The following is a 52677-nucleotide window of genomic DNA, read 5'->3' on the forward strand; positions in this document are numbered from 1 at the left end:
AGCAGCTTGGTTTGAAGAAATCAACTGTGGGAGCAATTATTAGGAAATGGAAGACATACAAGACCACTGATAATCTCCCTCGATCTGGGGCTCCATGCAAGATCTCACCCCGTGGGGTCAAAATGATCACAAGAACGGTGAGCAAAAATCCCAGAACCACACGGGGGGACCTAGTGAATGACAAAGAATGCTGAGTTGCATCCAAAGAACACCATACCTACTGTGAAGCATGGGGGTGGAAACATCATGCTTTGGGGCTGTTTTTCTGCAAAGGGACCAGGACGACTGATCCGTGTAAAGGAAAGAATGAATGGGGCCATGTATCGTGAGATTTTGAGTGAAAACCTCCTTCCATCAGCAAGGGCATTGAAGATGAAACGTGGCTGGGTCTTTCAGCATGACAATGATCCCAAACACACCCCCAGGGTAACGAAGGAGTGGCTTCGTAAGAAGCATTTCAAGGTCCTGGAGTGGCCTAGCCAGTCTCCAGATCTCAACCCCATAGAAAATCTTTGGAGGGAGTTGAAAGTCCGTGTTGCCCAGCGACAGCCCCAAAACATCACTGCTCTAGAGGAGATCTGCATGGAGGAATGGGCCAAAATACCAGCAACAGTGTGTGAAAACCTTGTGAAGACTTACAGAAAACGTTTGACCTGTATCATTGCCAACAAAGGGTATATAACAAAGTATTGAGAAACTTTTGTTATTGACCAAATACTTATTTTCCACCATAATTTGCAAATAAATTCATTAAAAATCCTACAATGTGATTTTCTGGATTTTCTTTTCTAATTTTGTCTGTCATAGTTGACGTGTACCTATGATGAAAATTACAGGCCTCACTTGCACAATTGGTGGCTGACTAAATACTATTTTTCCCCACTGTATATACAGGGGGTACCGGTACAGAGTCAATGTGCGGGGGCACCGGTTAGTCAAGGTAATATGTACATGTGGGTAGAGTTAAAGTGACTATGCATAGATAATAAACAGAGTAGCAGCAGCGTAAAAGATGGGGTGGGGTGGAAGGGACAATGCAAATAGTCAGGGTAGCCATGATTAGCTGTTCAGGAGTCTTATGGCTTGGGGGTAGAAGCTGTTGAGTAGCCTTTTGGACCTAGACTTGGTGCTCCGGTAACGCTTGCCGTGCGGTAGCAGAGAGAACAGTCTATGACTAGGGTGGCTGGAGTCTTTGACAATTATTAGGGCCTTCCTCTGACACAGCTTGGTATAGAGGTCCTGGATGGCAGGAAGCTTGGCTCCAGTGATGTACTGGGCCGTACGCACTACCCTCTGTAGTGCCTTGCGGTCGGAGGCCGAGCAGTTGCCATACCAGGCGGTGATGCAACCAGTCAGGATGCTCTCGATGGTGCAGCTGTAGAACTTTTTGAGGATCTGAGTAGCCATGCCAAATCTTTTCAGTCTCCTGAGGGGGAATAGGCTTTGTCGTGCCCTCTTCACGACTGTCTTGGTGTGTTTGGACCATAATAGTTTGTTGGTGATGTGGACACCAAGGAGCTCTCAACCTGTTCCACTACAGCCCCGTCGATGAGAATGGGGGCGTGCTCAGTCCTCTTTTTTTCCCTGTAGTCCACAATCATCTCCTTTTGTCTTGATCACGTTGAGGGAGCAAAGTGTCTAGTAGGAGGCACCCCAAAAAAAAAGAAGGAAAAAAAAGAAGAGATTAACACATCAGTGTTTAAATTTAAATGGGATAGTCTGGATTAAGGATTGTCCCAGGTAAACGGCGTCATTCCTCAAGTTTACATCCTCAATTTTGATATATTTTACATGTTAATATGTTCCATCTAAAAAGTTATTCCTGATGCACAGGAGATAGTAAAGACCAAGAAGTTATGAAGACTGTAGAAGTCCCGAGTAAAGATTCAAATTGACAGAAACATATAGTAATTGATTTCCGGTCACATGTTGCTACTTCCATGTGGTTGACCTGGGTCAAATGAGGTAGAAGAGGTCAAATGTGTTTGGGTGGTATGGACACGCGCAGTCGCATGCTATCGGGTGCTGTTCCTATAAGAGGATTTTCATGACGGGGTACTAGTAAGCCTCTGGCCCTCGTCCATCAAGGTCATTTGTATCCTTAGTCCACTTTAGAGCCGTGCTCATCTGGCAGTCTGCGTCACAGTTTTCCATAGGAAAACATGTTCCTCTTCTAATTTATGTGGATATAGTGACAAGATTATGCTATTTTAACCCTCTAAATGGACAAAACTGTCAGTTTTCTACTATGACACATGACATAGGGAACATCAGCTGGTACATCTTCATACTGATGATGTCATGGTTAGATCCCCTGTAGCAGCAGAAGCCCCAAAGTAGTACTGTATGGGAAGGTGGACAATCATTCCTGTCATGATGACAAGAGCATGCTATGTATGGAAGCTGAGAGCAGATCTGTAATGCTCTAGCGCTCTCTGGTGGCAGTAACTGTTCTACAGTGTATGCTGTAAGATTGAGTAGAGCAAAACATGAAAACAAGCTGCTAGATATTATTTTCAAACGAGCTACTTACTACATATAACGCCAGCCTCATTATGTAGAGAAGTATACATACATTCATAATGCCCAGGGCCTGGTTGCATAAAACATCTTAAGTACATTTTCCCCTTATCTTTTTCCTTTAAGTTTCCTTAACTTTATGTCAGTTACACAAAACATTTTAAGGTGAATTTCCCCCTTAAATTAAGTGAGGTCCCTTATGTGCTTCATTCAGTATGGATGTCAATGTATACAGCATTTGTGGCGGTGAATGTTGCTTTCTTCTGCCCTTTTTGCAAAAGGAAAACATCAACCAGCTAGCTAGCTAACTGTTACTTAAGCTAAACAATAGAAGGTGCACAATCAATATATACATAATTGTGCACAATCCATGGCTACAAAGCTAGCTGGCTAGCTAGCTACCTACCTTCTCTATAAGTTAGCTTGATATGCTATAATAAAAACAAGTAACTAAAATAAACGTGTTTTATTATCTTCTGAATCAATTTGTTTCTCCTGTCGTGAATGTAGAAGTTATATTTTGAATTCTCCCAAAATAAATGTGATCTCTTTGATGAGATGTTCAGTCAATGAATCAGGTCTCCATGGTAACCAGAGACTCTTTATGCCTGCATACATGCCTTCAAACTACCATAAAACCCCTTAAGTATACCCTTACTTAAAACATTTGTGGGGCTCTATTCCATGCCCTTAAACAATTACCTTATGTAAGGGGAAATTCTTTCTTAAGGTAAATCCATAAGGGAAACACTTAAGATGTTTTCTGTTTGAGTTCTGTTCTCTCCCATTGCTAACATTTGTTTCAAAGCTGATATAATATTTACATTGTCTATGGCAATGCTTGCCAAATAAAGGAGCAATGGCACTTATGTGTGCACATTTCCTTGAGAGGGAATAGGGATGATGAATAATGGATTCAATCACATTCACACCTCACTTCAAACATGGAGCTTTGGGTTTACAGTATTTATGCTATTGCACTGGTTAAATACGCCTGCAGAAACCATTGTTAATTATCCATGATGATTGGCATGCACCCAGTGCACTGGCCTCATGGTATGATATTTTTGATTTATTATAGAAACAGGCGAACAGGCCTATTTTTATAATAATAACAATAATTCATTTAATTTATAAAGCGCTTTTCTCACACCCAAGGCGCCCAAAAAATATATAAAATAATAAAAACAATCCAAAACACAGAACATGGAACACAGACAACAATTAAAGCTATATACAGGTGTCGTCCGATCCGGTGGACAGGAGAATAGAATTAGCAGAGGTCCTTGAAAGCTTTTCTGAACAGCACGGTCTTGAGCTTTGCCTTAAAGTAGCACAGAGACTCTGCAGCCCTAATAGTGTCTGGAAGTGCCTTCCGAAGCCGTGCAACTGAAAGCCCTGTCACCCATAGTTTTTTGTCTGCTGTGGGGCTGCTGAAGGGAGACGGACCTAGAGGAGCGAAGGGTGCGTGTGGGGCAGGGGGGTAGAAAGAGGTCAGACAGGTACAGGACTTGTGTCCAGAGTTGTGGATAGCTTGGTAGGTGTGAACCAGGATTTTGTAGTCGATGCGTGAGCATATGGGGAGCCAGTGGAGGTTTAACAGCACTGGAGTGATGTGCTCGCGGGGGGTGGTCTGGGTAAGGATACGTAAAGCAAAGTTCTGGACATAATGTAGCCTGTTTAGACACTTGGCAGATGCGCCAACAAAAAGGGCGTTACAATAGTTTAGACGGGATGAAATAAAGGTGTGGATGAGTCGTTTAGCTGCAGGTTGTGATAGTATAGGTCGTAACCTTTGGCCACACTCTTGACGTGGGCATCAAACGAGAGCTGACTGTCAAATATCACACCCAGGTTGCGAACCTCACTGGAGGGGAGAACCTTGACACCATTAATATTGAGGCTGTAGCTGCTGACGTTGTTTATGATGGTGCGAGTGCCAATCAGGACGACCTCTGTCTTTTTGCAGTTTAACTGCAGGAAACTCAACTGCATCCACGCTTTGATGTCCTGCAGGCAGGTGACCAGGAGTGCAGTGGCAATGGCAGTGTCAGTATTTGTGGAGATGTACACCTGAGTGTCATCAGCATAAAAGTGAAAGCCCAGTCTATGTTTCCTCAAGATGTTTCCCAGTGGCAGCATGTAGATACAAAACATTAGTGGCCCCAAGACCGAGCCTTGAGGGATCCCCTGTCGGTACACAACTGTGTCTGGCCTACTAGGACTGATGGCTACAAACAGGTAGCGATCAGTGAAATAGGACCTGAACCAGTCCAGGACAGTGTCTGACAAGCCCAGGAGCTTCTCCATGCGAAGCAGCAGGATTTGTACTTGTATTTATTAAGGATCCCCATTAGCTGATGCCAAGGCAGCAGCTACTCTTCCTGGGTTCCAGCAACATTAAGGCAGTTATACAGTACCAGTCAAAAGTTTGGACACATCTACTCATTCAAGGGTTTTTCTTTATTTTTACTATTTTTTACATTGTAGAATAATAGTGAAGACATCAAAACTATGAAATAACACACATGGAATCATGACAGCTTTGCACACTCTTGGCATCTTATATTCAAATGTAGGAACTGGGTTCTACAGTTCGAACCCTTGCTGTCTCTGGCTCCAAACCCACCCCACTCAGCCATCTAGATGTGTGAAAGTTAGTGTATACGCTAATGATCCATCATGTATGACATTCCTGGGAGTGTGTAAACTTACATTTTGTATTACCATATCATTTTTGTATGTTCTCTATAGTTATGTACTTGAAAACGTATCAATTGACCAATTCGGACATTTGGGCAGACTTGATACGAAATAGTCCAGTATTGCAATGCTTCACTGGATCAATCTTTGCACAGACACTGCTGCCATCTAGTGGCCAAATTCTAAATTGCGCCTAAACTGCAATATTATATTGTGGCCTTTGCATTTCAAAGATGATGGAACCAAAAAGAAAATAGAAAACACATGTTTTTTTGTTTGTTTTATCTTTTACCAGATCTAATGTGTTATATTCTCCTACATTAATTTCACATTTCCAAAAACTTCAAAATGTTTCCTTTCAAATGGTATCAAGAATATGCATATCCTTGCTTCAGGTCCTGAGCTACAGGCAGTTAGATTTGGGTATGTCATTTTAGGCGAAAATTGAAAAAAGGATCAGATCCTTAAGAGGTTAACGTGGGCTAATTTTAGCACTTTTCTGGGATGCTTGATTGCTTTCATTGCTTTACTGGGAAGCTTAGCAGAAGTAGACATGCTCATGTTATTTACAGTGAGGGGAAAAAAAGTATTTGATCCCTTGCTGATTTTGTACGTTTGCCCACTGACAAAGAAATGATCAGTCTATAATTTTATTGGTAGGTTTATTGACTTGCATGACTTAGTACTTGGTGGCAAAACCCTTGTTGGCAATCACAGAGGTCAGATGTTTCTTGTAGTTGGCCACCAGGTTTGCACACATCTCAGGAGGGATTTTGTCCCACTCCTCTTTGCAGATCTTCTCCAAGTCATTAAGGTTTTGAGGCTGACGTTTGGCAACTTGAACCTTCAGCTCCCTCCACAGATTTTCTATGGGATTAAGGTCTGGAGACTGGCTAGGCCACTCCAGGACCTTAATGTGCTTCTTCTTGAGCCACTCCTTTGTTGCCTTGGTTGTGTGTTTTGGGTCATTGTCATACTGGAATACCCATCCACGACCCATTTTCAATGCCCTGGCTGAGGGAAGGAGGTTCTCACCCAAGATTTGACGGTACATGGCCCCGTCCATCGTCCCTTTGATGCGGTGAAGTTGTCCTGTCCCCTTAGCAGAAAAACACCCCCAAAGCATAATGTTTCCACCTCCATGTTTGACGGTGGGGATGGTGTTCTTGGGGTCATAGGCAGCATTCCTCCTCCTCCAAACACGGCGAGTTGAGTTGATGCCAAAGAGCTCCATTTTGGTCTCATCTGACCACAACACCTTCACCCAGTTCTCCTCTGAATCATTCAGATGTTCATTGGCAAACTTCAGACGGGCATGTATACAGTGGGGGAAAAAAGTATTTAGTCAGCCACCAATTGTGCAAGTTCTCCCACTTAAAAATATGAGAGAGGCCTGTAATTTTCATCATAGGTACACGTCAACTATGACAGACAAAATGAGAAAAAAATTCCTGAAAATCACATTGTCGGATTTTTTATGAATTTATTTGCTAATTATGGTGGAAAATAAGTATTTGGTCAATAACAAAAGTTTCTCAATACTTTGTTATATACCCTTTGTTGGCAATGACACAGGTCAAACGTTTTCTGTAAGTCTTCACAAGGTTTTCACACACTGTTGCTGGTATTTTGGCCCATTCCTCCATGCAGATCTCCTCTAGAGCAGTGATGTTTTGGGGCTGTCGCTGGGCAACACAGACTTTCAACTCCCTCCAAAGATTTTCTATGGGGTTGAGATCTGGAGACTGGCTAGGCCACTCCAGGACCTTGAAATGCTTCACTCCTTCGTTGCCCGGGCGGTGTGTTTGGGATCATTGTCATGCTGAAAGACCCAGCCACATTTCATCTTCAATGCCCTTGCTGATGGAAGGAGGTTTTCACTCAAAATCTCACGATACATGGCCCCATTCATTCTTTCCTTTACACGGATCAGTCGTCCTGGTCCCTTTGCAGAAAAACAGCCTCAAAGCATGATGTTTCCACCCCCATGCTTCACAGTAGGTATGGTGTTCTTTGGATGCAACTCAGCATTCTTTGTCCTCCAAACACGACGAGTTGAGTTTTTACCAAAAAGTTATATTTTGGTTTCATCTGACCATATGACATTCTCCCAATCCTCTTCTGGATCATCCAAATGCACTCTAGCAAACTTCAGACGGGCCTGGACATGTACTGGCTTAAGCAGGGGGGACACGTCTGGCACTGCAGGATTTGAGTCCCTGGCGGCGTAGTGTGTTACTGATGGTAGGCTTTGTTACTTTGGTCCCAGCTCTCTGCAGGTCATTCACTAGGTCCCCGTGTGGTTCTGGGATTTTTGCTCACCGTTCTTGTGATCATTTTGACCCCACGGGGTGAGATCTTGCGTGGAGCCCCAGATCGAGGGAGATTATCAGTGGTCTTGTATGTCTTCCATTTCCTAATAATTGCTCCCACAGTTGATTTCTTCAAACCAAGCTGCTTACCTATTGCAGATTCAGTCTTCCCAGCCTGGTGCAGGTCTACAATTTTGTTTCTGGTGTCCTTTGACAGCTCTTTGGTCTTGGCCATAGTGGAGTTTGGAGTGTGACTGTTTGAGGTTGTGGACAGGTGTCTTTTATACTGATAACAAGTTCAAACAGGTGCCATTAATACAGGTAACGAGTGGAGGACAGAGGAGCCTCTTAAAGAAGAAGTTACAGGTCTGTGAGAGCCAGAAATCTTGCTTGTTTGTAGGTGACCAAATACTTATTTTCCACCATAATTTGCAAATAAATTCATAAAAAATCCTACAATGTGATTTTCAGGAAAAAAAATTCTCAATTTGTCTGTCATAGTTGACGTGTACCTATGAAGAAAATTACAGGCCTCTCATCTTTTTAAGTGGGAGAACTTGCACAATTGGTGGCTGACTAAATACTTTTTTCCCCCACTGTATGTGCTTTCTTGAGCAGGGGGACCTTGCGGGCGCTGCAGGATTTCAGTCATTCACGACATAGTGTGTTACCAATTGTTTTCTTGGTGACTATGGTCACAGCTGCCTTGAGATCATTGACAAGATCCTTCCGTGTAGTTCTGGGCTGATTCCTCACCGTTCTCATGATCATTGCAACTCCACGAGGTGAGATCTTGCATGGAGCCCCAGGCCGAGGGAGATTGACAGTTATTTTGTGTTTCTTCCATTTGCGAATAATCGCACCAACTGTTGTCACCTTCTCACCAAGCTGCTTGGCGATGGTCTTGTAGCCCATTCCAGCCTTGTGTAGGTCTACAATCTTGTCCCTGACATCCTTGGAGAGCTCTTTGGTCTTGGCCATGGTGGAGAGTTTGGAATCTGATTGATTGATTGCTTCTGTGGACAGGTCTTTTATACAGGTAACAAACTGAGATTAGGAGCACTCCCTTTAAGAGTGTGCTCCTAATCTCAGCTCGTTACCTGTATAAAAGACACCTGGGAACCAGAAATCTTTCTGATTGAGAGGGGGTCAAATACTTATTTCCCACATTAAAATGCAAATAAATGTATAACATTTTTGACATGCGTTTTTCTGGATTTATTTGTTGTTATTCTGTCTCTCACTGTTCAAATAAACCTACCATTAAAATTATAGACTGATCATTTCTTTGTCAGTGGGCAAACATACAAAATCAGCAGGGGATCAAATACTTTTTTCCCTCACTGTATGCCGATAGTGGACAACCTTGTTTCACTCATCTTGACAGTTTAAAACTTTCTGAGAAATAGCCATTATTTACTATTTTACACCTAGGGTTACTATACATGATTTTAACCCAATTTTTAAGAGATGTCCAAAATTGAAATGCTCCAGGCATTTATATATAAACCCCAGTCGTACTTTATCAAATGCTTTTTCGAAGTTTGCTATGAATAGTAGGCCTGGTTTCCCAGATTTTTCATAGTGTTCTATTGTTTCCAGTACTTGCCTTATATTATCTCCAATGTGTCGCCCATGTAAAAAACCTGTCTGATTAGAATGAATAATGTCCGACAAGACCTTTTTTTATTCTATACGCTATGCATTTTGCTAGAATTTTTGCATCACAACACTGAAGTGTAAGGGGCCTCCAATGTTTTAAATGGACTGGATCTTTATTTTCCACTTGTATCCTGTTTTCAGTAATAATGAAATCAGACCTTCTTCTTGAGTGTCTGATAATCTACCATTTACACAGGAGTGGTTAAAACATGCTAATAATGGTCCTCTGAGTATATCAAAAAAGGTTTGGTATACCTCGACTGGTATGCCATCCAACCCTGGAGTTTTCCTGGACTTAAAGTCTTTAATTGCATCCTGAAGTTCCTCCTCTGTAATTTCACCTTCACATTAGTCTTTCTGTATGGCTGTTAATTTCACATTGTCAATAGAAAAAAATCTCTACAATTAGCTTGATTTAGAGGAGATGGAGGCGACTGAAATGAAAACATATGCTTAAAGTACTTTGTTTCCTCCTTCAAAATATAATTTGGTGAATCATGGGTGACTCCGTCATTTGTAATCAGTTTCAATAAATTATTTTTGGTAGCATTCCTATGTTGAAGATTTTAAAAGAATTTGGTGCATTTTTCCCCATATTCCATCCAGTTTGCTTTATTTTTATAATATATTACACTTGATCTTTCTTGAATAAGTTTCTCAATTTCTTTTTCTTTTTCCTCTAATTTATTCTGAGCCTCTATGATACAGTTTTGATTGCTATCTATCTGTTCTGTTAGACCTTCTATTTATTTTGTTAGTGTGGACTCTTTTGACCTAAATTGCTTTTGTTTTCGAGATGAGTACTGAATTGCATGGCCTCTAAAGGCACATTTAAAGGTGTCCCATACAATAAGGGGATTTGCTGTACCTATGTTATGTCGGAAAAAATCTGTTATAAATTCCTCTGTCCTAGTTAAAAACAAGTTATCATCCAATAGGCTTTGATTACATTTTCCAAAATCCTCGCCCACGTGGAAATTCAGTAAGAGTAATGTATATGTCAATTATATGATGGTCCGACCGCATTCTGTCCCCTATCAACACTTTTTAAATATTTTGGTGCCAACGAGAATGACATAAGAAAGAAGTCAAGATGACTAGCTTGATTGAGTCTCCGCCATGTATATCTCACTAGATCAGGATATTTAAGCCTTCATATATCTACTAGTTCTAATGTATCCATGACATTCACGATTTCCTTAAGAGCATGAGGGTGATTGTTTGTAGTGTGATTTCCTTTACAGTCCATTGAGCTATTTAAAACGGGATTATAATCTCCCACCATAATAATAGAGTCTTGAATTGCTTGCAGAGTTGAGAATGCATTATATATATTGTCAAAGAAGTGTGGATCATCATTATTTGGTCCGTAAAGGTTAATGAGCCATACCTGTTTATGGTCCAATAACATATTTAAAATAATCCATCTACCTTGCGTATCTGTTTGGACAATTTGCACATTCGGATCGAAATTACTGTTAATTAATATCATCAACCCTTTTGAGTTTCTTTGCCCATGGGAGAAGTATATTTGCCCCCCATTGCTTTTTCCACGCAACTTCATCTAAAATTGTTGAATGCGTTTCCTGTAAACAATATATATTATATTCCTTCTCTTGGAGCCATGTAAATATTGTTCTTCTTTTGTTATTATCTGCTAAGCAATTATAACTGGCTATACTTGTATCCCATTATGGTATGTGGTGAAATAAGTTTCAAATCTATATATCATTATATATGTTTGTACATTTACCAATAAAAAATACCACAGCGATTGACTGTCCATATAGCTGTACCATGATATTTGCATACACGCCACTGTTTGTTTTTACAAAAAACTGTGACCCAACTGTGACCCAAACTGGCTATTGTTTTATTAGAAAAAAGATGTCCCTTTATAATGTCCACTTACTGTATGTACATAGGATGCTATATATAGCATTTTTACATATATATATATTTTTTTAAAGCGTAAAATAATATTTGGAACGAATTAATTACATTTTATTTGTGTCAAATCGCCAGTTGGCAACCCATCCCTTATGGAATTAATTGACACAAACAAACATTACAATTCTTCACTGATAATTTAATTATTATTCCTGTGTTCTCTGCAGTGCGCATCGCATGGATGTGCATAATATGCTGCGACCCTAATCAAAAAGTATTTAATAACTCCAAATAACAAAAACATAGCTATAGGTTGTTTAAACTTAAAACATATTTTTCCTTTTTTTTACACTGCATGGATCACTGGTGTGGTTGAATGCAGTGTTGCTGAATGGTGCACTCAAATTGTCTTCTAGTTTGTGTAGCCAGCCTAGGCTACTGCTCAAATGTTGCTGTAATAGGCCTACATGTTTCTTCTTTGCATTGTGTTTTGTTGGAGGTTTTGTTTTTTTGGTTATTCATTGTCATGCTTTAAAAACCGAAGCCAGACTGCAGCATTTTAGTAGCCTAGCTAGGACTGTGGCATGTATGATTGTCTGTTTGTTTCGTATCTGCAAAGTAGTTAAAACGCTGTCAGTTCCACTTTAAGCTAGCCAAGACCAACAACACAAACTAACGGGACTATACAGCTACAAGTATTGAGTGCAGTTACAAACGGACTATACTAAACAAGTTAAATGTCTTACCTGTGATTAAATGTTTTCCACACACATAGCTAAGTGTAGCCCTACTTGGACACCCCACATTTCCCACTCTTCCACGTCACAGGGCTCTTATCATAGCCTCAATTTCCCAACATGGGAGCATTGCGAACCGGACATCAGGATTTTTTTTACCTGTTTACATGTACATTGAACAACAAAGCAGCTTTTCAGCATGTTTTGTTATTTCTGTACAACAACAAATCTACAAGGAAGTTGGCTCTTTTACAATGGGGGTCAATTGGAAAGAATGTCTGTTTTCCCCAATTTGTAGGCGTGGTCGAGGGGAATTCCTTATTATTACGCGATAGACACTTTTCCAGTACCCAACATACTGATTTCATGCACAGATGCGCGCAACTCTTGGCGGCAGTAAGAAAGCCATAACCATCTGCGCTCATTCAACATAGCCTAGATTTACGTTATTACTTCTAAACAAAATAACTTTTTGGGGTTCTCATACGCTTACAATGATGCTTTTACTCTCGCTTGAACAGTCTCTAAGATTATATTTTGTTGTGATCTTTGCAAAATAGCTCTTTTGGATGCAGTAGTTGTTAGCTAGAATGCTAACACTCGTTGAGATAGGCTGTAGCAAAGCTAGCCAAAGAGACATTCTACTGTTTGAAGTTGAAGTTTTTTTTAAGTATAAAGCAGTTTATTTGTAATGATGACACAAACATTATATTAAGCAGGGCATTCATACGAGCCTTAAAATCCAATTATAATCCAAAATAGTGTGAAATGCACTCATAAGCAACATGTAAATAGAGGCTTTTTTTGCTGGTGTTCTATAAGAACCCCCCCTTGTTCTGCCACCGATTTGCGGCAATCGCCCTCGTGCTGCGATGTTTGTAAACATATAAAGGGGTCTATATCGACTCGGGAGTATTCAGTTCCCGCTGGGATTCTTATCTCCTCTAATATCTCTAACGGTCGTCTCGCGCCGAACTGCGAATGTGCAGTTCGTCAAATCAAAGGCACTCCTTCGATATAAAGTAGTTTTTGACGAAAATGAAAACATGTCAGTTTGTCACTTTCATGAGGTTGGAGTAATAACATGTTCAACTACATAATACATTAGCTCGAATCTAGGTCGTACCTTTAGATTTCGAGAAAATGAACAACTAAGGAATAATATTTCACTTCTCTCATTGACTTCTCAAACCCCAAACCCAGGCCTGGTCTGGTTGGTCTGTTTCGTAAACGTTCCCGGAAGTCTCGCGATTTAGAAACTCTGTGATATAGCTAACCGTAGCTATTGAGCTACTGTACATCGTTGTTTGTACTTCGAGAGGTAATACTTTTCTGGTGAATTAAAATGTCAAGCAGTTCAGTAGTTTACTTAATACAGAAAATAACAGATTGCTGTGATCATCCTTTATTAAGCCAAATCCTTTCCAACCTTTTTCATCCGGTCCTATGGTGTAATGGTTAGCACTCTGGACTTTGAATCCAGCGATCCGAGTTCAAATCTCGGTAGGACCTTGTCCTTTTCAGTGCTGATATCACCGTGTGAAAAGTCTAAAAGCTAACACCGTGAATGTGAATCAAAAGGCATTAACTAATTCCTGCATAGGTTTGCAAAACTACCGGTGTGGTGATACTGATGGTTTCTCTGCACTGATGGCTTCTACTGTTGTGGCTATATTGAGTACAGCATTTAAGCTAAACTAAACCCTTTTCCTAATTATCCTAACCTGCTACTTTAATTCTCCTAAGGTTAGTGCTATCCATGATCCTTGGGATGCCACTACCCTAAACCCTAACCTTAACCCCTACCGTTACCCTAAACCATTTTACATTTGAACTTCAATGGGGTAGTGTCTGAGTTGGGACATCCCAAGGATACCTGATAGGACCATTCTCCTAACCAGCTGCTACATTAAAGGTAGACTCAGCTAAATGAAGTTGCTACGAGCAGCACCACAGATAATGGCCATGTTCGAGAGCATCAAAACCGTTATGTATCATGGGTGAATTGTGACTGACTGACTGATCTACAAATAATAATTAGTCATTATTTATGATGCAAGGTGATTTGTAGATCAGTCAGTCGGTAGTTGCCTGCACTGTCAGCTGCAATATCGAACAAGTCCATTGCGATGAGCAAGATGCAAGACTTCGCTCCCACACAGTCACACACAGTATCTGCGCATGTGCATGGGTTCACTTCACACTGTTAGAGCGTGGTACAGTTGAAGTTAGAAGTTTACATACACCTTAGCCAAATACATTTAAACGCAGTTTTTCACAATTCCTGACATTTAATCCTAGTAAAAATTCCCTGTCTTAGGTCAGTTTTGGATCACCACGTTATTTTAAGAATGTGAAATGTCAGAATAATTGTAGAGATAATTATTTCTTTCAGCTTTTATTTCTTTCATTACATTCCCAGTGGGACAGAAGTTTACATACACTCAATTAGTATTTGGTAGCATTGCCTTTAAAGCTTCCCACAATAAGTTGGGTGAATTTTGGCCCATTCCTCCTGACAGAGCTGGTGTAACTGAGTCAGGTTTGTAGGCCTCCTTGCTCGCACACGCTTTTTCAGTTCTACCCACAAGTTGTCTATAGGATTGAGGTCAGGGCTTTGTGATGGCCACTCCAATACCTTGACTTTGTTGTCCTTAAGCCATTTTGCCAGAACTTTGGAAGTATGCTTGGGAACATTGTCCATTTGGAAGAGGTATTTGTGACCAAGCTTTAACTTCCTGACTGATGTCTTGAGATGTTGCTTCAATATATCCACATAATTTTCCTTCCTCATGATGCTATCTATTTTGTGATGTGCACGAGTCCCTCCTGCAGCAAAGCACCCCCACAGCATGATGCTGCGACCCCCGTGCTTCACGGTTGGGATGGTGTTCTTCGGCTTGCAAGCAACCCCGTTTTCCCTCCAAACATAACGATGGTCATTATGGCCAAACAGTTCTATTTTTGTTTCATCAGACCAGAGGACATTTCTCCAAAAAGTACGATCTTTGTCCCCATGTGCAGTTGCAAACCGTAGTCTGGATTTTTTATGGCGGTTTTGGAGCAGTGGCTTCTTCCTTGCTGAGCGGCCTTTCAGGTTATGTCGATATAGGACTCGTTTTACTGTGGATATAGATACTTTTGTACCTGTTTCCTCCAGCATCTTCACAAGGTCCTTTGCTGTCGTTCTGGGATTGATTTGCACTTTTCGCACCAATGTATGTTCATCTCTAGGAGACAGAACGCGTCTCCTTCCTGAGCGGTATGATGGCTGCGTGGTCCCATGGTGTTTATACTTGCATACTATTGTTTGTACAGATGAACGTGGTACCTTCAGGCATTTGGAAATTGCTCTCAAGGATGAACCAGACTTGTGGAGGTATACAATTTTTTTTCTGAGGTCTTGGCTGATTTCTTTAGATTTTCCCATGATGTCAAGCAAAGAGGCACTGAGTTTGAAGGTAGGCCTTGGAATACATCCACAGGTACACCTCCAATTGACTCAAATTATGTAAATTTGCCTATCAGAAGCTTGTAAAGCCATGACATCATTTTCTGGAATTTTCCAAGCTGTTTAAAGGTACAGTCTACTTAGTGTATGTAAACTTCTGACCCACTGGAATTGTGATACAGTGAATTATAAGTGAAATAATCTGTCTGTAAACAATTGTTGGAAAAATTACGTGTCATGCACAAAGTAGATGTCCTAACCGACTTGCCAAAGCTATAGTTTGTTAACAAGAAATGTGTGGAGTGGTTGAAAAATGAGTTTTAATCACTACAACATAAGTGTATGTAAACTTCCGACTTCAACTGTAGGTACAGGACCAAAACAGTGGTGAAGTTCTATAAATCTGAAGCATCCGGTTGGAATTTCCACTCCCCACCAAATATGGCAAGGATAGGAAGCCCAGTGGCCGGCCATGTGATAGTATGGAGTGAGATGGAACCGGGCAGACATTCTGCTGATTTTCTGTTTGAAGAAAAGCCCGATCTCAATACAGTTTTCTCTTACCAAAACTATAATCTGTTATGAACAGAGTGCACTAAATTTTGTAGACTTGACCATTTTGCCAGGGTTTCAAAAAAATTGTGTTTACAAGGAGTGCAAGGGTGAATTGAGTGCTCACACACACTTTACAGAGAAGGCATTCCCTAACGCCAATAGGATCTCGCTAGCTCGTGCTTAGCTCTGCCCACCTCCTTGCTTGTTATGCCCACTATGCTTCATTTGCTCCCATTGAAAACAACACAGATGAACTATCTTGGTTTAGTTTATAAATATCTTTGCCTATGTCATTCAGCTGAGTCTACCTTTAATTCTCCATCTAGCCACAATGTAGAATAAGTAATCAGTAATTCACCAAAGTTAGAGGAATTTTCAGTCATTTTGGTAAATAACAGATAATCCATGGCAATGTATGATAATTTTGGGAATTACAAAAATATGAATATAAAGTATTACTTTTTTTATATACTGTATCTGTGTCCATATTATCCATGTGTCCATATTATCTATTCGTTTCTACTAAACCATATGGATCAGGAGAAAATAGCCTAATTAATGAAAAAAGCATCTAATCAACAATGGCATTATTTTCAATTAACTCTGCAACTTATCCAACTATTGACTTTTTTCTAAACTGCCACCAGTTTGGTGCCAAAACATTTACAAGACATATTGACATAGTAAAATAAATAAAAGTGCATAAAAATATAAAGGATTTTTCATGCTGAAATCATCATATTAAACCAATGGTATTTGCTAAATTGAAGTGTTATATTTAGGATAATGTTTTACAGCTTTGACATTCTATATATTTTTCAAATTATTTGATTTGATTATTGTATATAGGCAGAATCTACCGTACACTCAAAACCAATTAGCGAAGGTGCTGGAGGCAAAATGCTAAACTGGAGAAACAGGGGGGAAAAAGTCTCATCACACTTCCAGTCAGATGCTAATTTAAGGCTAAGCTTTTGGTCAATCGACCTTCATCAGAGCATATCCCCACAAACAATAGTGGGACACATAAGGCCACACAGAGTGCCAGAGATAATTACAGACGCCTGTGGTAATCTGAGTACCCAAAAAGGCCACTAGATGTCATGTGATGAAAATTCCATAAAATCCTTGAAAGTTACACAATTCTGGTAGTTTACTGGTAAACTTCTAAAGTTACCAGTAATATACCCTCCCGTTGCAACCCCATTCCTGCATAAGAACTAACTTTTCTTTCAAAGAAGGTAACCCCAGTCCTGTAGAGAAAACAGTGCTCACCTGGGGTTATGGGTCAATGATCACATGTGCAGGTGCCAAGTGACCAGGAAGTGTTACCACAGGTGAGAGAGCATACGGTTCCTTGCCGTCTCACAGGAAAATTATTATGGAGTGCACCTTTTCACGTTGTACAGTAGGCCTTATTATGCAATTGTTTATTATGTTAACGGGACGGTTGAGCTAACGTGCGCTAATATGATTAGCATGACTGTTGTAAGTAACAGCAAACTTTCTAGGACATAGACATATCTTATATGGGCAGAAAGCTTAAATTGTCATTAATCTAACTGCACTGTCCAATTTACAGTAGCTATTACAGTGAAGAAATACCATGCTATTGTTTGAGGAGTGCACAACAACAAAAAACGTATCATGGCAACTGGTTTGATACATTCACCTCTGAAGGTAAATAATGTTCAGTAATCTTGCTTTGATTTCAAAACAAATAACATTTTATTTGCCACATGCGCAAATACGACAGGTGTAGACATTACAGTGAAATTTGTCATCCTAAGGGTCCCAGAGATAAAATGTAGCATAGTTTTGTTTGATAAAATCAATTTTTATATTCAAATGTTGGAACTGGGTTCTACAGTTTGAACCCCTGCTGTCTCTGGCTCCACACCCACCCCGCCCTGCCATCTAGATGTGTGAAAGTTAGTGTATACGCTAATGATCCATCATGTATGACATCCCTGGGAGTGTGTTAACTTACATTTGGTATTACCATATAATTTTTGTATGTTGTCTACAGTGAGGGAAAAAAATATTAGATCCCCTGCTGATTTTGTACGTTTGCCCACTGACAAAGAAATGATCAGTCTATAATTTTAATGGTAGGTTTATTTGAACAGTGAGAGACAGAATAACAACAACAAAATCCAGAAAAACGCATGTCAAAAATGTTATAAATTGATTTGCATTTTAATGAGGGAAATAAGTATTTGACCCCCTCTCAATCAGAAAGATTTCTGGCTCCCAGGTGTCTTTTATACAGGTAACAAGCTGCTCCTAATGTCAGCTTGTTACCTGTATAAAAGACACCTGTCCACAGAAGCAATCAATCAATCAGATTCCAAACTCTCCACCATGGCCAAGACCAAAGAGCTCTCCAAGGATGTCAGGGACAAAATTGTAGACCTACACAAGGCTGGAATGGGCTACAAGACCATCGCCAAGCAGCTTGGTGAGAAGGTGACAACAGTTGGTGCGATTATTCGCAAATGGAAGAAACACAAAATAACTGTCAATCTCCCTCGGCCTGGGGCTCCATGCAAGATCTCACCTCGTGGAGTTGCAATGATCATGAGAATGGTGAGGAATCAGCCCAGAACTACACGGGAGGATCTTGTCAATGATCTCAAGACAGCTGGGACCATAGTCACCAAGAAAACAATTGGTAACACACTACGCCGTGAAGGACTGAAATCCTGCAGTGCCCGCAAGGTCCCCCTGCTCAAGAAAGCACATATACAGGCCCGTCTGAAGTTTGCCAATGAACATCTGAATCATTCAGAGGAGAACTGGGTGAAAGTGTTGTGGTCAGATGAGACCAAAATCGAGCTCTTTGGCATCAACTCAACTCGCCGTATTTGGAGGAGGAGGAATGCTGCCTATGACCCCAAGAACACCATCCCCACCGTCAAACATGGAGGTGGAAACATTATGCTTTGGGGGTGTTTTTCTGCTAAGGGGACAGGACAACTTCACCACATCAAAGGGACGATGGATGGGGCCATGTACTGTCAAATCTTGGATGAGAACCTCCTCCCCTCAGCCAGGGCATTGAAAATGGGTCGTGGATGGGTATTCCAGCATGACATTGACCCAAAACACACGGCCAAGGCAACAAAGGAGTGGCTCAAGAAGAAGCACATTAAGGTCCTGGAGTGGCCTAGCCAGTCTCCAGACCTTAATCCCATAGAAAATCTGTGGAGGGAGCTGAAGGTTCGAGTTGCCAAACGTCAGCCTCGAAACCTTAATGACTTCGAGAAGCTCTGCAAAGAGGAGTGGAACAAAATCCCTCCTGAGATGTGTGCAAACCTGGTGGCCAACTACAAGAAACGTCTGACCTCTGTGATTGCCAAGAAGGGTTTTGCCACCAAGTACTAAGTCATGTTTTGCAGAGGGGTCAAATACTTACTTCCCTCATTAAAATGCAAATCAATTTATAACATTTTTGACATAAGTTTTTCTGAATTTTTTTGTTATTCTGTCTCTCACTGTTCAAATAAACCTACCATTATAATTATAGACTGATCATGTCTTTGTCAGTGGGCAAACGTACAAAATCAAATACTTTTTTCCCTCACTGTATATCAATTGACCAATTTGGCACATTTGGGCAGACTTGCTACAAAATAGTCCAGTATTGCAATGCTTCACTGGATCATTCTGAAACTTTGTACAGACACTGCTGCCATCTAGTGGCCAAAATCGAAATTGCGCCTAAACTGCAATATTATATTGTGGCCTTTCTCTTGCATTTCAAAGATGATGGAACAAAAAAATAAATAGAAAATACTTGTTTTTTTGTTTGTATTATCTTTTACCAGATCTAATGTGTTATATTCTCCTACATTAATGTTATGTGAATTATTTAACAAACTATTTTAGTGTCTCTGTGCGTCTCCCAAAATCAAGAAACGGACAGAGTCCCGGTCTGCATAGTCAGAGATTTATTCATTGATAATTCTGCCTTCACAATTTCAGAGTCCATCTTTTATACTCATACGTCATACAAAAATCCCTCCTCTCTGTAGGCAGGCTGTAGTTTTCCACTTTATAATTGCTCTCCTGACCATCAGTTCACATACACACATACACACACACACACACACACACACACACATACATTCACACACACACACACATGCATACACACACATATGCACACACATATACACATTTACACACATACATTTTCTTATCATAGTCCCTCTCCTTCCTAAATTCCTCAGTTATCTTGGTTTCTCAGTTGCCTGTAGACAGTTCTCCTTGTCCTTTGTTGTCTGGCCTAACTCTTACTCACATTGCTAAATAGTAGCACAATGTCATAATCTTTACTGGTCCTACACTCAAACATTACCAGGTAGTAGATTCTAACACATCTCACACAGTTTCAGAGTGTAATAATTAGTCACTACTAAGAAAGTACTAATCATACTTAAAACAAGAACATTTCACAACTATATTTAAGGGTGGAACATTTAGTCATTTACTTTTAACCTGTATATATAATTAATTTCTATATCAATCCACCCTTTGACTAAATTATCCACACTTTAATACACAGAAAATCATTTCAATTACTTTCAAACTAGAGATTTATAGTTCTAGGAAAACATCCAGTCTCAAACTATATATATACTTCATTCGGTTGGTCGGAGTCCGGGATTGGGCCGTATCTCACCATCTGCTGTGATACTGCATTCTCCAACGCCTTGCTCACCAACTCTCGGACACAGGGAATAAGACAACATCCACAAAGAACAAGCATACCCATAGATGCGATTGCCGCGCCTAAAATAGTTACAACAATAGTTTTCCATTTACCAAACATGTTATCAAACCAACCAGTCATTGATGTGTTCACCCCCCAGTTCTCAGCCCATTCTTTACTTAATGCAGTGAGACCTGCCAGTGCTCTAATTACTGTACCATCTGGGGCTGTATTGTTGGGGATAAACATACAACAATGACCTTCCACCATCTTGCAAATCCGCCCTTCTCTGCTAAAAGCATTTCGAGAACCAAACTATTCTGCAGGTCATGAGTGAGGTGGCGGATAGTTGGCCTGAGATTCTTTTCACTGCATCCCTTGTCTAATTAACAAACCTTTGTAGATGTAATTAATCCAGTCAACATTTTTATCAATTGTAACCCACCAGAAAAACGTTGTTGTAAACCCTTCTCCAATTTGATCTGTGATTCGCATTACTTTGGTGTCTATAACATTGATAATCTCTGGGGTTCATGGTGAATTGGGGTGCCTTAGTATTATCCTTTTTAAGAGTGGTTATTTTAATATCAGAACAATTAGGTGAGGTTTGGTTTGATCCCAAATCTATCACACAAGAGAACATGGTCTGAGGCATAGGTGCAGTTACAAGGGTTGGCCTACCTGTTGAACAGGCATAACAATTAGTTTGACCCAACGCCCTAGCTGTGTAGTTCATCCACCTTACCCAGAACTTCTCATTTGAAATTCCTTCTACTTCTCCTTGGTTCATTTCCTGCAAGAGGAAATATTCTACCCTTGGTGGTTTATTGCTATTTAGGATTCCTTCTGAGGGCCTTCCAAGGGGTATTAGTCTAGTTTTTTTGGTACCTCTGGTGATAACGTTGGATCTACTTGCTGATCTGTCTCGGAGGTGGAAGATTCATTTCTCTCCTGAAAAATGAGCCTCAAACATATATCTGCCCCGAAATCATCAACACAGGCCCAATAGTTCCTTGCTATGTCATCTTGCATAATTGACTTTACCGTTATCACCAGTTCCGTTTTACATTTATCATGGGTTTGTTTAATTCCCCATCGGTGTACTGCGTCCATTCCATTCTCATAGTATGTTCCCCAGGTATGTTTAAACACCCTTGCCCAAGGACATGAGCGTTCCCCAGTGAAAATGTATTTACCATACCTTCTAGGACCTAACTTTCTTGTACACGCCCCCTTCTTACCAAATCCTCCAAAACCTCCTATCTCTTCATGGGAGAAGTCGAATGGTATCTTGAATCCCCCATCTTGTCCTAAACTGACTTTAACTATTAAAATAATCATTCCCCCAATAGTCTTTCTTGGTTTCAGTATTTCTACGAGATCGAATCACTGCATCATTGCCCTGTTTAGGTTGACCTGGATTAATCCATAATATGGTTAACATGATGATGCAGCTCAGAGTCCCCCAAAATCCCCAAAACCGCCATCCCAATCCTGTCCCTGACCCACCTGCCTGGTACTTCCCCATACCCACACCTCTATAAACACCCCACAGTGATGAAAGGTCGGGGTAGGTTTCTTCGTTAACAGAGTTTACCCCCGAACCTTAGTGGTTCAGTTCTTCTCTTTAACTCTGTGTGTGTTCAACGGTGTTGGTATGTGGGCCTACCTTTTTGCAGTGGGTAACGTGGACCCAAGTGGCTCTCTCAGCTATTCTTATAGCGAAGGCAGTTACCAATAGGACTTGGTATGGTCCCTCCCAGCGTGACTGCTTTCAATCCTTTTTCCTCAACGATTGGATCCACACCCAGTCTCCAGGTTATATACTATGAATCACCTTCTCCTTTAATTCTCCTGTAGGACACAAATTCTTAGACATACGGTTAACGAACAATTTTCTCATGTGTTCTGCTAGTGTATTCTCTAGTTCTATGTCTGCCTGTTCTGGTCCTGCCAACTGTGGCATTTTGTAAGGTCTTCCAAACACTTAAAAAAATATATAAAGAAAAATATATATATATATATATATATATATATATATATTTAGTAATTAGTTATACCATAGGCCACAAAGTGTTTCCTAACCTGCTCTAACATCCATCCCTCCCGTTGACACATGGCTCTGCCCGTGTGTCAATATTGCAGCATATCTAAACTGTAATTTCGGGAGAATTGGTAAGCTGTCTTTGACCCATATTCCTTCCTTATTTACTGCGCCTTGCTTCACCCATCTGTGAACTTCCTTAATTGGGGCCCTACTGTAGCTCTATGTAAGTAGATCTCTATCTATCGAAACGTCCTCTTTTGACAGCTGACTGGGACCAGAGAAGTGTTTTAACCCTGCTGACAACATTTGATAATACCTCAACATACTTCTATCCCGTAAAAGTAATCCAAGATTAGTACAATTTACTAGCAACAGGTTTCCCTCATTCAGGGAAAGCTCTCTCTCTCTTCTGTTATTTTATGGTTCGAATCATATATATTATTACCAAATAATAAATTTCTTCACACTTTTCACAGTACTATAAATTACCCTCAACTTGGTAAAATAAACTATCTTAAAGTCCTCCTCTCATGCCTTTATAATTTACCAGTGTGGATAATCAATTAACACCAGAAAGTCAAAACAGAGTTCAGAGGCAATTGAAATCATTCAACGAACTGTTCCATCCCATAGTATACTAAACATTACCATCATTCTAAATATTTCATAAATGTTACTTATCCCAAGTGTTCATTAAGTCCTCATGACATGTATTCTCATAAGAAATCATGTATACCCTAAACTCAGTCAAAACAGAAAAAGTTACTGCACAGTAACTACACGGTTCCTCACATTCTCTAGCAAAATGTCCAGTTTTGTCACAATTGTAACACTTCCACTCACTCCTGTCTCCACTATTACCGTTACCTTCTTGTCTGTCTTTGCTACCGTAACCTCTCTTCTCTCCTATGTATTGACTAATAGTCTCACTGTCTCCCTGTTTACACTCATGGATTTTGGAGAAGTCGGCATGTCTGTGATAATATTCTCTCAGATTATCACAGAGTTGTGCCAATTTATCTCCATAAGCCCCTCCTTCTGCCCACTCTAGAACCGGCGCATTCCCATCTCCGGGAACCCAGTTTCCTCTCACTGTCGCCCAGTCCTTTAACACTATCTGTCTGACTGCCCTCTCTAGTTCCCCTGTATTCAGCTTAAAGCTGGCGGTCAGCCCTTCCATATCTCTTCTAAACTGGTGTACCCCCGTCTTAGGGTGGAGTATCCCTTCCACTGCTCTCACTACATCTCTCTGCTTCGTTTACTAAATCCTGGCATTAGTCAATTCTATCCACACACCACCAAAAATGAATAACATACAGTGGGAAAAAAAAGTATTTAGTCAGCCACCAATTGTGCAAGTTCTCTCACTTAACAAGATGAGAGAGGCCTGTAATTTTCATGATAGGTACACGTCAACTATGACAGACAAAATGAGGAAAAAAAGTCCTGAAAATCACATTGTAGGATTTTTAATGAATTTATGTGCAAATTATGGTGGAAAATAAGTATTTGGTCAATAACAAAAGTTTCTCAATACTTTGTTATATACCCTTTGTTGGCAATGACACAGGTCAAACGTTTTCTGTAAGTCTTCACAAGGTTTTCACACACTGTTGCTGGTATTTTGGCCCATTCCTCCATGCAGATCTCCTCTAGAGCAGTGATGTTTTGGGGCTGTCGCTGGGCAACACGGACTTTCAACTCCCTCCAAAGATTTTCTATGGGGTTGAGATCTGGAGACTGGCTAGGCCACTCCAGGACCTTGAAATGCTTCTTACGAAGCCACTCCTTCGTTGCCCGGGCGGTGTGTTTGGGATCATTGTCATGCTGAAAGACCCAGCCACGTTTCATCTTCAATGCCCTTGCTGATGGAAGGAGGTTTTCACTCAAAATCTCACGATACTTGGCCCCATTCATTCTTTCCTTTACACAGATCAGTCGTCCTGGTCCCTTTGCAGAAAAACAGCCCCAAAGCATGATGTTTCCACCCCCATGCTTCACAGTAGGTATGGTGTTCTTTGGATGCAACTCAGCATTCTTTGTCCTCCAAACACGACGAGTTGAGTTTTTACCAAAAAGTTATATTTTGGTTTCATCTGACCATATGACATTCTCCCAATCCTCTTCTGGATCATCCAAATGCACTCTAGCAAACTTCAGACGGGCCTGGACATGTACTGGCTTAAGCAGGGGGACACGTCTGGCACTGCAGGATTTGAGTCCCTGGCGGCGTAGTGTGTTACTGATGGTAGGCTTTGTTACTTTGGTCCCAGCTCTCTGCAGGTCATTCACTAGGTCCCCCTGTGTGGTTCTGGGATTTTTGCTCACCGTTCTTGTGATCATTTTGACCCCACGGGGTGAGATCTTGCGTGGAGCCCCAGATCGAGGGAGATTATCAGTGGTCTTGTATGTACAATTTTGTTTCTGGTGTCCTTTGACAGCTCTTTGGTCTTGGCCATAGTGGAGTTTGGAGTGTGACTGTTTGAGGTTGTGGACAGGTGTCTTTTATACTGATAACAAGTTAAAACAGGTGCCATTAATACAGGTAACGAGTGGAGGACAGAGGAGCCTCTTAAAGAAGAAGTTACAGGTCTGTGAGAGCCAGAAATCTTGCTTGTTTGTAGGTGACCAAATTCTTATTTTCCACCATAATTTGCAAATAAATTCATAAAAAATCCTACAATGTGATTTTCTGGAGAAAAAAAAATCTCAATTTGTCTGTCATAGTTGACGTGTACCTATGATGAAAATTACAGGCCTCTCTCATCTTTTTAAGTGGGAGAACTTGCACAATTGGTGGCTGACTAAATACTTTTTTTCCCCACTGTATTTGCATACACATAACTAGAAAGCATGAATTTAATGCCATTCTTGCTTAAACAATGCAATTCAACATTTCTCATCACCCAATTTCTATTACTTATTTTTTTACACAGGAAACCCTGTACAATCTCTATCCTCTATTGCTGACTTTCCATCTAACATTACTTTTCAACATTTCTCAAATCGAATTACCTCTGTTATCGACTAAAATTATAGCCACCTCTTATGAAACCCCCAATCTGTCATTGTTTAGAATACAGCAGATATAGGTAACTGTCCTTTCTAAGTAGGCTACAAATAACACCAAACACATGCCGTAGTTGACCAGCATATATTGAATTTATCTCCATAGTATTAATATCCAATGTAGTGATTGACGTTCCTTAATGGAAACCCTAAATTGGCTTTGTACAATATTATATTAGTTATGTCTCACCCATGATGTATGTCTACGTTTGGGTGAGCAAGTTAATATATCATTATTATTCCAATTATTATTTTATGAAGTCTCTAGCCTCTCATTCAACACAAAACCCCATCATCAAATATACTCCCAGCAGAACAAAAAAAAACAAAAAAAAACAGACTGTGATTTCCAGGACACTGCTCCTTTGTTCTGGCCTCACTATCTCCCCGAGAGTTGGCACTCCCTTAAGGTCTCTATTACTCCTCTTTCTCTCTACCAATCTGCTCTTGGTAAACTGCATACTTTTTAAACCTTAATATGTGTTGCTGTGCTTTTCTCCACCCTATCAAAGTATTTTTAATGGTCCTGCTTATCTCTGGTCTCATTCCACTGAGGAACGCTATATTTTTAATTGCTGATGGTAGGGCGTATCACTCCCCTGTCTCTGGTCTGGCTCGGGTATGCCACTGTTTGCGTTAAACACATCTTTAACCCTCTCTAAGTACTGGCTGACAGTCTCACTATCCTCTTGTTTACACTTATGTACTTTAGAGAAGTCTGCATGACGATGGTAATGTTCTCTGAGGCTATTACACAATACAGTTATTTTCCCTACATACTCTCTGTGATCGGCCCATGGCAAAAGTGCCCTCTGGGCATCCCCTGAAACCCACTGCCCTCTAACGGCAGCCCAATCCTTACTATTCCTGTTTTGGGGTGGGTCATTCTTTCTACCGCTCTGGCCACGTCCTCTGTGTTCATGGCCTGTATACATCTAAAGTTGCTGGGGCCCCTTTCATTCCCCGCCAATAGATTAGGTAAGGCTATCAGTGGGTATTAGCCCCATCCTACTCTCTCATCTCCTGACTCATACTGACTCCCTCCTGAGCTTAGCTCCTAACTGGACTTTTGTCGTGGGGTTCAAGTCTCCTCAGGGACCTGGTCTTCCACCCTTCGGTCCCTTGACCCCCCTATTGTACCCTAGTACTCTAGTTACTTTCTTAGCCTTCTCTTTCCGTCTCTCTCTCTCTTTCTAATTTCTGCAATGACCAATTGGGTTGCTGCTGTTGTTCCAAAAATGTTGTTAGAACCTCAACTGTACTATCTTCCTTTGCCTTATCCTCAACCCCCCTCTGTGCTCCCTCAGCTTCCCCTTTGTTCTGGTAAGGGGGTGGAAACTCCAAAATGGCAGCCTGTGTGGCACCCTTCCCCTCACCACTACCACCTCATCGTCTGGATTTATTCCTCCAGGCCTGATCTGCCAGGGAGGTGTATAGTCTTGATCTAGACCTTTCTACAGGGGGGGCTGTGGGTTCTGTCTTAGACCTCTCTCTCTCTCTCACTGCTTCTTTCTCCTTTACACACCTTATGTATCTGTTTAAGCATGGATTTGAGTTTATCTGCGTCCAGACGTCCCTCAAAACCATACCTCTCCCTCCACCTGGTTACATAATGGAGATTTCTTCTATCCCTGGATTCCATAAATCTCTCATCTCCGGTTGACCCCGGGACCTCCTTGGAGGGTTTGCTTCCCATATTGGCAGGACTCTTTGATCGTCCTATACCCAAAACTTTGAACAATTACTTTATGGCTTTTACCAAATTCCTGAATCTCACCTTTATTTGAATTTAGATTACTTCCAACTCTCTAATAATTGTTTTTGTCACTTTAACTGAGTTGTTAGGTATTAAATAATTTTACAATTTAGCTTTTAATGATTTATTCGATCTTTAATTAACTTATATGTTTCTTCCTCAAAATAGTAAATTATGATTACTTACTTCCTCACACAACCTATTTTGGTCCCTGTAAATTCTGGGACCTCTTGTGAGGATTTGCCTCCCATGGTTGGTACTGTTAAAAATCCCTTAGCCACCTCTTCTATATAACAAGTGATTCAAAACAGTTTCACACCACACCTGGAATCACCCCTTCCTGTATAGGTACAACAGGTTGACTAGTCCCCCAGAATTATCTCCTACTCTACGGAGGAATTTATCCCCACAATGTAATCTTGATAATTCCTGACAGTCCCATACAACAGGTTGACTAGTCCCCCAGAATTATCTCCTACTCTACGGAGGAATTTATCCCCACAATGTAATCTTGATAATTCCTGACAGTCCCATACAACAGGTTGACTAGTCCCCCAGAATTATCTCCTACTCTACGGAGGAATTTATCCCCACAATGTAATCTTGATAATTCCTGACAGTCCCATACAACAGGAATGGGTTCTCCCTCTTTTCTATACAACCACCTGGAATTATTAATAGATGTGACTTTTGAGCAAATATTAGGTCTCACACTTATACAACCTTACATGATTATTGGTTAACACTATCGGTAACCCGGAGTTTGTAAGGCTCCAGTTTCTTGAAACGGATAGAGTTACGGCAAAATCTACAGTTGTTTGTGACTTTTGACTTTACTAATATTCTATTTCTCACACATGCTATTTTAATTCCTTCTGGTGTACTTTTTGTATTTGTTTAACCCGGATTATTTGTTGACTGTTCTATAATCTCTTACAGGTTACATCCCATAGGTGTACTTTTAATAGTTCCTTCTATTTCAACACCGGGTAGTTTCTTTTGGTAATTGGCCTATTACCCTGAGTTGTTACGGACCCACCAACCTTAAATTGTCTACAACCTTAAATTGGCTACCTTAAAATGGCTACTCATTGATCAATTTGCTACTTTAAATTATGACTTTACCCTCAGTCAATATTTTAGCAAGTTCTCAAATCAATTTCACCAAGTAATGAATAAAGACTACTGACCTTATCCTTGCAGCCGAGATTCAATGTAGGTTTGGATTCCGTCACCGTCTCTGTCATTAATCAGGTGTCCTTTGGCCTGTCTTAACTCTTAATGTCAAAGGGCAGGACTTTCTATTTACGAATGTATCATTCGCCCGTCGACGGTTTTCAGAGTTACCTGGAATGACAGAGGCAGGTATTGGATTCCGGCTCTCGAAGGACCAAGCTGTTATGTGAATTATTTAACAAACTATTTCAGTGTCTCTGTGCGTCTCCCAAAATCAAGAAACGGACAGAGTCCCGGTCTGCATAGTCAGAGATGTTTATTCATTGAGAATTCTGCCATCACAATTTCAGAGTCCATCTTTTATACTCATACGTCATACAAAAATCCCTCCTCTCTGTAGGCAGGCTGTAGTTTTCCACTTTATAATTGCTCTCCTGACCATCAGTTCACACACACATACACACATACACACACACACATACATTCACACACACACACATGCATACACACACATATGCACACACATATACACATTTACACACATACATTTTCTTATCATAGTCTCTCTCCTCCCTAAATTCCTCAGTTATCTTGGTTTCTCAGTTGCCTGTAGACAGTTCTCCTTGTCCTTTGTTGTCTGGCCTAACTCTTACTCACATTGCTAAATAGTAGCACAATGTCATAATCTTTACTGGTCCTACACTCACACATTACCAGGTAGTAGATTCTAACACATCTCACACAGTTTCAGAGTGTAATAATTAGTCACTACTAAGAAAGTACTAATCATACTTAAAACAAGAACATTTCACAACTATATTTAAGGGTGGAACATTTAGTAATTGTAGTGTCGAGATAACGATGTTGTGATGACAAGAAATCCGCTGACACTGTCCTTAATTATAATAGTTTATTACATCAAAGATTTCAGCGTCAATTTACAGACTCCTGCAGACATCTGGAGAACAACTGACCCAATCTCTAATATGTTGTTTCTCCCCGTCCTTTGTTTCAACCATGGTATTTATAATCTGTAACCTATGTAACATGATATGGGTAGATTCCCCATAAACCAATCCCAGGACGCCACATAACAGACTTCCTCTGATTTAGGGTGCCCCTATAGTAATGCTCTCCAGATGCTTCCGCAAGCTGAGTCAACTTCCTCTAACACACCATTTGCAAATGTCAGCAAAGTCATAAACTGTTTAGACACTACATCATTACTTTTAACCTGTATATATAATTAATTTCTATATCAATTAATTACACATTTCCACAAAATTCAAAGTGTTTCCTTTCAAATGGTATCAAGAATAAGCATATCCTTGCTTCAGGTCCTGAGCTACAGGCAGTTAGATTTGGGTATGTCATATTAGGCGAAAATTGAAAAAAAGGGTCCGATCCTTTGTCTTCAATATCTGCAATGAATGGCAACATCACCCAACTAAAGACCTACGTCTGGAAAGCCAATTACCTACATTATATGTGGATGCCTCATGAACTGCTCTCAACCTGTACCAATGGCGTATCATAGGGAATTGTCATTACATCCAATTTAGACCAGCATTATTTGTTAGGTTCATGTGATCAAGTATTTACTGTAGGCTTCTCTCAACAATAAAAACATCTACCTAAACTAAGCCACAGAGCAGTAACATCATCAGCCCATAAAAAGTAACTTTCATTTCTAGCAAGACAGGATTGACACAGGCCCTCATCCACCTAAGATAAAAAGAGTCTGGAAAAAACACAAGCCCCTTTTTAATAGTAATCTTTATGGTTTGCAAGAAATATCCCCATTCGACTTGCAAGTTTAACTAAAGTGTATGAGAGAGTCTGTTTTTAACAAAAGCTTTTCACTCCTGGTGGTTTATTTCTTTGAATACATTCTGAGCGAGTCAGACCTACGTTATAGAAAATATCCCCAAAACCATAATTCAATGGACAAGAAAACCCGAGCACAAAACTAAATGATATAAACATTTATTAACATTAAAATTTTTTGACTTAAACAGATAACATAGTCATTTATTTGGAAGTTAAAGTGGAATGTTTTTCATACACTGCATTGTAAATTCTCCCCACTACACAAATACAGAGTATGCATAGTTCAACTGCAGCTCAGTGGTATAATACATGTATCCTCTTTGATTCTTCAAAGAGTATGTATAGCAACTCAATAAATAAGATTTGTTAAAGCGTAAGAAAGCAACACTGGATAAAAAGTGTTGTGTCAGACATAGGGCATCCTGAATCATAGGTTCTCCTGTTTAAGTTTCAAAGCACACAGCCACACTTTTCCTCATTGTGTTATATGCCTTATACACTGTCATCTTACTTGCCTCTGAGAACTCAACATTCAGCAGTCAGAACTATGCCAAGTTAAGCAGTCATTTCATGTTTCTAAAAAGGTAAGCTTATGTAACACACATTTAAATAAGTTCCACATCATTAAAGTGACATAAAAAAGACGGATCCAAATCTTTACAATATAGCCTAGGCAGTGTCAGAGTGAGAAAAACTAAATCTAAATATATGAATGCTTCTATTCTGTACAAACTTTCCAATAGGCCAACAAGAATTGATTACATCAGACCCTGATCAGCGTTGAAGGCCAAGATCAAACATTGCCAGCGATAGCCCTCTTTATTGGGTCATTTTATCACTGGATTTGTTGCATAATGTCTTGTGCCTAAGGCCAACATGAGCAACAATGAGAAGCTACAGTGAAATGTATATACATCTGGTGGCGAATACTTGTCTGCAAGGTTTCAACTGGACCCTGTAAGCTGCTCATTCATTATCAGGTGTCTGTTTATGTGTTTTCGTCTGTGTTGTGTTTGTGCTTGCATGTGTATCTTGTACACATTTGTGTGTATATTTTTACCACGTGTGTGTGATCCAACATTTACAGTGACACAAAAGGTCATGGCCCCCGTTTTCTGCACTGACCAATTGTCTGTGGCCATGCTGTGAGTTTAGTGAGCCTGTTTGTGACAGCATCATGTGATGATGCCTATGGGAAGTGACAGTGCAGTGCTATCAGATGTCAGTGGTCTCCAGGATCCTGGGCATGTCCATCTCCCCATTGGTGCAGCGCTTGCCGTTACTCTGTCCATTGGCTTGGTAGTGCACACTACCACCTGGCTTAATGATGGTGTTCTCCTCAGGAGCGGTGAGCTCCAGGCTAACTGTAGCACGTCTCGTCTCGGTCACAGAGGAGTTGGTGTGGGAGTAGGAATCTGTCCATTTCCACACCAGCTTAGTCTGTGCCCATTTCCTCCTAAGACATGCCTGTACCTTTGGAACCAAAGACTGAGTGGTTTAAGAGCAACAGAAATGCTAGCTTGAACATTCTCAGTAAATACTGGCAAACAAATATATAAGAATTCCTGAATGATAACTATTCTATTATTAAATAGAAAGGTAAATAGTAATAGGTATACTGAGCTTAATAATCATCTATGTAAGATGCTGGCACTTACCTCAGCATTGCAAAAGCAGAATATAATTGCGACCAGGAGTCCCTATAAAGAATGGTAATTCAGTGAATATTGAGTGTGGAAAGGTTATACCAATGTTTTGAATGCATGATTCATACTGTAGGTAGGCTACAGTTATTATATTCATTTGTAAGGCACTGTCTATGTCTATGCTACCAAACATTGATTTAGGTTTGTATAGAATGGAACTGTGAGCAGCACCATCCAATCCATACCTGGAAATGTGCGAAGATGTTCATGATGAACTCGTAGATGGCCCTGGCTTTACGTCCCTCTGGCCTCCAGGGAACCAGGATGAACTGGGCTCCCAGCAGAGGGATCAGGATGAGAGTGGCTCTCACAGCCTTCATATAGGCATTGGACTCTGCACTGTGGGTCACCTGCAGCTTGGTGATCAACACACGCACTATGTTGAGCAGGAAGAACAGGTTCACCTGGAGAGACAGAGTAAAAGAGGAAGGGGAGGAATAGAGTGATTTAAATTGAGTGATTGCATTCAGTGATCGATTGTTTTCCATGAGCAATTGGCTACTTGCAATTCAAACCCAATACTAGATTAAAAGCATAAATATTCTGTTTGAGAACACACTTTGGTTGCTATTTCCGATAAATGTTTTACGTTTGTTTTTGTATTGCAGACTCACCAGTAGGGCAGCATGAACAGGCCCATGGATGATGTAGAGCAGGTGTGTGTCGGAACTGATCCAGCATCTGGGAGACAAAGAAACACATCTGAGCTCAACTGAGACAGAAAAATCGGATTGAGTTTAACTGGGATATCAGTAACTGACATAATGTTCTAATGCAGTATACAGCGCAGAATGTCAATCTCTGCCACTAATATGCGCTGTACTGTATTTAGAGGGAGTTGTGACACATTACCTGTCATCATAGAAGAACCCACGGGCCACAGCATGTGTGATGGCAGGAATGATGGGGAAGCCTGGGAGAGAGACAGAGGAGTCCATGACTGTCAAGAGCTTCCATAAGGCCTTCATAGATATGACATTATAAATAATATAGAGCTCTCCTGCAGGGACCCCCAGACATTTCATCATTTTGTTGTAGCTCTGAACTAGCTCACCTGATTCACCTATTCAAGGGATTGATTAGTTGACAAGTTGAATCAGGTGTGCTAGCTCAGGAATATATCAAATACATGGATCGACTGGGGGTCCCCGAGGAGAGGTTTGAGAACAACTGATATAAAGCACAGGCGGCTGGTGGCACCTTAATTGGGGAGAACGGGCTCATAGTAATGGCTGGAACTGAATAAATGGTCTATCAAACATGTGGTTTCCATGTGTTTGATACCAATCCATTCACTCAATGTGATATAGAGATATGAAAGCAAAGAAGACTCATTGCACATTATTACCTTCAGGCTATGTTCAAACACTACATCCCAATCGTTCCGCCACCTCTGGTCTCTTAGCCCTCCCACCCCGATGGGAAGGCAGCTCCCACTCAGCCCAGTCAAAGCTATTCACTGTCCTGGCAGCCCAATGGTGGAACAAGCTTCCCCCTAAAGTCAGGACAGCGGAGAACCTGCCCATCTTTCAAAAACGTCTGAAACCCTACCTCTTTGAAGAGTATTTTAGATAACTCTCACAGTGCTCCTGACAACCCCCCCAAAAAAAGGCATTTCTCATAACTCTCACGGCGCCCCTGATGTCTGATAAATGACTAAAATGTAAATGTAATTATGTGCTAGGGGAAAAGGATGGTCAAACAACAATGAATATCAGACAGCGGCGCAGGAAACAGCAATTTGAACAACAGTGAAAAATAAAGATGCACAGTCAGTCACTCACCCCAACCCAGGACATAATACCAGCACAGCTGCTGCTCTCCCACAAACACAGCCACGATGATGAGAGTGTGCAGGTAGATCCCCTCACACAGCATCCAGAAGTAGTTGGAGCCAAACGTATACTGGTTCAGAACTGTCAGGATCTTGCATCCAATCTGACAGAGAACAACACAGGGAGAACCCTCAGGACAGGGGTTGTTTTTTGCGCACATAAAATGCTAACCTTCTTAAGTTGTCACTGGCTCTCATTTCCACACATTGTGGAGTGTAGAACCTCAAATGTTCACCAACTGAGTTCAACCAGTAGCTATTCATCCTGATGGCAGAGGTGCACAGTACTTACAGGGTTGCTGGCCCCCAGCTGCTGGTTGTTGGCTACAGCAGAGAGCCAGATGACGGTGCAGATGGAGTTGAAGATAAAGGACAGGAACATGTTCTTATGGAGGGAGATCCTCTGGCAGCTCAGACTCCTAATGGGAGGATTAGAACAGACAGACACACTTAGGAAACAAACAAGTGTGTGACTGTATCTACACTGGCTCGTATAGGGTCATAGGAAAGCTCAGTCTTTCATTTGACAATGTGAATTAATGTTGGCAATGTAGGGAACAACCAAAGACCTCTGTTTAGAATAGAGGGCTCTGGGTGTAGGAAGAGCAATACAAACAGAATCACTTTGATTAGAGGATGTAAAGTGAAAAGGTACACTATAGTGACATTCAGAGCACAGTCTCAACCTTGTGGGTCCATAGAGGACACAATGCATGACTCACTTGAAGTAGGAGAAGATGCAGAGTGAGATGATGAGAGATACCACAGACAATCCATGTCCCACAATGGCTAAGTAGTACAAGCTAAACGCAAACTGGGAAAGGAGAAGCAAGAGGAAGCATTAATTCCCTTTAACCTGTTAAACTCGGACACCCTCTGGTGGCATTTTCTGAGCGACACATAACATGTAAACTCCCTTCATTAGATACATTTAGATTTCATAAAGTCCTAGAAACACATGCCTAGTATTGTAACAGTACCAGTCAAAAGTTTGGACACACCTACTCATTCCAGGGTTTTACTTTATTTTTACTATTTTCTACATTGTAGAATAATAGTGAAGACATCAAAACTATGAAATAACACATATGGAATCATGTAGTAACCAAAAAAAGTGTTAAATAAATCAAAATATATTTTATATTTGAGATTCTTCAAAGTAGCCATCCTTTGCCTTGATGACAGCTTTGCACACTCTTGGCATTTGTTTAACACTTTTTTTGGTTACTACATGATTCCATATGTGTTATTTCATAGTTTTGATGTCTTCGCTATTATTCTACAATGTAGAAAATAGTACAAATAAATAAAAACCCTTGAATGAGTAGGTGCCCAAACTTTTGACTTGTACTGTAAGAACCGTGGGATTCTGATACAGGTGTACATCAACAACGTTCCCAAATTGTTCCCATGTTGGGAAATAAGTGATTTTAAAGTCTAGGTTTGAAATAAAATATGTCACCAATTACCATTCCAAAAGGATACGTTTTTTACCATATTTTTTGGGGTCATATCTTTTACCTAATGCTGACACATGCGCAAATTCCTATAGTAAGACAGACAGTTTAAAAGCCATGCCTTCATTTTTTTCTTACAGGAATGATATGCATACAGTGCCTTCAGAAGGTATTCACACCCCTTGACTTTTTCCACATTTTGTTGTGTTACAACCTGAATTTAAAATTGATTAAATTGAGATTTTGTGTCACTGGCCTACACACAATACCCGATTAATGTCAAAGTGGATTTTTTTGTTGTTATTTTTACAAATGAATTACAAATGAAAAGCTGAAATGTCTTGAGTCAATAAGTATTCAACCCCTTTGTTATGGCAAGCCTAAATACATTCAGGAGTAAAAATGTGCTTAACAAATCACATAATAAGTTGCATGCACTTTTGAATGACTAACTCATCACTGTACCCCACACATACAATTATCTGTAAGGTCCCTCAGCCGAGCAGTGAATTTCAAAAACAGATTCAACCACAAAGACCAGGGAGGTTTTTCAATGCCTCGTAAAGAAGGGCACTAATTGGTAGATGGGTAAAAATAAAAAAGCAGGCATTGAATATCCCTTTGAGCATTGTGAAGTTTTTAGTTACACTTTGGATGGTGTTTCAATACATCCAGTCACTACAAAGATACAAGTGTCCTTCCTAACTCAGTTGCTGGAGAGGAAGGAAACAGCTCAGGGATTTCACCATGAGGCCAATGGTGACTTTAAAACAGTTCCAGAGTTTAATGGCTGTGATAGGAGAAAACTGAGGATAGATCAACAACATTGTAGTTACTCCACAATACTAACCTAAATGAAAAGAGTGAAAAGAAGGAAGCCTGTACAGAATAAAAATATTCAAAAAATGCATCCTGTTTGCAATAAGGCACTCAAGTAAAACAGCAAAAAATGTGGCAAAGAAATTCACTTAATGTCCTGAATACAAAGCGTGATGTTTGGGGGCAAATCCAACACAAAAAAATCACTGAGTACCACTCTTGATATTTTCAAGCATGGTTGTGGCTGCATCATGTTATGGGTATGCTTGTCATAGGCAAGGGCTAGGGAGTTTTCTAGTATGAAAATAAATGGAATAGAGCTAAGCACAGGCAAAATCCTAGAGGAAAACCTGGTTCAGTCTGCTTTCCAACACACACTGGGAGACAAATGTACCTTTCAGCAGGACAATAACCTAAGTCACAAGGCCAAATATACACTGGAGTTGCTTACCAAGAGGATATTGAATGTTCCTGTGGCCTAGTTACGGTTTTGACTAAAATCGGCTTGAAAATCTATGGCAAGACTTGAAAATGGCTGTCTAGCCATGATGAACAACCAACTTGACAGAGCTTGAATAACTTTTTAAAGAATAATGTGCAAATATTGTGCAATTCAGGTGTGCAAAGCTCTTAGACTTAACCAGAAAGACTCACAGCTGTAATCACTGCCAAAGGTGATTCTAACATGTATTGACTCAGGGGTCTGAATACTTATGTTAGTGAGATATTTCTGTATTTCATTTTAAATATATTTGCAAACATTTCTAAAAACATGTTTTCACTTTGTTATTATGGGGTATTGTGTGTTGATGGGTGAGAAAAACAACAACAATTTAATCCATTTTGAATTCAGGCTGTAACACAACGGGTATGAATAATTTCTGAAGGAGAAAGCTGAAGTCATAACCTTTTCACTGATGTAATCAGATCTCATGTCAGATTCCCAGGTCCTCCACTAGAAGATCCCATGATGTGACTTGGCCACTTGAAACTAGAGGCGTCTGGTTTGATCTGGTTTGGGTAGTACCTCACTGTGTGAAAATGGCTGAACGGATTTTCAAGCCTGACATCTTAAAATTACCCCAGAGTTATCTTTTTTCTTAACACACAGACAGGTGAAGGAACTTCAAAGTTATTTTCCCATTCATTTTTCCCATTGGAAACAAGTGAGATAGATCAACAGCGAATATGGAGGATGCATTCAAGGTCATGACATATATTAAATGTGGATGGAAAAGAAATGCATTGCATTACGATGAGCACCAGGGTGTACCCTTTCCATTCATACAACATTTCTGCACTTTTGGTTTCTTGACCTAAATTGCATACTCTATGAATATGACCATAGCACATGATTTATGGCCTATGTGGGGGGATTCTTATGACATCGCCAGCAGTAAGAATTGAGCTAGATTTCCAAAAATACAAGTGCTGTAGCTTTCGAAAGATATGTCACTTTCTATTTTCTGACCGGAATTGACAGAGTGGGTAGCACTTAAGCTACATGGGCCCAAAACAACCGCTCAGAGTTGAAGAGGTTTTAACTAAATGAACACAATAGAGAGATGTTGAACTTAAAAACAATCACTAAATTGACTCTAATAACAATGTCTTAGCCACTGTCAAAATTACTTAACCAGTTGGCTTAGAAGTATACCGTCAGTTTGTCCTTAGTGTACATCTGACACTGGGTGTAATTGGACCAAATACGGTTGCTCTCAGGGTGACGAAACCACTGTCCATCCGAGTTGCACACTTTAGTCGCTTTCTCTGTTTGAATGGACACATAAAACACTTCAGGTAAGGCATCATTAGTAAAGATCAAGTCAGTTGAATTGTGATTGTTAATGAGATGTGTGGCTGGCTGGCTGGTTTACCTGAGGGGTCAAAGTCCTGAAAGTACTCAGGGCAGAGCTGCATGGCCGTGCCAGGAGCAGAGTCATCCCAACACAGCCAGCCATCCCACGTGCGGTTACAGAATATGCCTGCAGGGGGCGACAACAGAAGAGCAGCTGTTTACAGTGTATTATAGTAATGCAACTGTTTCATGTTTCAAATGTTTAGGTTCATTGCCTTTGTTCTCTCTGAACTGTTTATTATATCATGGACATAATATGAAGATAGAGTGACATCTGTTAGTGATATTAGTGATCAAAGAACTTCAAAAAACCTAGGGACAAATCTTTCACTATAAAATACAGTGTTGAGGCATTTAAGACAAACTGAAAACAAGTCTCTTATTTCCTGTGAATGTCTTGCAAAAGCAGAGAAATTAAAAACAAATTTAAAAAAGCAAACACCTGTTAAATGTTTAACATGTATCTTCAAAATTAATGATATACTACATTGAAAATAGTATAAATGCATTAAAGCTGAGAGAAACGGCTACATGTGCAAACAAAGATCACTTTAAAAAACAGTCCTAGTGAACAATACAATGAAGGTTGTCCAAGATGTATGTACAGAAATAGAGTGCAAAATAGCATTTCAAAAGCCATGATTTAGTGAGTTCGAGATACAGGGGCAGCTTGGAGACAAAGACCATTTCCCTCCTTTCAGACCTGAGGGTAGTCACTTCCCTTCTCCCTATTTTTCTTCTGACCTATACCACTCCTCCACTCTGCTATATTGTATGTGTGTGTAGTTCCTCACCATCTTCATTGCGTGATGGGTCATGGATGATCTTCAGGTAGCACTCAAACTGAGCTGAGAGGATCTGGCTGCGGGTCACGGTGGTCGACAAAGGGATGTTAGGCACCTCCTCGGATGCCAGCATGGTCCCCACATCTTCACAGTGGCACACCTATTGGATATGTTTAACAGCCCCTTTTATAGTTTCTAATCTGACAAAAAAACACACACACACATATTCAAGAGTATCTCTCACCTCAGCGGCCAGTAGTAACACCAGAAGCCATAGCGCTGAGATCCTCCACATGGTTCTTTATGGGACAAAGAGGGGTGTTGCCAGTGAGCATAGGTGAACTATGGAGAGAGGAATCACAAGCATGGAAATAGTAGAGGGGAGTGGCTGTATTTCTAACTGTGGGATATACTTCTATGGTCTGGTTCATGGTGGAAATGATTTGCAGCAATAGCTCCCTTTGAATGGACCACTCAACAGTAATTGACCATACTATATGAGGAGACAACAAAAATACACATTTGTTTATGTGTTTGTGCTGACTGAACACGCATTGCAGTGTGTACAAGTGTCTCAGAACAGGATGTCCACTCACAACAGGTCACAGCACCGCAGTCGTTGCGTTCATGGTCAGGTAACATGCATATTTACAATACCAAGAAAGACGAGGATGTTTATTTGATGATCGCTGAAATGTGCTGTAAAAGTATACAAAGCTTGTCCCTCATGAACTCCACACTTCCTACAAAATGTGAATTCACTAACCCAGCAAGAGAAACCTTTTGAATTATAAAGCACAGTCAAATTCCAGCTGGAACAGGAGCATAGAAGTATTGATCTCTGAGTAGTACGAGACATATGAAAACATATGTTTAGTGAGTTATGAAAAAATGATGAGTGTAAAACATTAGCAAAGGGAGAGAAAGACTGGAGGAAAAGAGAGAGAGGATAGAATATGGAATGCTTTGGAGCTTTGGGGGAAGATGGTTAGTAAGGGAGGATGAGTCAAACACACTTCCCCAATCTCACCTCTCTCTCACTCTCGCTCTCCCTCCTAACCCCGGGTTCTTTGGAAATGTCATAACTGTCAATGGTCACACAGAGATGGGTGTGTATCACAATCTAAGGAGGAAACCACAGCATCTTACTGCGGCTTTGCTCTAGATCTCTTGTAAATTGTCTTTGACCTTTTGTCTGTGACCCTGAGTGTGGGATAGAGAGATAAAAGAGAGAAAGAGGAATACAGAGAGATAGAGGGTAAGACCTGGTACAGAGGCAGAACACGAGCCCCATGGCTGACCCCTATGGCAGGACAATCCACAGAGGCACACGGTTGACCCAGAAACTCAATACACTGGTTTAGTCTATATATAGGGTCCTCTCTCTTCAATGGCTTGTCACCTGATCAAAGTCCCAGGAGGGAGACAGGTGTCACACGTGTTCAGTAGTGTTCTCATCCAACACCCTTTCACAATCAAAAACAAACAACGTTCCCATTCCCTTTCAGTCTGTAAAACGACTATTTGCCTCCTATGCCAAGGAAAACAAACACACTGAGTAGTAGTAATGATATGATTTTTTGGTCATTTGTTAACAATATAATTAACTATCACTTAATCAAACTGCTCAAAACTGATTAACCAAAATTATGTAGTGCCTAGTTAACGTATATAGTTTGATAACTGCTAAACATTGTCAATGTCTATAGTTTTACCTCATAAATGTATCAATTTGACATCAATTTATGTTGGAAGGTAAAACCAAATCTTCTATGGATAAGGCTGGAAATACCACACCATTCTCCATCAGCCAGTGTGCTGGTGTGGTCTATATATAGGGTCCTATATCTCTTCAATGGCTTGTCACCTGACCAAAGTCCCAGGGTGGACACTGGTGTCACAAGCGCTCAGTAGTGTTCTCATTCAACACTATACAACACCCTTTCACAATCAAACACCCATTCCCTTTCAGGCTGTAAAACTGCTATTTGCCTCCTATGCCAAGGAAAACAATCTGAAAAGAGAACTGTAATAACAGTCTGGTTGTTATCCTGAACTGAGTAGTAATGAGCAGGATATTACATCTTGATGATATCAATTCATCAGACTTGATTCACTATATAAAAATGGTAGGTGTCATATAATATGACACACCTGCACACGAGCCCTAGAGAGAGAGCGAAAGAGAGAGAGAGATGCACACAGGGAAATCAATCCGATTGTTACAGAAATTAAAACCTCCTATTTGACATATTGGGAAAATGAAACAAAAACAAAGAATAAACTAAATTGCTATTTGGCCCTAAAAAGAGATTACAAATTGGCAGAATATCTCTACTCTGTCAGAGATACAAAACAGAGCTAGAACCTGACCAAATATAGGCTCAGTGACCACCAATAGAGTACCACAGTATGAGTCATAATACCCATAAAACCTAGCGGTCAAACAAGGAAATTATTCCAATCGTTTTTCCACCATTCATTTTTCCCATAGGGAATTTTAGAAACACTTAAAATAAGGGCTGTGTTTCGTGTAGGCTTACCCTGGCGTGATGTTTTGATAACCGTGTAAATCTCTCTAAGACAATGTGACTTTTATCAATATATTAATCTGTATTTACCCCCGCAAAAAATGTAATGCTAATTAGCTGCTAATGTCGCTATCATAAAGAATTACAAATGCCATGATAATCTGGAAAAGGTAAGAATCTCTGGATTAACTATCGAATGTTAGCTACATTTAGTAATTAATAAATTGGCAACATTTCTTTAAAATCGACAATTGTGTGAACTGTCTTGTCCAAGTTTTAAATTGACACAATACCTGTTAGCAAAGGTGTCAGCTAGAGATGACATGCAGGAGTTTGCAGGGATTTGTAGTCTTGCATGATGTGTACTTTGACTCTCATTAGCGTTTTCAAATCTGAGAGTAAATAGAGCCAAATATATTGATAAAAGACACTTTGTCCGAGAGAGATTTACATGGTTATCAAAACGTCACGCCAGGGTAAGCCTACATGAAACACAGCCCTAATTTTAAGTGTTTCTAAAATCCCTTATCTCAATTTATCTCATGGATGGTCAGTATGTCTATGAATTTGAGGTGACGGCTTTCTTATTGTTTCAATTAAGGATTCTAGCTTTAAGGAATTCATATCATTGTGTCACACCCCGATCTGTTTCACCTGTCTTTGTGTTTGTCTCCACCCCCTTCCAGGTGTCGCCCATCTTCCCCATTATCCCCAGGGTATTTATACCTGTGTTCTCTGTTTGTCTGTTGGCAGTTCGTCTTGTCAAGCCTACCAGTGGTTTTCCCGTATTCCTGTTTTTCCCTAGTTCCTGATTTCCAGTTTTCCCGGTTTTGACCATTCTGCCTGCCCTGAGCCTGCCTGCCGTTCTGTACCTTTTGGACTCTGTTCTGGATTACTGATGTCTGTCTGCCATTGACCGGTCATTTGCCTGCCCCCCTGTTTTTGTAATAAACTTTTGTTACTTCGAAACTGTCTGCATCTGGGTCTTCTCCTGAGCCGTGATACATTGGTCTACCAGCATCCCAGGTAATTCAAATAATTCAAGATCTAATTGGTACTTATAATAACTACCGGTAGTTTAAGCAAAAATAAAAGATTTACACTATTTAGATGTATTTATTCACTGGTTTGCAGACCAGGACAAACAGTTTCAAGGTATGACTATATAAAACTGTAATTACTGCTAGAAACTGTCCCTTGAAAACCACTCAGGAGGCTCATCATAACCACCCAAGGAAATTCATGAAGTTGTCATTCCAGTCCAAGTCTTTTAAGGTTGACTCAGTTATTCTAAGCTTTGATATAGGACCATCAAATCAAAGTACTTTAACTTGTTTTGATTATCCTCTTGGGTTACATGTAGCACTGAAGCACTCTTTGCTAACCTCTTTATCCATGTGCCATTACAGTGTATGGGTAGGTTCGGACAAACCTTTTTTAAGTTCACCCTTACATCATTTTCTACCAAAGAGTCCTGCCACTGGAAAAATACAGATGTGACTACAGTGTGTCTTGAACCATATTGAACATCTTGAATAATACCAACTTGTTTCAAGCAGACCACCATAGTCCCTGTGCCCAAGAACACCAAGGTAACCTGCCTAAATGACTATCGTCCCGTAGCACTCACATCTATAGCCATGAAATGCTTTGAATGGCTGGTCATGGCTCACAACACCATCATCCCAGACACCCTGGACCCACTCCAATTTGCATACCGCCCCAACAGATCCACAGATTACGCAATCTCTATTGCACTCCACACTGCCCTCACCCACCTGGACAAAAGGAATACCTATGTAAGAATCCTGTTCATTGACTGCTGCTCAGCATTCAACACCATAGTTCCCTCCAAGCTCAGGACCCTGGGACTGAACATATTCCTGCTACTGGATCCTGGACTTCCTGACGGGCCGCCCCCAGGCGGTGAGTGTAGGCAACAACATATCCGCCATGCTGACCATCAACATGGGACCCCTCAGGGGTGTGTGATTAGTCCCCTCCTGTACTCCGTGTTCACCCACGATTGTGTGGCAGTGCACGACTCCAACACCATCATCAGGTTTGCTGACGACATCAGCAAGACAAAGGAGCTGATTGTGGACAACAGGAAACGATGGGGCTGTAGTGGAGTGGGTCGAAGGCTTCAAGTTCCTCTGTGTCCACATCACTAAGGAATTAACATGGTCCACGCACCTACACAGTGGTGAAGAGGGCACAACAGCGCCTCTTCTCCCTCAGGAGGCTGCAAAGATTTGGCATGGGTCTTCAGATCCTCAAAGTTCTAAAGCTGCACCATTTTAGAGCATCTTGACTGGCTGCATCACAGCTTGGTATGGCAACTGCAAGGCACCCGACCGCAAGGCGCTACAGAGGGTGGTAAGGCCCAGTACACCACTGGGGCCAAGCTTCCTGCCATCCAGGACGTATATACCAGGCGGTGTCAGAGGAAGGCCAAAAAAATTGTCAAAGACTCCAGCCACCCAAGCCATAGACTGTTCTCTCTGCTACAGCACGGCAAGTGGTACCAGTGCACCAAGTCTGGAACCAACAGGACCCTGAACAGCTTCTACCCCCAAGCCATAAGACTGCTAAACAAGGCTGCTAAATAGCTAATCAAATGGCTACCCGGACCATCTGCATTGACCCTTTATTTGCACTGACTATGCACACACACTGGACTCTACCCACACACTCACACATACTTACACTGACACCCCAACACACACACATAACATACGCACACATGCATACTGACGCCACACACACAGTCACTATTCCTATTTTATCTTTTTTATCTTTATCTTTAACTCTGCATTGTTGGAAAAGGATCTGTAAGTAAGCATTGACCAACCAGCACCAACATGTCCCGGGGTGGTTTGCTGTTTCCTTTATTTATTTTTGTTTACTTTAAAATCTCCACCCACGCGTTAGAAGCATCTTTAACCCATTTGACTGGAAGAGATGCTAATCATGCAGTCCATGTTTTATGAAAATTATTTGGATTTCCAAGCTCCTTTCTGAAGACCCCATGACCCCTGAGAGCAATGCATCTTTCTGTACCCCCCGGGTGCACGTTTTGGTTTTGCCCTAGCAGTACACAGCTATTTCAAATAATCAAAGCTTAATGATGAGTTGGTTATTTGAATCAGCTGTGTAGTGCTAGGGCAAAAACAAAAAACAAACCCTGCTTTAGGGGCATATTCTAAAGGTGGCTCTCTGGTGCCAATTTGTTGTTTCTTGCCACATGATGGTGGTAGTTGAGCTTAGAGATGACCTCTACACATCATTTCCCCCTCTCTTTTGCTTACTGTAGGTCAGGCTGTCATAGCTCACTGAGGAGAAGCCTGTTTATTTGTATTACAAAGGGGCTGCGGAGAGCCTCTACGAATCCCAGGAAGGATGAAGTATGAGGAGGCCTCTCTTCCTCTGTTGTCCTGGCACTTCCACCCCCCTCTCCCAACAGCCACAGGTTAAAAATAAGCCATTGTTAGCCTACACCTACACAAAGGCCCAGGGTTTTAGAGGGAAGTAAACTTTGAACTTACATCATTAGGCGTCGGTAATGTCATTGAACTTTTTTAAAACATATAACTGCTTGGAAATTTGACTTTGATCAAACTAAAACAGTTCTGTTATACATATCAACAACATACTGTGTGTAGGCCAACCTCAACTAATGTATGGACCACAGTGAAAAGTCTAATATGACATATGGTAGGTAGAGTATTTGATGGAAAGGATTCTTTACTTTTACTCTGACTGATTACATAAATCTCAGAGTCAACGGTTTTGTTTTTCATAAAGCTGTCTATTGGTGAGTGATTATGGACTTGCTTATTTTCCCATAGCTGGATCCAGAAATAGTTTTCCAAGCTTGGATCCATGCCATACTGTTTTGAGAGAGAGCACGAGAGAGGGGGAGAGAACCGTCAACAACACTTCTCAACACACTGTCCCATCACTATGATACCCCAAACAAATACACTCTCCTACCGACCATGGTGCCAGTAGGACTGGGTGGACATACTGCACCCACTCCAACACATACAAAAATATGATCCCATTTTATGATCTAGATTTTGTCGCCAATCATCTCCCCCCCACTGTACTGATATCCATAACACTGACAGAGCAGGTATGACATGTTTTGGTCCTCCTGTGGTTAATTACTTAACCCCCCCCAACTGCCAGTTTATATACCATCCAGCTACTCAAAATAATCCATAGGTAACATTAACCCCTGGCCCCCTTTCCTTCCGCTACCCAAAAAAAGCAGTTAGTTAGGCGTCTTGGCATGATTGCAGAAGGGTTTTGGACTAAAGTAGCAGTCACAACACATACCACTCAACAGCTGCCTGGCAGGGGCAGCATGTTCTAGGGCAAAGACATGTCGGAGGGCTGGGACTCCTGAACAGAACCATTAAAACCAGCAACACAATATGCACAAATAGAACAGACCTGGAAACACCTCAAGTTGCTTACTTACTGATAGCCTTTGACGTGAAGCCTTTAATGTTACATTTGAGTGACATACAAAACAGTCACATACAGTATGTAATTATGAAGGCACAACAGTCAAGGATATTCCTAATTTAATTTCACTTCCATCCTTTGTTCTTAGAAAGCCAACTTGTTGCAATAACCACGACCGCACGAACGCAGGCACACACGAGCACACAAAAATTTAGATTTGTTTTACTTAAATTCATGCCCTCCAGAATTTCCAAACAAGGCGTGTTTCTCACTCAACCTGTTTGGGTGGGGTTACTTGGAGACGGCGCATGCATTAGTGCCCAAATGTGCTCATATGACCAACTGTATTTATTTTGTCTAATTGATATTGTTTAGTTTATAGGCTATTGATTTTTATTTTCTTAAAAGGACACGGAATTCTATTTCGCTGGGCATGCATATGCTACCGATAGACATGCGCGTCTATGATTTGAAATAATGAGACAATCACAGTAACATATATGTCACAATCTGTAGCTTGTAAAACATATATGCTCTTATAGTCTGTAAAGCAAAAACATTTGCAGCTACAATGGACAGCCTCCTGGAAAATATGTAAAAAATATACTTACCTTCAGAATTTGTTGGAGGCTCTCTCTACTTTCCAAATCTTCACATGTTCCAGAGTAAACGTCTCAGGCACTGTGTCCAGCCCGCACCAAAGCATTGAATTGATAGCTGCGGATGTTGAGGGCGGTCGGTCTCAGGCTCTTAGGGATTTTATAATCAACATGAAATTAGAATTTCGTAGCCTAATTGGTTATTTCCATGATTGCCTCAGTGTTTCAATGTTTTAAGCAATGCTCAGAAATATTTTATAGTCACTATTTTGTGACGTGTAGCTGGTCCTGCCACTGTAAATTAGTGAGTCTGCAACTGACTGACATTAATGCCAGGGCAGTTGTCTCGCCTGAGTCTTTTAGACTAGCAAGCTTCATTCACATTAAATAGAAAACGCATGAATTATTGCTGAAGAGGGTGTGATTTTTTTTGTAGCAATTTCATGAGTTCCCAATTACATGATCATAGGCCTTGGTTGTCATTAGTTACCCCAGCCACCGAGTAAAATTTGACTAGGCCTATATCGTAAACATTTATGAAATCAGAAATTTGCTTTTTGGTCTTAATTTAAGGTTAGGGTTAGGTATACGGTTAACAGTGTGGTTATGGTTAGGTTTAAAATCAGATTTTAAGAAGATAAATTGTAGAAATACGCGGGGTTTAGCCAAAAATGTGACTTTGTGCCTGTGGTAACTAGTGACGATTATTTTTTTATTTATTTTTTAATAGCCAAACTCCGCACAACCCGCATTTTGGTCACTCACTCAACGTCTCACTATCCAACATTAATAGTTAATATTCTAGACTAGTCTGTCTAACACCCATGGTCTTAACTACATTTGAGGACACTTTATATATATATATATATATATATATATATATATATATATATATATATATATATATATATATATATATATATATATACATACAGTTCCAGTCAAAAGTTTGGACACCTACTCATTCAAAGGTTTTTCTTAATCTTTACCATTTTCTACATTGTAGAATAATAGTGAAGACATTAAAACTATGAAATAACACATATGGAATCATGTAGTAACCAGTGGCGGCTCCTGAAAAAATTCTCAGGAGGGGCAATTTTTCTGATGATTTAGGTGACCTACACACATTTTAAAAAAGATATGTCCAGCAACAACATGAAGACAGGGGCAGCGTATAAGTCAATACCAGAAGCATTTATTGACTGATCTGGGGAGATGGATTCCAGTTTCTGTGACAGATTATAAATAATCTCTGATGCCTTTGTTATATTAGCTTTTGGTTGAATGTACTGTCGTAGTAAATATATAATGTTATAGCTTGGTCTGACTAAAATCTTGTGCATGACCCATTTTGTGTTGGGCGTTTGTTTTCAATCAATGCTGTTCCTATCCTATAACAATGGACAAAAGAGTCCTATCTTGTCAGCCTTGTCAGCAGGTGGCCAAGGACAACACCCACGCCATAGGTCTCTCAGTTCTTCCAACTCACGAGTTCTTGCTCTGAGGACACACACACACACACACACACACACACACATCATCACTGATAACACACACACACACACACATCATCACTGTTAAACACACACACACACACACACAAAAATCCCCTCTCTTTAGGCTGAACATTTGAAGACAGAGAACCCGACTCAGAGCCAATGCAACAGTGGAGGGGACCTCGCCCAACTCATCAGGACCAATCAGAAGATCAGAACTACTAGATTCAACCTACATCATTTATTGTATAAAATGTCTGCACACAATGTTTTCGGGGCTCTCTTCTCCCTAAGAGTTTGACGAACGAGTCCGTGCACGCGATTCCAGATATCTTTACCTCTGAATAAACTGCCTTTATTATACCATATCCACCCTGTCCAAAGTCTCTACTTGGTCTCAGTTCTCCAGTAAACTTGTGATTATCAACAGTACACAACGGTAACAAACAATTGGGGGAACTCACGGGGCAGATAGTAAGGTCGCAATGACACAGAAAGCAGTTCAATGTCGGGGTACAGAGTCGCTCTCTTACCAGGATCGCGGTCCGCTCTGACCAGGGTGAAGCCGGCCGGCTCCACTTCTCTGTCCGGGACTCTGTCATCCAGCCAAGTCTCCCAGCTGTATTGGGATTCCGCTGCCAGCAGCGTTTTCATTATTTAGTCAGTTCGTAGCGGGTATGTACACGATCAACAAGATCAGTCCAAAACCAACCACTGGAAATCCATGGTTGGCAGAATGTTTGTAAACTAAGTCTACAAATTAAAAACATAAAATAACGCCACACTGCAGGTCGCAACAGAGACGCTGCTAGCCGCTATTGTCTTAGTTACGTTCATGGTTACGTCACGTATGACGAAAGCGCGTAAGTGCAAGCCCACAGACACCCATAGAGAATGTATTGAAAGCTTTGAAATTTGAAAAAAATAGATTTTACATGACAGGCTATGAGAGACTTCTGGGCGATTTTCAACTTGACTGAAATCGCCCCAAAAACGGGCGGGGCCATTTGAAGCACGACTTTAGCCTGATTTGACATTTAGTGGCTGGCAGATCAGACGTGAACACTGATAACTACTGTTGCCGTGATATAATTGATTAGAAAAAAAATCCCTTCCTTTTCCCGTTTGGCAGTGCGTCGCCCATATCGCCCTATTGAACAGGCCGTCCCTGGTAGTAACCAAAAAAGTGTTAAACAGATTCTTCAAAGTAGCCACCCTTTGCCTTGATGACAGCTTTGCACACTCTTGGCATTCTCTAAACCAGCTTCATGAGGAATGCTTTTCCAACAGTCTTGAAGGAGTTCCCACATATGCTGAGCACTTGTTGGCTGCTTTTCCTTCATTCTGCGGTCCAACTCATCCCAGACCATCTCAATTGGGTTGAGGTCGGGTGATTGTGGAGGCCAGGTCATCTGATGCAGCACTCCATCACTCTCCTTGGTCAAATAGCCCTTACACAGCCTGGAGGTGTGTTTTGGGTCAGTCTTGTTGAAAAACAAATGATAGTCGCACTAAGCGCAAACCAGATGGGAAGGCAGATCGCTGCAGAATGCTGTGGTAGCCATGCTGGTTAAGTGTGCCTTGAATTCTAAATAATTCACTGACCGTGTCACCAGCAAAGCATCATCACACCTTCTCCTCCATGCTTCACGGTAGGAACCACACATGCAGAGATCATCCGTTCACGTACTCTGCGTCTCACAAAGATGGCGGTAGGAACCCAAAATCTCAAATTTGGACTAACCAGACCAAAGGACATACAGTGGGGGGAAAAATTATTTAGTCAGCCACCAATTGTGCAAGTTCTCCCACTTAAAAAGATGAGAGAGGACTGTAATTTTCATCATAGGTACACATCAACTATGACAGACAAAATGAGGAAAAAAAAATCCAGAAAATCACATTGTAGGATTTTTAATGAATTTATTTGCAAATTATGGTGGAAAATAAGTATTTGGTCAATAACAAAAGTTTCTCAATACATTGTTATATACCCTTTGTTGGCAATGACACAGGTCAAACGTTTTCTGTAAGTCTTCACAAGGTTTTCACACACTGTTGCTGGTATTTTGGCCCATTCCTCCATGCAGATCTCCTCTAGAGCAGTGATGTTTTGGGGCTGGCGCTGGGCAACACAGACTTTCAACTCCCTCCAAAGATTTTCTATGGGGTTGAGATCTGGAGACTGGCTAGGCCACTCCAGGACCTTGAAATGCTTCTTACGAAGCCACTCCTTCGTTGCCCGGGCGGTGTGTTTGGGATCATTGTCATGCTGAAAGACCCAGCCACGTTTCATCTTCAATGCCCTTGCTGATGGAAGGAGGTTTTCACTCAAAATCTCACGATACATGGCCCCATTCATTCTTTCCTTTACACGGATCAGTCGTCCTGGTCCCTTTGCAGAAAAACAGCCCCAAAGCTGTCACAAACCGGGCTAGAAACTCCGGTCTCAGATGTGGAGAGCTGGGGGTACTACCCCTTAGCCACAGAGGAGGTGTTGTAGGACCCAAATGAAACACCCAAGGCAATACTCCAGGCAAGTAGATTTAATGTTCCAAAACAGGAGGCAAAACAAAACAACTCCACGAGGGGAGAAAAACAAACTAAAGATAACTTTGAACAACTTACTAGGACAGACACGGTGGGACAAAGCAGGAGACACATAGTCAGGACGCAATAACCAAGTGAGAAACAAGGGGAAAACACACAGCTAAAATACACAAGGGGGAAACAAGGCACAGGTGACCTGGATCAAGCTAATTAGGACACATGAGGAAGAACTAAGGCAGAGGGGAACACAGATGACCTCTAGAGGCCCGGAGACAAACAGGAGGCAGGAAGCTGACACACACGAGGAAGAACTAAGGCAGAGGGGGAACACAGATGACCTCTAGAGGCCCGGAGACAAACAGGAGGCAGGAAGCTGACAGGACCCCCTCCTCTAGGAACGACTCCTGACGTTCCTTCCAGAACACCCTGGCCCCAGGGTGCGAAAATCTCGGATCAAACCTGGGTCCAGGATGTCCCTGGCTGGAACCCAGGAGCGCTCCTCCGGCCCGTAGCCCTCCCAGTCCACCAGATACTGCAGAGAGTTCTGGACCCTCCGGGAGTCCAGTATCCGGCGGACTGTGTAGGCTGGCTGGCCGTCAATGATCCTGGGAGGTGGCGGGGGTCTGCGTGGGGGGGGCAAAGGGGAGAAGACAAGACAGGTTTAAGGAGTGAAACATGGAAAGTGGGGTTAACTCTAAGGGAGCGAGGGAGAACCAAACGATACGACACAGGGTTAACCTTTCTAGCAATGCGGAAAGGCCCGATGTATCTCTGGGAAAGCTTCCTGGATTCGACCCGGAGGGGCAGGTTCTTTGTGGCCAACCAAACTCTCTGACCAGCTCGGAAACTAGGGCCGTCCGGGCGGTGGCGATTAGCCTGACTTTGGTATCTCTGGGAGGTCCGAAGGAGGGCACGCCTGGCCTTCTTCCAGGTCCGCCTACAGCGTTGGACAAAGCGCTGGGCCGAGGGAACACCAACTTGCGCCTCCTCCTCTGGAAACAATGGAGGGTTGTAACCGAACTGGCATTCGAAGGGGGACAATCCGGTGGCTGAGGACTGGAGGGTGTTGTGGGCATATTCAGCCCAAATGATATAGGTGGCCCAAGACGTGGGATTACTGGCCGCCATACACCGCAGGGTGGTCTCCAGATCCTGATTAATCCGTTCCGTTTGGCCATTAGACTCTGGATGGAACCCCGACGATAGGCTGGCTGTGGCCCCAACAAGCCTGCAGAAGGCCCCCCAAAACCGGGACGAGAATTGGGGACCTCGGTCAGAGACCACGTCCAGGGGAATACCAAATATCCGGAAGACATGGTTCATGAGGAGCTCAGCAGTCTCCTTAGCCGAGGGCAGCTTGGGCAGGGGAATAAACCGGGCAGCCTTAGAGAACCGGTCTACCACCACTAGGATGACGGTGTTGCCCTGGGATAGAGGGGAAGTCCCGTAACAAAGTCCAGAGAAAGGTGTGACCATGGCCTTCGAGGAACAGGTAAGGGATGGAGCAGTCCCTGGGGTCGCTGGCGTGTCGACTTTCCCTGGTTGCACACAGGGCAGGCCTCAACATAGACCTGCACGTCCTTCTTGATGGACGGCCACCAAAACCGCCGTCGGAGGAACTCCAGTGTGCGAGCACTGCCTGGATGGCATGTCAAGGGCGACTCATGACCCCACTGCAAGACGCGGCCCCGAACAGAGAGAGGAACGTACAGGCGACCGGCAGGACCACCGCCTGGATCGGGCTCCTGGACAAGAGCTTCTCGTGCCCTCTTTCTAGTTCCCACTGAAGAGGTGCGACGATCCTAGACCTCGGAATAATCGATGCCAAGGGCTTCTCTTGTAACTCGGGAGAATAGACTCGAGACAGAGCATCCGGCTTGACGTTCTTGGTGCCAGGTCGGTAAGTCAGGAGGAACTGGAATCGATTAAAGAAAAGGGACCATCGTGCTTGCCGAGGGTTCATCCGCTTAGCCTGTTGGGAGATATTCCAGGTTCTTGTGGTCTGTGAGAACCTGGAAAGGGTGCTGAGCCCCCTCAAGCCAATGGCGCCACTCTTCCAATGCCAGTTTTACCGCAAGCAACTCTAGATCCCCCACGTGGTAGTTGCGCTCGGCCTCAGACAGGCGGCGAGACATGAA

At 41.5% G+C, this 52677-nt stretch overlaps 1 protein-coding gene and 1 non-coding gene across 4 annotated transcripts; one reads left to right on the top strand and one right to left on the bottom strand.

The window, feature by feature from the left end:
* Window positions 1–13264: 13264 nt before the first annotated feature.
* trnaq-uug lies at window positions 13265–13336 on the top strand. The gene has a single exon. It is a non-coding gene; the product is annotated as a tRNA-Gln (tRNA).
* Window positions 13337–30565: 17229 nt separating this feature from the next.
* LOC121545596 (calcitonin gene-related peptide type 1 receptor) lies at window positions 30566–46791 on the bottom strand. Of its 3 annotated transcripts, none has more exons than XM_041856259.2 (13): window positions 46503–46791; window positions 39129–39183; window positions 38894–39044; window positions 38119–38226; window positions 37899–38035; window positions 34688–34779; window positions 34258–34384; window positions 33916–34069; window positions 32984–33044; window positions 32746–32812; window positions 32317–32535; window positions 32084–32125; window positions 30566–31898 (listed from the first exon to the last, which is right to left on the bottom strand). In XM_041856259.2, exons 2-13 carry the CDS (start codon window positions 39177–39179, stop codon window positions 31641–31643), a joined length of 1467 nt encoding a protein of 488 aa, XP_041712193.1. In that variant the 5' UTR covers window positions 39180–39183; window positions 46503–46791; the 3' UTR covers window positions 30566–31640. The 3 variants fall into 3 exon arrangements, with proteins under 3 accessions (XP_041712193.1, XP_041712194.1, XP_041712192.1); XM_041856260.2 differs by having other exon boundaries at window positions 37899–38011; window positions 39129–39226; XM_041856258.2 differs by having other exon boundaries at window positions 39129–39226.
* Window positions 46792–52677: the final 5886 nt, after the last annotated feature.

The sequence above is a fragment of the Coregonus clupeaformis genome, chromosome 30 (genome assembly GCF_020615455.1).
Source record: "Coregonus clupeaformis isolate EN_2021a chromosome 30, ASM2061545v1, whole genome shotgun sequence".
Taxonomy (NCBI): domain Eukaryota; kingdom Metazoa; phylum Chordata; class Actinopteri; order Salmoniformes; family Salmonidae; genus Coregonus; species Coregonus clupeaformis.

Bases quoted from the DNA above. Each gene is read 5' to 3' on its own strand.
- LOC121545596 (XM_041856259.2), bottom strand. From the start codon at position 39,179: ATGTGGAGGATCTCAGCGCTATGGCTTCTGGTGTTACTACTGGCCGCT. The intron at 38,036-38,118 runs GTAAACCAGCCA...CCTTACCTGAAG, and splicing joins TCAGGACTTTGACCCCTCAG to TGTTTTATGTGTCCATTCAA. The intron at 31,899-32,083 runs GTAAGTGCCAGC...TTGGTTCCAAAG, and splicing joins TCTGCTTTTGCAATGCTGAG to GTACAGGCATGTCTTAGGAG.